Here is a 72,089-nt window from a genome sequence, read left to right as displayed (position 1 = left end):
ATCTACAAATTATACATAAGACAATGCATTTCGATTTTTTTTTTGTAAAAAAACGAGAGTTCTCTGAAAAGTACTCAAGTCTCTACAAGAGACTTTGGTCTCTATCTAGTTGAAAAGAACTCGAGTTTAAACTTAATTATAAGAGTCAGAAAATTGAGTAGTCTTCAAGCAGAGGATTCAAAGGATTCGAGTCCTACCCACAGCCCTATCCGAGCCGACCGGGACGTCCGAGCTAACTGTTCATGACAAATGTCATAATAAATGTCAATCAGATTGAAAACAATGGTTCGATCGGAAGCAAGCGGATATGGAAGGAAATAATATAATCAAAATATTGGCCCTAGCTGCCTTAATGACTGATTAAGAAGCTACTGCATACTCTAGGGCGTACATCCACGTCGACACGTTCGGAAAAATAAGAATAGGCACATACAACATGATGTAAAGAGCTTTATTTACATATGACTCAAGATTCTTTCGAAGCCGTCCACACGGCAGAATTAAACAACGTTTGGTAAAACAAAAACAAGATTTCAGAAACCAATATCCAGCATTCACCGTCTGCTTAAGGTAAGATATGGAAATACAGTGCATGTACCTATTAATAAATATGTATAATCATGTGCCGAAGTATATTAAGCTATTAAGAGGAAAGGGAATGACCGGTTCTCCATACAAACATAGTTCCCGTTTTCCTCACTGGATATTGATATTATGGAATATTTAGGTAGTCGTCAGCAAACTGTAGTGGTACCCAATGCATTTAGTTACATTCTACAAATGTAGATTTTTCAGCTTATCTGGTTTTGACATTATTATCTCCCATCAATGCCACGTTCTTCAGTGTTCATGTGTTCAGTTCAGATATGTTCAATTTCAGGAACCCATGCATGAAAAACGAGTTTAAAAGAGGAGAAATTTCCAATGGCTGCGACAAAGTAACAAAAATTTAAAAAGTATCGGTATAAGATAATTATCTACAAGCTGTTTTCGGCCACAGCGAATACAGTACCACCACTAAGAATGTCGGTGGTGCGCTCTCAATAAAATAAGTAAGTAAATAAAAACTATTAAAAGCTCGTTACACTAAGATAGAATTGTGTCGGTTACAAAAAATAAACTATCTACTTACTTACTTTCCTCTGGTGAAAAAGAAGCCAAGATGGCAAAAACGGAACCCTTACAGTTTCGTCATGTCCGTCCGTCTGTCTGCCTGTCTGTCTGTCTCTGTCTGTCTGTCCATATGTCACAGCTATTTTACTCAAAAAGTATAAGATAACGTAACGATTTGGGAATTAGGTATATTTTGTAAGTCGTGCAGAAGAAGATAACAATATAATTGATTTTAAATATGGGTTGCTAGTTTATATTTATTCATTAGCTTGCATTGCAATGGCACTTTAGGCTTAGCCTATAAGTACTAAGATTCTAATGCTTAGATCTAATATTAAAAAAAGTCCTTCTTTGGTCCGACTCTTAAATAATATGTTTGGACTCTTTTCTTATGCCTTTTTACATTTTACGACTTTTAAATATTTGACGCTGTCATGTTTTTCGAATAGTATAATAAACATGTCAAAAGAAAAAATAGTGATATTAAATTTGTAGAAAGATACTAAATGTATTTGAATATGCAAAAACACGTTGAATGCAGGTAATGTATCGTGTTACCCCGCGCGTCAAGGTATTGGCAAAAATAGGTATGATTATGGTGTAGTGCCGTTTGAATCTGCATAGGAACCCGCTTTCGCCTTTGTAATACCTATATATTAGTATGCATTGATGCCGTTCTCTCCCCCAGGGTGTTTGTCTGTCTGTATTTTAGGATTTCATTAGCTATCCAAAACATCATCATCATCATCATTAACTTAAGAGTTATATATTCTCTTGTCGGTGGAGTATCTTCCAGCTTTCCCTATCTTGCGCCAAAACATACGAACCCACATTATTTCTGTGTTTTAAGGGTGAAACCCTGGTCGTGTGAAGAGATTTTATTTTCTTTGACAAATACAGCATTTGCATTAACTACACATAGATGAGGTGTTCCACGATTATGTGGCTTTCGAAATGCTTTTGTCTTGTAGGTATGACAACTTCCTGAATTAACTGCGTAAAGCTCGAGAAAATACTACCATAGGCTAGGCTAGATGATAAGTTTTTTGTAAAGGATCAAATGTCTATATCATATGGGTACATGTATGGGTATAATGCTACTTAAGCTGGGAAAGATGGGATTCACCCCCCGCCTATTGCGCTTGTTTTCTTGTTACCTTAAGGACAGAAAACAATTTGTTAAGTATGGCCCCTATCTTTCCGAGACGTACACAACACGCTCAGGTATAAGTCAGGGATCAAACTTAGGGCCATTGCTTTTCGTGATTTTGATAAATGACTTACCTGAAGTTATTCGAAAATCTACGGTACTGTTATTTGCAGACGACGTGAAGCTGATCATGGCAGTTAAATCCGCTAGTGACTGTGAAAACCTTCAGGAGGACATCGACGCGGTCTATGAATGGAGTTTGGGAAACAGGCTATTATTTAACATTGCAAAATGTGAGGTAATGACCTATTCTCTTTCTTCCTTGCCTCTCTGCCATTACTACCGCATGGCAGGGAGCACAATGGCCCGCGTCGAAGAAGTTCGTGACCTCGGAGTAATATTCGACTCGCGGCTCACATTCCGGCCACACATACAGGATGTCACCCGCAAGGCGTTTCAAAGGTTGGGCTTCGTACTACGCAATGCTGTCTCGCTCACTGTAGATGCTACGCGAGCGCTATATGCGGCACTCGTAAGAAGCATACTCGAGACAAACGCTGTAGTGTGGAGTCCACACGAAAAGAAGTATATCCTGGCACTTGAACAAGTCCAAAAGAAATTCCTTCGCAACCTGTATAAGAAAATACATACATATTACCCCTTCATGTACCCGACTAGATTTCTGCAGGGACACTTAGGCTATGACTCACTAGAGCTGCGCAGAAATCTAGGACTGGCATGCTTTATAGTTAAGGTTTTGAGGTGTAAAATAGATAGCCTTGGCCTCTTAGAAAAGTTTCTTAAACTTTCTGCACCTGACGCGTACTGTAGTAGACGGAGGCGCCCGCCCATATTGGCCGTAATGCACTCGCGCACTCGTCTGCGCGTACACTCCCCCGTACTGCGCGCAACTGCGCTCGCCAACTCCTTACTCGCGGCACTGCCTGAGAGTGATTTGTTTGCGACTGGGACAGGGAGGCTGATATCTGAATGGAAGGGAGTGCTTGAAAGGATGCAAGACAGATATTCGTAGATGTAAGTTAGTTTTAAATTAGAAAATAAGTAGTTTTAAGTTATGAATCTATGTAACGCTTTGGCGCAAGCTGTAATGTTATATATAACTTGATTCAATAAATAAATGGGACCCACGCAGGCATGCACCCATGATATTGAAGTAGGAGGATTGTTTTTAAAATATTTGTAAGTATATTGTATGTACGTAGGTTTGTCTGTAAGTATATTTTTTGGTTCTAGAAGTAATACCCAGTAACCTTAACAGTGATGTCTTTCACGTTTTTTTTTCAAGTAGGTACGTACTACTTGCATACGTGAGAAATAAGAAGACGAGTAAAATAAATTTAATATTACTGTACACATACGTATGTCCAAAGAAAGAGCGCTATGATAAGCAAAAGTTATTTTTTAGGGTTCCGTATCTCAAAAGGAAAACACGGAACCCTTAAAGGATCACTTCCGTCCATCTGTCTGCCCGTCTGCCCGTCTGTCCGTCCGTCCGTCCGTCCGTCTGTCCGTCTATCCGTCTATCCGTCTGTCCGTCCGTCCGTCTGTCCGTCTGCCCGTCCGGCCGTCTGTCTGTCGATACCCTTTATTTCGGGAACGGGTCCGTATTGAGTTGAAACCTTTTATATACTCCTAGACTTCGTAGCGTAGACCTACGGTCCTGTGAAGATAAATCAAATAGTAATAATTATTATGTATGTATGTATGTAATGTACCTACAGTATTTCCAAAAAACAGCGCTATGTAAGGTTTCGGTGCTTAGGTACAGTCGCCATCAGATATATCGGAGCGGCCAAGGTGTTCACAATATCTGAACACGCACTCTAACGCCTTGACAATAAAGGCGTGCTCAGATATTTGTGAGCACCTTGGCCGCTCCGATATATCTGATGGCGACTGTATTATAATTTTATTGTTATGACATGAAGTATGGTAAATAATTTTGATGGTATATGTTTTGATTATTTTTTTATTAATAAAAATATTACTTATAGAGAGGAAGGAAGAGAAACTGCCCAAATTCCACCCGGGCTAAGCCTTGGCCACAGCGAGTATAATCACTAGGTACACCTAGCTTATAAAACAAAGTACCAAAGAGTGTATATATTATATGCTCGCGATAGAATCAAAATAGGTATTGTGATACAATTAATTGTATTATAAACGATTTTTTTTTCATGTATGTACCATGGACATTCCTCGATGGCACCAAGTTGCAACCGGAAAGCGATGATCACTCGGCAAATCAAGACTATAGCAGCCACATCTAAGGAGATCATGAATACCTATTCAATAAATTTTTATTCTTTGCTGTTTGATATGTAATAATAAGCTTTTGGCAAAAATTTCATTTTTGGTACAAGCTTTTATCGTCGACTGTACTTTTTTCCACAGGCAACTAATACTCATCGAGACAATTCTAAAAACCCCAAACACAATTAGGTTTCGTTGTTTTATTTTTATTTTTATTTTATTTATTTGGAAAGCAAACAGAAATAAGTGAGCAGGAGATAAGTTTACAGAGACACACTAAGGACATTCACTTATTTCCTTAACAGCTCTCACTAAAACATATATAACAGAAATATACTACACTTAACTACTCTTAAGGTACTAAATACAATTGTTAATTTACTAACACTACATAGACGCTAAGCTTATCAAACAGAATGATGGTTACTAAGAGAGGAAGAGACACAGTAAAAAAAAAAACAGTAACGACTAACACAGAGTTCCTATGGCCACCTCCGGTCTCCATCATCAGATCAGCTCGATGACACCATAATATTGCATAGTCACTCGACTTACAATCGGAAACCGGAAAGTGGATCAAATTTAACTTGCAAGATTTGATTACAGACAGACAGACAGATAACGGTTAGGTGAAACTAAATAAAAGCTTGTAAAAATGACATCAGAATAGCGGGTGGACCTTTTTTGTTAAATATCTCGTTTCCGGAAGAAGTACACTGGTTTCTATTCATATTTTACGCAAGTACACTGTAGGTACAATATAAAAACATACATTTTGCGTGAAATAATGCAATATTTCACAGATCGACCCGCCATCCTGACGTCAGAATGGCGGGTGGACCTTTTTCGATAAATATTTCGTTTCTGCAAGAAGTACACTGATTTCTATTCATAGTTTACGCAAGTACACTAAAAGTACACTATAACTACATACTTGGAGTGCGGTATAATCCAAGATTTCACAAGTCCACCCGCCATCCTGACGTCAGAATGGCGAGTGGACCTTTTTTGTTAAATATCTCGTTTCCGGGAGAAGTACACTGGATTCTATTAAAAGTACACTAAAGTACACCGAAGGTACAATATGTTTATAAATATTTCGTTCAAATTCGCTGAGGTCCACCCGCCATCCTGACGCTCACGGAATGGCCGTCCCTAGCAGAATTGTAATTTAAATTGTTGCACACGCAGAATACCCTGGTTTGATTCTTATACAGTCAGGGTTATAACGGCGAACCACTTCATTAATTAATATATTTGCCTCTCTATCACTCTTATGATTATTTGCGCGAAAGAGAGGCACTTATATGATTATTTGGCATGGTTAGCGGTCCCCCTGACGCGTTCCACGTCTTTTAGGATGGTATTCCATCTAAAGATGGTCAAGCAAATCTTGTCAGTAGAAAAAGGCGCGAAATTAAAATTTTCTATGAGACGATATCCCTTCTCGCCTACATTTTTCAAATTTCCCGCCTTTTTCTACTGACAAGATCTGCTTGACCAACTATATCCAATTTCTTTGCCCAATGTGTAAAGTCGGACCAAAAAAAGTCTGCAGCGGATTTGATAGCCCACGCAGTGCAAGTGTCATTTATACGGCATAATTTCAAAGAAGTTTGACGTTTAAAATAACACTTTAAGGCACTGGTCCCACCGCGAGCTAGTAAGCTATGAGCTATCGGCTATAAACACGAATAAAAGATAAGCACTCCCGTGTAAATAAAAGAGACACGGCGATATTTATAGTTACTCGCCCAGCGGTGAGCTATAAATATCGCCGTGTCTCTTTTATTTACACGGGAATGCTTATCATTTGTTCGTGTTTATAGCCGATAGCTCATAGCTTACTAGCTCGCGGTGGGACCAGTGCCTCACTGCGTGGGCTATCAAATATGCTGCAGACTATTCTTGGTCTGACTTTCTATTAAGTCTCACATCAGAGAGTGAGACGCAATGACATTGGACAAATAAATTGGATAGGACGGTGGAATACCACCCTTAGTCATTCTCATTTATATAAGAACAATAAAATATACGAAGAGTTCTATTGTATTATTTCAGTAGTTAGTGCCTTTGGGTAATTTTAGGCAGGAAATAAGGAATATTACGGAACATTCTGCGTATGGGGCGTTACTCTCACTAACCCTAGGACCTACTGCGAAACACGAAAACCAACATTTCGGTTTCTGCCTCTCTATCACTCGATATCTGCTTCTCTGCATATCGACAGAGGCAATCACTCGATATCTGCTTCCCTGCATATCGACAGAGGCAATCACTCGATATCTGCTTCTCTTATCGACAGAGGCAGATAACGAAATTTTGATTATCGCGTTTTGCGGTAAGCCATTTGTAAACAAGTCACCTGGATGCAAAGAGTAAAGTAAGTATGCATCAATATCATGGTGAAAAGTTGACATAAAACTGTTTAGCCCGCTCCACACTTGTGTGCGAATCGCAGCGCGAAGCCAAGATTCGCGCACGAGTGTGGAGTGGGCTTTTAAGGCATAGTTATGATGTAAATTTGTACTCTGTGCAGGCAGAGAAGATCAGTTGAACTCTAAATGAATGAATAAAAATGGTTATTATAGTTTGTCAAAGGACTGTCTCATTTCAAACATAGATAGAGAGAATCATGCTATCTTGGTCTTACACTAGTACTAACACCCAAAAGAAAAGGATGAGTATAGTTTTTTGTTCTTATTTACTGACAAATTTGGTTTGACCAGCTATAAATACGGTATTGTCATATATATATTTCTATGAACTTCGTACTAAATAAAAAAGTATCTAAGTAATAAGTTACTTCTACACTCCATATAATAAGTGGTAATGTGAGAAAAAACTATATAGTATCTTAATATTTATTATAAACCTACATGCTTATTATTGAATCATTTTTACAAGCAGTAACATCAATAGATGTCTCATTTAATATAATCCGACTAAATTACATTTCAGCAACACTTCCATATTTCACAAAATAAATCAAGACATTATCCAACCTATATAATCTTGACGTATATTATATCAAAGACGGCTGTACCTAATATAAACCGACCAAGTAACGAATTAGCTATACCATCATATTTAACAAACAAATTTATGACGTTTTGCAACCTTCTTATTTTGGCAAATATATTCCGACACAGGGGTGGTATTCCATCTGTCCAATCTTGGTCCAATGTGTATTTGCGTCTCACATTTTGCTTAATGAGAGAGTCAGACGCAATGCATATTGGACAAAGATCTTAAACAAGTAGAATACCACCCGAAGAGAAAAATAGGTTGTCCGGAGGCTCCGGGACGTGACCGGGCCGGGCCCGCACCGTGCCACGCCCGAGCCCCGGTGATCACGTGATGCTCTCCATAGAAAACGACGCTCCGGAAGCTCCGGCCCGGCCACGGCCCGGTCTAGCGTGAGTCATCCTTAATGGTTCCACGGTTCCATTGCGACAAGTTGTTGTGAAGTAGCAAGTAGGTTGGAATGTATTGAGAAACAAAAATAGAAGCCTTCCAAATTGTCAATTCAATGTTATGTTTGCAGCGGCATTACCACATTGCCCGTATTTTGAATATGTTGCACTTTTGATCTTGTGTTGATACGACCTTGATGATGTATTGATGATCGTCTTAGTGATTGGTGCGCGTATGCGCGTATCATCCACGATTTTCATTGCATTTCGCATACTTGTTCTTTTTTTGTATTCTCTGTTGTTGTCTTGCTTATTCCTTTTGTGTATCTTTGCAGTGTTTTAATATGTCGCCGTGTGCCTGCTATACGGCCACAATTCAAAATTTTTGATTTTTTGGATTATTGCAGATTCGTATTCAAAATTGTTCAATTTACGACCTTATTTCGAGAGCCATAGCAAAAAAGGTCTTTAAGAGCCTTTTTCTCACAAGTGGCCTTATGGATTTGACCATAAATTGTCAGACGATTCCCTTCAATACAGCCACTTTTGAGTTGTGGCTATATAGCACACGTTTTAAATGAAGCTTTTGAGTTGCGTCCTAGAAAATAATAATTAGCCGAGTTACACATATTATTATTATCGCGTACAGTGATCTTGTTCCTATCAAAGTTGATATAAGTTCAAAAACTAAAACCCGACTACTGCAAATCGCGCTCTAAAAAGTATGAAACACGATAGAATTCTTATCTGAAGTTATCAAACAGGAAATATTATAAATGTTATAATTATTTTAATAAAAAAATACAACGTAATAAAATTTACTTCATTTTTTATATATTTACAGAGATATTCAAAGGATCGCGATGCATGCGTGCGGTCGTATGCCACGATTATAAACTTTTTTAAGGTAAAGTGGCATACGACCACAGCTATCCTCTGAATCTCTGTAGAAATAAAAATAATGTAGTAAATTATATTACGTTGTATTTTTTTATTATAAAAATTATAACATTTATAATATTTCCCGTTTGATAACTTCAGATAAGAATTCTATCTTGTTTCATACTTTTAGAGCGCGATTTGCAGTAGTCGGGTTTTAGTTTTTGAACTTATTTTTTATTTAATTAATTTTGGGGTCATGACTTCGTTACTAACTATTCGAAGTCACTTTATATTACTTTTTCAAGGGCATCCCCAGTACAGAAATGCACGCAGAGCGCTACATATATCGGGCTGCGCCATCCTTTGGCATGGAGGCGCTTTCGGCGCCCAGCTTTGGAACGTGGACAGTGCGCCTCCTACGTCGGGCTACGCCCGACTCTATTGATATGAGGGTGCCTAAGGCGCCCGGCTTTGGAACGCGTAGAGCGTGTCTTATACGTCGGGCTACGCCTGACTCTTTTAGTATGAGGGCGCCAAAGGCGCCCGGCTTTGGAACGCGTAGAGCGAGCTTCGTACGTCGGGCTACGCCCGACTCTTTTGGTATAAGGGCGCCTTCGTCGCCCGGCTTTGGAACGCGTACAGCGCGCCTCGTACGACATGGGCTACGGCCGACGCGTTGAGTATGAGGGCGCCGAAGGCGCCCGGCTTTGGAACACGTGCAACGTGCCCGTACGTCTCTTGTACGGCTGTTTCATGCATTTGCCCGGATTTGGTAAGCATCCAGCGTGTCACGTATGTCGACACTTTTAGTATGAGAAAGTCGAAGTCGCCTGGCTTTGGACCGCTTGCAGCGCGCCACGTACGTCGGGCTACGCCCGGCTCTTCTAGTATGAGGGCGCCGAAGGCGCCCGGCTTTGGAACGCGTACAGCGAGCTTCGTACGTCGGGCTACGCCCGACTCTTTTAGTATAAGAGCGCCCAAGGCGCCCGGCTTTTTGAACGCATACAGCGCGCCTCGTAGCCCGACGCTTTGTGTATGAAGGCGCCGAAGGCGCCCGGCTTTGGAACACGTACAGCGTGCCCGTACGTCTATTGTACGGCTGTTTCATACATTTTGGCTGATCTGGACTGCTTCTAGGTATACCTATTCACGTTATAAAATATTGCAGGTCATTAAAAAAACACTATTTTTATAGCGGCCAAACAAATTTATTTTGCAAATACCTTCTTGTATTGCCGTAGTCGGGTAATACGCGGATAGAATCCAGAGCGCTTGTAGATTCGTAGTTCGAATTACCTACCCGATAAATTAATGTTTCATCGGGTGCATGCAAGCAAAGCCGGGTGCAAAAGCTAACAATATTTATATATTTGAAATGTGCTAATTGAGCTCTTTCAAATGATATACATCACGTAATCATTACTTATTTTGATTTTTTTCGTTCGTGACTTTATGACATCTAGAGGGCGCCTTGTTCATTTTTTTTGTGACTTCATAATGGACAATACAATATCAGTAACTTGGTGATAACTTTTTCCACAATATACGGTAAAATGACTTAAAAACTAATTTTAACGTTAACACAAATACACGAGAATTTATATCAAAAACCAATCAGAATTATAATTTTGTATTTCTGAATACTTATGTACTTAATTATGTACTCGGTGTAATTAACAATGGAGCCGCCATTAACAGGCGTTCCCCTCTGTCGAAAATAGGCGGCCAATGGTCAACCACATGTCAACCATATGTATGGACTGACGTTTATCTGACATGACGTACCTATACATTTGATGTGCCCCTCTCCCGCAAAAAACGGCAGACTATTTTGTACCGAAAATTTTAGACATGGCGTCTCCATTGGTTATATCCTCTAAGACTTATGTAGGTACTGCTATTAAATGCTGGTTGGAAGTATGCCAGTAGACATTCGGTTTAAGTACATTACATTGATGTTTATTGGGTCGTTAATAGCAAACTTTCGAGTTATTTGAATAAATTGGTAATACTTGTTATTGTAATTTAGTTCATCAAAGTTTATAGAATAACGAATAAAATACGTAGAAGGTGAACGTGAGTTTTACAGAGTTGACAGGTAACCTAATAACACTTAACTGATATTTAATATTGAAAAAAAAAATACCTACCTATAGAGTTAATAATCACTTACTGATAATGATAACGCTCCGCATTGCTCGTATTAGATAAAATAGGTAAATCAAATTATTTTCATTCTAAAATTCACCTGCCAGACTATTACGAGTACAGAGTTAAATTAAAACAATTCTCCTAACGAACATACTGGCGTCGTAAATTGCCATTTTTGCATCCACGTCTACGAAAAACGAAAATGGAAATTTATTTCTCTGTTTTTATCTGATTATTAATATGTATGATTGATATATAACGAAATTCCGATTTTCAATTTTCGCGATTTTTATTTACTTATACTCTGTCAGTAGAAAAGAGCGGCAAATTTATAAAATGTAGGCGCGTAGGGTTATCTTCCCATAGAAAATTTGAATTTCACCCCTTTTTCTACTGACAAATTTGTTTGACCGGCTAGGGCTATACCTGTGGGCTATACCTATTATTTCGAAGGCCCTCTGATTTGTTAATCACAGTCATACATTCTAATCAAGTGGGATCGTTATATATAGCCCAATTCATTTTTACGTCTAAACTAAACCACACAATTAAACGCACTCACTTGCACTGCGTGTGCTATCAAAATCGTCGCAGATCATAGAAGGTAGGATCGCATAGAAGTGGTATACGCGTGCCTCCATGAGGGACAAAACATACGCAAATGCGACACTGTGATTGGTCGAATTCATTTGTTGCCCACCATTCTCCATACTAATAATAATTTTTAAGAAAAAAAACCGACTTCTATGGGGCCCGGTGAAAGATTATGGTAGATGGTGCACTATGTAGAAAAGGAGGTAAAACCAGTACCTACTTTCTAGTAGCATTTCGTTTCCGTAAGGGTCGTAGTTATCTAGCCTAACCTAACCCACTTCTCTGATAGAAGTTCGGTTCTGTGAGGATCGCAGTTCGAACCTAATCAAACCCACTTTTCTAGTAGCATTTCGTTTCTGTAAGACTCGCAGTTCTAACCAAACCTAACCCACTTTTGTTCGGTTCTGTGAGGATCGCAGTTCAAAGTGTTCAAACATAACCTAACCCACTTAACGGCGCATGCGGTGCGGTGTACGGGAGTTTGAGCGGGAGGGGTTTGGCATCATCATACCCACATTTTATGGTAGGTAATCATAGTGGTTTATTTAGTTTAGGTATCATAGTGGTTTTCCGGGTCAAGGTCCGGGTCTCTGAGTCAGAGTCCGGGTCCGAGTCCCGGTCCAAGTCCGGGTCCGGGTCCGAGTCCGGGTCCGAGTCCGGGTCCGAGTCCGGGTCCGAGTCCGGGTCCGAGTCCGGGTCCGAGTCCGGGTCCGAGTCCGGGTCCGAGTCCGGGTCCGAGTCCGAGTCCGAGTCCGGGTCCGAACCGGATCCGGGTATGAGTCCGGGTCCCAGTCCAAGTCAAAATCGAAATTCGAAATCACCAAACATGTACTATGCGTCGTTGAAGAGTTCTGTTCTGATCATCATCAGCAGTTCCACTTCATCAAATGCGACAGTTTTTAATGTAAATGCTTGATTTTATGATGAAAATACAAAAAATTCTATACGTATGCCTTTAAGATTTGAGGAGTTCCCTCGATTCCTTATGGATACCATCATCAGAACTCGAGCTTGACAGAAATGTGGCTTAAAAACTAAACTTGCTTAACAAACATAACGAAGAGGACAAATCGCCAAACGTGAACTATGCGTCGTTGAAGAGTTCCGTTCTGATCATCATCAGCAGTTCCACTTCATCAAATGCGACAGTTTTTAATGAAAATGCTTGATTTTCTGATGAAAATACAAAAATCTCTATACGCATGCCTTTAAAATTTGAGGAGTTCCCTCGATTTCTCATGGATCCCATCATCAGAACTCAAGCTTGATAAAATTGTGGCTTAAAAACTTAACTTGCTTAACAAACATAACGAAGAGGACAAATCGCCAAAGGTGAACTATGCGTTGTTGAAGAGTTCCGTTCTGATCATCATCAGCAGTTCCACTTCATCAAATGTCACGTTTTTGAATGTATATGCTTGATTTGTTGATAAAAACACAAAAATCACCATATGTATGCCTTTAAGATTTGAGGAGTTCCGTCGATTGTCGTCGTTCTCATGGATCCCATCATCAGAACTGGATTTCGACAAAAACGGGACCAATCTGTATGCATATACATACAATCAAAAAAATAATTTTCAAAATCGGTCCAGTAATGACGGAGATATGGAGTAACAAACATAAAAAAAACAAAAAAAAAAAAAAAACATACAACCGAATTGATAACCTCCTCCTTTGGGATTTGGAAGTCGGTTAAAAAGGTGGGGAACAAACAAAAAGTGAGACTGTGACAAGGACAAGCAATAATACCGCTTTCTCTGCTACTCCTACTGAAAGATACATAAGACTATCCCGTTCTGTCAGTTACCCCCACCACTCATGCCAGATCCTGGTATATTCTAGATTCATGTCGCAGATACTGCTAAAAGTTGTCCTGTCTGGCCTGGCCTTAGTCAGGCGTGGCTCACTCCGCGATTTCGTCGCTTTGCTACCTGGTAGCTAAAAGTCCATCCGTTCGACCCCAATTTTGGGGTTTGCCATAAGCCGCGCGTGGCGCTGTCGCCACCTAGCGGCCATATCTGTGCTGATCGTGACAGACGCGTTTTCTTAGAGAGTGAGTCTTCTGTACCTAGTACTATTATTTATTCTGTGCCTTAGTAGGTGCATGATAAAATGTAATTATCGAAGGTTTGTAGACTCGGAGTAATTAACAATGGAGCCGCCATTAACAGGCGTTCCCCTCTGTCGAAAATAGGCGGCCAATGGTCAACCATATGTATGGACTGACATTTATCTGAAATGACGTACCTATACATTTGATGTGCCCCTCCCCCGCAAAAAACGGCAGACTATTATGTACCGAAAATTTTGGACATGGCGTCTCCATTGGTTATATCCTCTAAGTTTGTAGAGGCCTTTATGATCATGTCAAATCTTTACAAGACAAGGGCCCAACCTTTTCTGTTCTCTTTCACGACGCAGCAACTAGTATCATTTCTCTCTCCTCGCTCTTTTAAAATGCCGTTTGTCAAAAAAGGACAACCATACTGTTGACAAGGTGGACTTCAAATCAAGTGTTGCCTTTCTTGATGCGCCCAGCCTGTGTATGTGTGCGTAAAAGCGTATATGTGTGCTCTTTTAGGGATGTGAAAAGTCGATATTAATCATGTTATATATCGATAAACGCTACACAGCGGAACGAAATAGCGATTAATTGAAGCTTCAATATCTTCGTTAAACATAAACATAATTGAAATGCTAATGGATAATGAATATATTATAATATAATAATATAATTCAATTATTGCGGAACACCTATTTTAGGAGGTATTTATGTATTTTAATTAAATATCGGAACTTTCCCTTGGTTCCCTGCTGGGGCGTGACTATAAAATTGTGATCTGATAACCACAATAAAGAATAAAAGCGTTTTTGGTCATTTTAGGTATCGTTAAGCCTTTGAAGTAAAATTAAAATTGCAAGAAATGTCGATAGTTTATCGATATGACTTTATCGACATGGCTACAGCAACGTGGGCCTCATTGTTAATCGTACACTAAACAAAAGTGGCAACAGTGACAGCTCGCTGAGGCACCGTCTTTATATATTATTAAGTCTATGTTACAAGATTCTTGTTTTTTTTTATACTAGTTTCTGAACAGATGTGAGTTGTCAATGTCAGATTCTGTTTGACAGCTGTGACAGTGACAGCACAGACTTGCAGAATAGTATGCCGGTTTGTCGTCAGCTTTGTTTATTATTCAGTAATTTATATTATTACAGTTTCTAATAAGAAAAAACATAGTACTTATGTTTTAATTATAAATAAACTGCACTGGTAACTGAAATTGATGTAATCTGTCAATATGGTTGTGGATTTATTACGGCCGGGTTCTGTGCCCATTTCACAAGACAAGATACGATTTTTCGAGTTTTTGTTGGACGAAAAACTTTTAGAAGAGCATTTACAATACTCTAACCCAGGTAACTGAACTTAATTTTCATGCCTGCTTAAGAACATACCTATCTAACGTTAACGCTATCTAGTTCTGTGGTTTAATGTGGTCTGTCTGGTTTGACTATGAGTAAATGTTCAGATTTTAATCATTAGTAATTTTCAGAGCCCTCTGCTACTGACTTGATAGTGGAATTCCTGTCAGTGGATGTAAGCAATGACATTCGGGACGGTCCACTCGGTCCAGCCACTTGTGAGCATGTGTCCATGTCACCGTTGCAATCTTTGCATTGCTCTTGCCAACCAAAAATCTCAAGAAAGCAGCTTGCCCTTAAAATACTAGCTCTCAAAGTTGCATCCTCTTTGAATTGGAATTTAGGTAAGAATTTTAATAATAAATGTGTAATTTTATTAATGTTTGTTAAATAGTCCATGACCTATTATGACGCTGGTTACCATACTCAGTCGGAGCTTTCCTAGTTGAAGGAGTGCCCTGTGAGCTTTCCGTTGATGTCAGGCATGTTTGGCCTGCCTGCATCCAGTCTGGTTTAGCCAGTGTTCTGTGTGTAGTTTCCCTGTACGTGCCAGCATTGATCATAACTAGTACATGATAACTAAGATAAGCTAGAGAGTATCATAAATTTAATGTGCAGTTTTATACTGGTCATCTCAAGTTTTATAGATTAGATTAGATTAGATTTATTTATTTCACAACATATGATTACAGTACAAATTACATTAATGTCAATTTATAAGAATCTATATTGTGATCGTCAGAAATAAATTTAAATAATAGCAAAATAGTCCAAATTAATTAATTTCATTAATAATACATAATATGAAAACTTTCACCTGAGAAGGATCGTCAAATAATAACAATAATAAACAAAGACAATGTCAAGAATAGGTATGCGAATATAAATTATACAGTTATGTCAAAAAATTCACTTATTGAATATAATGGGTTGTCCAGTAAAAAGTTTCTCAATCGACGCTTGAATGTTGTATCAGATGTTTCCGTCCTTATTTCTGCAGGTAATCGCTCATAATATATAATTCATTATTAATTAATATTTTTCAGATACTTTTGAAGCTAAACTAACACCTTTTATACAACAGCAACTACTGCAGGACCTTGTTTTTATGGCAGCAGATGGTGCATTCTCTGTTCCCCCTCAGGTATTTTCGAAATTCATATTTACTCTTAATGTTATCACTCACCATCAATAGATGGGATCTAGTTTAGGGACGCTTGGCCAGAAGTAGGCGGGCTATCGTGTATTGCATTGTATTGTATTGTATTGTAGTACGGGCGATTTTCCGCAACTCGACGTCTTGCGCCTATTTTGCGTGATAGGGGGTGGGCTAGTCTTGCCAGCCCAGCTCCTCGAGGAATCCTATCAAACCTTTGATGTTGAGTAGGACCTCGGGGAGGTCTCTCGGGGATCCGAGATGTTTTGCCCTGTATGGGGCCAATCCGCTGCACTCCAGCACCACGTGAGAGGCTGTTTCTTCTTTCTCCATGCACCCACGGCATAGGGGACTGTCTGTGACACCTGTTATAAAAAGATGTTTGTTAAAAAGTCCATGACCTGTTATGACACTGGTTACCATACTCAGACGAACCTTTCCTAGTTGAAGGAGCGTCCTTGTGAGCTTACCGTTCATGCTAGGCATGGCTTGCTTGGCCTGTCTGCATCCAGCTTGGTTCAGCCAGTGTTCTGTGTGTAGTTTCCCTGTACGTGCCAGCAGCATTGAGCGTACCTTACTAAACGGTATCGGGAGGATCGGTTCCGGGCCAATAGCCCCCGCACCCGATCCTTGTCTGGCGAGCTCGTCCGCGGCGTCGTTGCCTCGGGATCCACTGTGTCCTTTGATCCATTGTAAGGTGATCTTATTGTTCTGACATACCTCCATTAGTCGTTCGTGGCATTCGTGTATAAGTTTGGATGTGATTATATGGCTTTTTAGGGCCATTAAGACTGCTCTACTGTCGGAGTGAATTGCATAGTAGTGATAACATTTGTTTATTTCATAACAAGACATTATTCTACATTCCTATGTCAAAAATGTGCTAGACTATTCAAAATATATCGAGTTTAGTTGGACTATATATAGTTAGTATTGCAGATTTCTTTTCATATGATTTAATGTGATGCTGATGTACTGATGTATGATTGCAAAATGGCCTTTATTTCAATACAAGTTTGTTATAATATACATGTAAATTATTTTAGGAGATCTCTATAATTATGATACAGAAGCCACATTTGCAGTTTGCATTGACTTTATATCATCGATGGATCTTAAGGTATCCAGCAAAAGCTGCCTTCAAAGAAAAGTTTGCAAAGCTCCCGTAAGTCGAGATTGAATTGTATTGTAATAAATAAATTATACCATCGTATATTTTATAAAAATATAATAATATTCTCTCTTTTCAGCCCCAGTATAACATTGGAAAAAGGATATCCCCCAATGAATTTAAACAAGGAGAAAATTTTGAAAATGAATGAAAATGACTGCATTCAAAGCATAAAATATTTAGAGAAAGTTATCGCATATTATGATTCTCATGGAAAAGGTAATGAACCATTACAAATAAGAATCCCAGTTATAGACACTTTCACGCATATAACTGAAGATATGCATAACATGGTGCATAATTGGGATGCCGGCAGTGTTTATGTTAGCCAGTATGAACTTTTAATGCAAATTCATTTTGATCTCAGTTACAATTACTTTTTCTATGGACATCATGAGAAAGCTAAGAAACACATCTTGGGCTGCAGGAAAAACCAGAAACTGCTTGAATATGAAGTAAAGAGTAAGGGATATGGCCATGGGCAGTATGATAAAGTACCATGGGGAAACTTGAACTATGCAAGTGTGTCTGAAGATGACATTTTGGGATATATAAGAGCTCTCAATATGGGTCAAGATTTGTTGGATGAGGATAAGTCTTTGTTACAAAGACTGCAAGAATCAGTAACAAATGATTATAAAGGCATAATTGCTATTTTCCAAGCTGACAATTTATCTAGAGATATACCAATGATACATAGACAAGTTATAGAGCATGATATACAAGCCGCTGCTTCGACGAGCCCTGTATCAGTACCCAAAGACTTGATGATCCGCGTGTCAGCTTTAAACGCAGTTAGGTATGCTCTTGAAGGTGGATTGCCTTCCACTTTCCCAGATTTTCTAAATAAATTTAACACCGTAGGTGTAAAATTTTTCGATATACTCTTTTGGGCATTAGCTCCGGTTTTGGTGTCAAATTTATCAGAAGATGACTGGAATAAGTTAAGGATCTTTTTTCTACATTTAGCCACTTCGTTTCAATGTAGATTGCCGATAGATGGAATAGATGAGTATTTAGAGAAGCATGTAGGCGATCGTGCTTCGGAAATCCGAAAGAAGCTTATTTGCGCGGAGCATTTGAAAGCTATAATAATAGATCAGATCAATAGCGAGGACAAAAATATGGATATACCTTGCGAGTTGCTCACGAACAGTTGGGATACGACTGATTTCGAATACAATGCGCCTGAGTTGGATATAGGGCGGCTGAAGAAGCGGCTCGTGGAAGCATCCAGCACCGAAGACGTGCGAATCTGCTTGGTAAAACTGGCGACTATGTTGCCCTCAATACCGCTATGGAAGCATATCTCCTATTGTAAGCCAATTGGGAAGCTGGGAGTGGCGCTAGCGGCACTGCCGCGAGGGTTCCTGCAGGATTTTTGCGCGGTAATGTCTGGAGCGGCGCGGGCGCGATTGGATGCAGGTGGCGCACGTTCTGCTCTCTCGCTCTTGTCAGAAGTGGAATGCGAGGCGCGTAACCAACTGGCGGATGACAACGATCCTGTCCTCTTCGGGCTGTGCCGTGCGCTAGCCTGGGAGATGCTGCTGCTGCAGGTTAACCTGTTGCTGTCGGAATGGCCGCACCATCGGCTTAACGCCACGGTGCTGACCAAAAAGTGCAAGGCGGCCATCGCCGCTGCCGATAGCGATGCGGACGCTCTGCGCTCACAGGTTCGACAAACATTTTAATCTTCACAAATTTTAAAACTGGACTTGGCAGAGTATAACTAACATCAAATGTTTCCGGAGCGACATTGCCCTCGTACTATCGAACAACATCTGTATAAAGTGACATACATTAGCTGTGTCTCCACATTAATTAGCTGTGTGAGTTAACCCGCAATTGGTCTTGTTGTTTATCAATTAATTACAGTATTGCGATTGAAGAAACTACAGACTGCATTTCGCAATATAGGTGTGTCATTGAACTGTATTACCTAGTACCTACATCTATATATCTATAGCTAACCCTAATTACCTAAATCTACGCTGCGCTTATTGGACTTAGGTAAAACTTACAAAAGTATTTACCACTTTGAGCGATGATGATGTTCTCCTGACCGATTTTGGCCACAGCGACTGTATGCTCTGGAGTAGGCAATTTTTAACTCGTGTTGATCCACTCTCTGGTGCGCCCTTAGGTGGCTCACTACCCTATCTTCTTGAGCGAACAAGATTCTTAAACTGAAATTGTATCGCAGGTGGTGCTAGCAGCGTGGCTGGGTCTTTTGAACATGTGTGAATGGGAGCTGGGCGCGAATGCAGGCGCAGGTGCGGGTGCTGACGCGGCCGCAGACGCCGCCGGTGTGGCCGCCGGGGTGGCCACCGGTGTGGCTGCCGGTGTGGCCGCCGGGGTGGCCACCGGGGTGGCCGCCGGGGTGGCCGCCGCGCTGTGCGCTGCGTGTGCTGAGCTGCAGAGCGGCAAGGGCATGCGTAGATTGCCGCGATGGCTGTGGGATCACGGTCAGTTTTCTTAACAAAATCGTTAGCCAATGAAATAAGTTTTTGAAATAAAATACACACAACTTCACTCCGTAACTGTGTCATTACTCCCTGGACATATGCCAATGACGCTAATGGCTCCTCTACACGATGGGCCAACGCCGGGCACTCCAAAGGACGCATTTATGCGTTAGAGGGATCAAGTGATATTGCTATCTCATTATACGGCATGCCTATGTCCCTTGGTCCCTTGGAGTGGCGTTAGCCCATCGTGTAGAGGAGCCATAAGATGTACACAGAATCGAAAATCACGGTTGAAGTAGTCAATGCACCGATTTGAAAATGTAATCATTTATATTTATTTATTTTTTATTTATTTATATTTAAATGTAGGTAGGTACTAAAAATATTTAAATTTATTTCAGCACTTACAATGTTACTTAAATCTGATAATACTACAATAATAAAGTACATTTTCATCTTTTTCAGTTCTGAATACATTCAACAACTCAATCGGCTACCAGAAGCGTTTCACACACACAAGCCATCGCCACTTTCCAAACTATACGGACCACTGTATCCAGAATCTCAGCCTGTACCACTTGGTCTTCCAGGGTTTAAGAGATCCTCTCGCAATCAGCGTAGTTCTATCGCTTCTCGCCAAATTATATAATGTTCTTGTCGACGACCCTTCCATGGAACTTGTTGTGGAATACACAGAGCTCTGGCCGAATAATATTGCAAATATTAATAGTTATAAACCCGGGGATGTTTTGGAGTCGCTGATTGAGCTTCTGGAGAGGAGTTTGAAGTTGTACCCCTATAATACTTCTTGGTAAGTTGGTCATTCGCAATTTTATACTAAATGAAATTTCATCCACTAACCACCACTATTTCACAGACCAATTGGTCTGTGATTTCTCTACCTCCTACCTACAACATTTCAATGAGAAATAAATTGAGTGACATCTGCAACCTGTATATTTACTTAACCTAATTATTTACTGTACCTAATTAAGCAGTAGAAATTCTTTTGTTGCTTTCATTTACTAAGCGATGTTTTCCGTGCTTTCAAACACTAAGTATATGGGTCATTATCTATGTAATTGTCGATGGCGCTTACGCCGCACAGCGTCGCGCAGCATTGTATTTATATCGGAGCATCGTTATTAATGGCGTAAGCGCCATCGACAATATCCCTTTTCATAGTTAACGTCACATATTACCACAAAAATGCGATCCAACTATTTAACATAAATCATAATCATAGTCAAAATCCATTAACAATTATTAACGGCAACAGGTTGCGATTGTACGGCGACGCGGAGATGGCATCGGGTCGGCACGCAGCCGCACTCCGTCACTACCTATGCGCGCTTTCCGTTGGCTCTCAACACTTCGCATCTCGTGCGCCCGACGAGGACGGTTTAGTGAGACGGGTAGCGCGCTGTTGCCAGGCGCTGGCCGCGCCGACCCAGGCCGCCGCGCTGTGCCAGCTGCTTGGGGAGAGTGACTACACGTGCGCGTTCAAGTGTCTCACCGAGAAGGTACACATACCTCAGCTTCTTGCCCCTCGTTACTCGTGCTTCCGACATGGACGGTTTAGTGAGACGGGCAGCGCGCTGTAGCCAGCCGCTGGCCGCGCCGACCCAGGCCGCCGCGCTGTGCCAGCTGCCTGGAGAGCCGGACTACACGAGCGCGTTCAAGTGTCTCACTAAGAAGGTAAAGTGAGATGCGAAATTGTATAGAGAAATTATGAATGAATTCATTGATAAAGTCGCCATGCACTTGCGGCTGATGCTACACACACCTGCTTCTTGCACCTCGTTACCTACTCGTGCTTTCGATGAGGACGGTTTAGCGAGACGCACAGCGCCCTGTCGCCAGACCGGGATTATTACGAATATTTTATGGTTTTTCCCTAAACTATATCCATCATGTTCAGATACCTATCTGTAACCACTTTGAGTAGTCACTTTTGTTGGCAATAATTGCAGATAGCCAACGCGGCTGATTCGATGGACGCTTACTACGGCTGCCTATGGGACAACACGCTACTCGAAGTCGCCATAGCAACGCACGCGCGGCGCGGCGAGGCTGGGCGGCGGGCACGCGCCATCACCGCCATTGGGGCGCTCGAGCTCAACGCCAATAACTGTGATGAGATACAGCGTGAGGCTGCTGCCGTTCGACGAGCGAGGCTACTTCGTGCTCTTACTGACCAGTATGTCTGCTAGTTTTCTGCGCGTATTAGGGCTCATTTAGACGATTCATTACATTGCGGTATTTGATCGGTTGGTTGAATTGGACGTAACCAACAGTCCGCAATGTAACTAAAATCGTATGCGTGTTCGCGCGTCGTCTAAATCAGCCCTTAGATATAGCCAGTCGAAGTTTGCCAGTAGAAAGGCGCAAAATTCAAATTTCCTCTGGGCCGATAACCCTTCGCGCCTACATGTTTTAAATTAGTCGCTCTTTTCTACTGACGGAAATTGCTTGACAGAGTATATTACATCAATATATGCCTGGTGTACCGAAGAAGGGCGGCGCGAACTGTACTCTCTGCCTCGCAGTCTACCTATCTACTATTGGAATTTAAGGCAAGTGGACTAGGTAGGGTAATTCGGCAGTAATCCTACAACCATTTTCAATAAACTTTTGAATCGAATAAGTTTTACATATTTTTAGCATATTATTATTTTTACCATAGACTATCTTATTCCTGGTTTGCCTGGTTTGCTCTGGTTTACCGGGTCTCAAAATAGGTATGCAAGTCTCAAAATCTCCTTTCTGGTTTACCGGGTCTCAAAATATGCAAGTCTCGAAATCTGGGTCTCAAAAGGTGGCTAATGAAACAACATGTATAATCAACTTCATTATTTATTGATTGCCTTTTCATTTCTCTTAGTTTATATTTACATTTGTATAACTAAACATCTAGGCAGTGACTGTTGAATGATAAAAGTTCTCGTTTGACTCCTAACTAATAAGTATCAGTCAAATCATACTCATAAAATTATAATTACGATTTAATTGTTATATTTTGGCAGTCTGAGAAGTGGTTTAGATGCTACGAATTTGGCATCAATAAAATTAAAAAATATAAGTATCTATGGCAGTAATTGAAATAACTGTGCGTCACTTCTTTACGAAGATATTATTAAAATGTTACGATTTACAAATGCCAGATTTTTGTAATGTGGTTACGATATGTATTTTAGTAGGTATGTTGGTATACACTACAAAATTGATGGTCGGATTTGTTTCATAAAACTTACAAAGCCTGAAAATATATTTATATTACTTACCAAAGAGATATTGTCTTTTTCATTTAGGTAGGTAATACCTTACATCCATGGCCATCTTTAGAAATTCACACAGTTCCTTAATTTTATTGTATTTTAATTTTCATCATTACTTATCTTTTTCATCATTAAAAAGGAATAATAATTCTTCATAAAAAAGTTATTTTAAATCACTTCAGAGTCCGTCTAAAAGTTATGCCTGCTGCAAAACATTACCACCAACATTGATGTCATTGACAGTATACAGACCAATGCAGATTTAACTTAGGGTGGTACAGTCAGCAGCAATAGTTGCTAAGCGGGCGAAGTGTTCAAAATGATCTTGACGTGACTTTATTGTTAAGAGAATAAGAGCGCGTCAAGGTAATTTTGAACACCTCGACCGCTTAGCAATTTCTGCTGCTGACTGTATGTGGGTGGTTCCACCTGTCCAATGTGTATTTTGTCTCGCATTTTGCTTAATGAGAGAGTGAGACGCAATGATTTTGGACCAAGATATTAATATGGAATACCATCCTTAGATAAACTCTATGTACATGACTTTACACGGCGCCTTACTGTTCTACCAACATGCGACTTTTAGACGTTTCCTTTATATTACACTGTATTTGAATAGTAGGTAAGTAATTTTTATTCAAAAATCTTTCTTATTGTATTTTAAACAGGTACTTAAAAACTATGTAACAAAACAATTTTCGAACAATTTTGTTGTTATTTCCATTATATCGATGATAGTTTGAGTCCCGACTTAATTTTTAATTCCAAATAGGCCTTGATTTTTGTAATAAAATTTACAAAACTCATAGAAATATTTACAGTCCTTATTAAGACTTATCTTTATATCTATCTAGGTAACATTCTAATAATTCTGATTATTTTTGCTTACAGCAGTCTTTATTGTCATTTATGTTAAACGTGTATCGTAAAATCTCTCCTTTCTTGCTCTTGGCGTTGTTGATACCTGAAAACAGAAATAAATTGTTTTTAATGTCAACGCCATCTAGCGTTTACGGTAGGAACTGCGAGGGTTGTGGAAACACTTGGGTGCAGACACAAGAGGGGTGCAGGTATGGGTGAGTTTTCCCTCGCAACACGTATAATCCGTATCCGTATTACGGCCTGGCCACGACATTGGTCTAAGGCGATAGGCGGGGCGGCGGGCGGGGCGGAAAACGCGAGCGACCGCCAGGCATGCCACGTACTTTCAGTACCGGCGGCAGCGACTAGGAGCGGCTGGGACGTAGACGTATTTAAAATCATGTTTTCTTGTTCAAAAGTGCCTAGAATATATTTCATTGTTTGTCAATGGGTGCATGGGCTAAATACAGGACGACAAATTTATTTACATCTAGTTTAGTATTTTATATATTGTATATATAAAGCACCCAAAAAAACGAGTACTTACACAAGAATAAGTGTGGAGACGTCACAACATACTTAAATACGCGAAAGTACATTTAAAATTTCAATAATAAACCCTTCCGTCTCCATGTCGCTCGAAAAAAAAACAAAATGTTTTGTTCCGCATCGCCCCGCTCGCTCCGTCGCGCCTACTAGGCCGGTCGCGCCGCTCTAAAGTCGTGGCATCGCCCGCGCTGCCCGATACAAATGTTCGAGTCGCGCCGCTCCCCGCTCGCCGCCGCCGCCGGTCGCCCGGTGCACGCCGCGCGCGTTGCCGCTCGGCGACAAGGCTCGTGGCATGCATTATGCGTCGCCGGGTTATTGTTTTTGCGACTTACCGCCGGTCGCTGCCGCCGATCGCCTTAGACCAATGTCGTGGCCAGGCCGTTACCGTAGGCCAAAGTCTCGGCGTGCTCTGTGTCAGAAATAGGCGCTAGATGTCGTGGATGCAGTGATCTGATTTGACTAAGGGTTTTATTACAAGGCTTACAAACTCAAAAGGTACAGAATACCGTTTTTAATACTTAAGTTGATAATTTGATTATATACGTAATTTGTAGCTAAATAGTTGGGTTCATAGAATAAATATTTAATGGTACCTATACACATACTTATATTTCATTAAAGTTCAACTCAAAATAAGTTCAACGAGCTGACTTAATGCTTTAAAATAGACTAGATGTAGATGTGTGTACGACGAGTCCTTTTTATACCTACTGTCAGAGCACATTCACTTGCCTGTCGCAATTTTATAACTGTAAGTTGGTGGTCTAGTAATGGTGCGTACGGGCCCTTAGGGTCTCCCCTGATCAATCAAGCCGATAGGAAAAAGCTTTATGTCTGCGCAATAAGAGCGAAAAAGCTGTCGACGCGTCGGCTGGCGCCGGCCGATGCGAGCCGAGCCGAACGACAACATTTTCGCTCTTATTGCGCAGACTAAAGCTTTTTCCTATCGTCTTTTGCCGAATGCGCGCCGATATATCTGGGGAGACCCTTACACACCTGGTAGCTTGCGGCGCGTGATGTCGCCGCGGGCGGCGGCGCGCCTTGTCGTGCGCCCGCGCCGACAGCGAGCGCGCGTCGCCCGTCGACGCCGACTCCGCCGACGAGTCCGTCACGGCGCGGAACACCTCCTCTGCTACTGAAATATAGACGTTCTACTGTTTTGAGAACGTATACATTATTTGGTTTTAATAATAATAATAATAATAACCGGGATTATAGGCCCGTGATATCGAAGGAGATACAAATAATAATAATAATAAATATTATAGGACATTCTTACACAGATTGACTAAGTCCCACAGTAAGCTCAAGAAGGCTTGTGTTGTGGGTACTCAGACAACGATATATATAATATACCTACAAATACTTGAATACATAGAAAACACCCATGACTCAGGAACAAATATCTGTATCATCATACAAATAAATGCCCTTACTGGGATTCGAACCCAGGACCATCGGCTTCGCAGGCAGGGTCACTACCCACTAGGCCAGACCGGTCGTCGAAGCGAGGGTTATAGGAACATACAAAATAAATAAAGAATACATGACTTGCACCATCCCACTAACTCGGGGTTAACTGGTTAAACCGTTAACCCAGTGTCAACTTGTACTGGTAACCATGGTAACTCCAGGTTTTACTGGTTAACCCCGGGTTAGCAGGATGGTGCAAGTGGCCCCTATTATGGCATGGTCTAATGTACCTCTTAAAGTGATCAGTTTTACTTTTCTACTTTGAGTTCATAATCTTATAAATTGCCCACAAATGTTTTGAATATAAATGTAGGTATGCGTTTCTGGCATTCACTTCATGGCATAAAATTCATTGAACATCTATTGGTGGACTGTTATTGAGTCATCTTGTTATTAATACAAAAATGCTTCAACTGAATCATTATGATAGATAGTTAATATAATAAGATAAGTAATATATTATGATAAGTAGCTCATACCTATCGTAATAAAATGTAGTAATAAAACCTACCTTTTGGCGTAGTTTGTGGTATGCGGTACGAGCCAGATGTACACTCGGCGCAGGGCGAACCGCTCGAATCGGAGTCCGATTCTGAACGCCGCACCAGCAGCGTCATGGCTCGTGATAGTGTGTATTCGTCTAGAAACGAAAATAAATCTTATAGATATACTGATGGTAGGTGTTACTTTAGTAAAGTTATAGACATAGTACATCTTGACGTGTAGGTATTAGTCACAGACAAGACATCCTCCAGACTGGGCATAGTAGCCCTAATACCCCCTCTGCCACAAATATAGGGTAGTTATGCTCCATTTTCGGGTCAAAGTGTCTTTGTGTGACGTCCGTGTCTTTGAACGGACCAATTACGGCACGGGACTCGCTCACCTCGTCCCTCGCATCCCAGTATTTTTGGCATCATCGGTTTCATGAAATAATTGCTCTAAGCTTCGACTAGAGGATTCCTAGTCTATGGTATTAGTACATAACCTAAATGGATGCAGAGAGAGGTTTGGTTATTTTTTTGGCGCGAGATATCTAGAAAAGTAGAAAACCATGTCTTTAATGTCATTAGAAAGAACTTCGCAGAAGTAAGCTTGTGGTTCCAAATCCGGCACTTTTAGCGGTACTAATTTGAAGTACTTAAATTACAGTGAAACCTGGTTAATTGGCACCTGGATAAATGGAAAACCTCAATAATTGCAACCAAAAGTCCGGTCCCGGTCCCTTGAGACCAAAAGGCCTCTATAATTGAAATTTTGGAACCTCTATAATTGCAATTTAGATTTTTAGTGCTTTTCGTAATTTTGCCTCTGTAATTGACCACAACGCAACTTAAGACCTCTATAATTGACACTGTGCTAAAAAAAATCCGTTATTTTTGCTCTTGTTTTTACCTCTATTATTGAAACGAGTCTTACTTATTACCTCTGTAATTGAAATAATGTAGTTGTAGACAGCAGAAACAATATTTTAATAGCAATGATCATTTTATTTATATCTCCATCCAGAATTCAATTTATTTATTGGGTATCTATCATAGCCTGTAGTAGGTGAAATAGTTTTGATCAATAAAAAACAAAGTATGCTTTTTACGTTCTAATAAAACTTTCTTCTACAATTCAAGGGATTTTTTTTAAATCCAAACGATAAGAAAATAAAGTAGTAATTAATGTAAGTAGTGTAAAAGTGCAAGTATAGACAGAAGCAATATACATATATACCAGAAACCCAGAACGTAAGCGTGTAATTCTACTTTAAAGGGTTATTTGCACTGCACCTCCATAAAAGAAATTTGTCAGAACGCAACCTCTATTAATGAAAACCTCTATAATTGACACAACGATTTTTCGGACCTCGTTAATTGACACGACCTGCTTAAATGAAAAACCTGGTTAATTGACAAAAACTGGCCGGTCCCTTGAGATTGCAATTATCCAGGTTCCACTGTATATGCATTGACCATGCTACATTAGACAATTCAATAATTATTAACAATTAAAGAGCCTAATAAAAACTGAAAGCTTGCTTCTGTGGAGTTCTTTCTAATGCTAAAAAAACGAACCATATAGTTAGAATAGTTAACCCACCCGCGTTGGTGAGCGAGCGCTGCTTGGTCGGCGGCGGCGCGGCGGCGAGCGGCGCGGGCTCGGCGCGGCCGAAGGTGCGCAGCGTGGCGCCCGTCGCCGCGCCGCCGCGCGCCGCCCCCGTCGCGCCTCCCGACATGCTGAACGTTGCGTATGGGCTGATCTCGTACATTTCTGTAACCGTGCGAGGCGACTGTGTCAACTTTGGGATGTAGGCAATAGTACATTATTGTCGAGGCTCGGAAGTAGCTACTTGCAGGCTGAGGATTCGTTTTAAACGGACGACCTTGGGAGTCCGTTTAATTGAATCCGAAGCCAGCAAGTAGCCTTCCAGCCGAGTCATATATAGTGCTTTTCTCAAAAATGGTGCAAGAAATATAAATATCATAGAAATATTTTACAAAAGCAACGTTGTTACGTATATATTTTCACAGAAAAAAGCCCTTGCCGCCTTTTTATTTTTTTAATAAAAAAATAGAAGTGTATTTTTCTGCCGAAAATACGCCAACCTATTTGAGACAACTAAATAGTCGCGGTACTAATCATCTGTTTGGCTGTTTAATGGGCCTGTGCCTTCATTTGATATGGCCATCTCAACTTTTAAAAAGTTTGGAACTCGACAAATAATGGAATTTGTATGCAACATTGCAGTCCCAAAATCGAGACTGCAATGTTTTTAACTTTTTAATTTTTGACCGACCATAAACTACGCGCTTCGCGACCTATTTTTTAAACGGCAAAGTCTACTTTGCCGTCCATTTTTGAGAAAAGAGAATTAAATCACTACGTGATGTAGGTAGGTACACTGGCGTTCAAAAGTGCATGGAGATGCTTCAACCGTAATATTATGCATTACGGTCGACATCTATCCATGTACTTTTGAACGCCGCTGTACATACACCTACTTATCTAGGAAAGTAGAAAGGTTACACGGAAATTAGAGTAAAGATGTAGATTTTTTTTCTGAGGCCTCTATATGGTTTTTACCGTAGGTATTTTAAGGTAAAATGACAGATCGGTCAGACAAATGGCTATCGAACTGTCATAAAATTATGAATACTTATCTAACAAAGGAGTCGAATAATACCTTGCTGTTCTTTGGATGGTGGCGGCTGCTTGCCGGGCGACGAGGTGTATACTTGCTGGCAGTTTCGGCGGTTGTCTCGAGGTTCTATAGCTTTGTCCTCCGCTCCACCTGGCTCGTAGCCTTTGCGTAAACAGGACGCTGGTTCGCTGCAACCAAAATATAATGTTTAAATTGCATGCCGACGTACCAAGTGAGACTTCTGTGCAGTTTTTGTCATGTTCGATTTTGATGACGTAACTTAACTGTCAGGCACTAAACAACTTTAAGACTACCTCCTACCTGGTTCTTCACTACTGCGGTACTCCACCGTGGGTATCAAACTAACGCTATAGGAGCTTATTAATTAAACACACCTAGTTAGGCATCGCAAGGCAGAATACGGTTCGTACCATATTTTCTTAAAATACGCTGTAATTCTGCCCCTTCTTTCCACGCGAGTACAGCCAGAAAGAACAGCGCGGTGAACAAAGCATAGCCCGGGCCGGCTAATTAAGGTTGTGTGTTCGCTGTCGCCGATGCCCATCGGGAAGTGCTCAGGTACTGGGATACGCTACTAACCTTCGCCTCCACGCCAGTACAGCCAGCAACAACAGCGCGGTGAGCAGAGCACAACCCGTGCCAGCCATGACTAACGTGGTGTGTTCGCCGCCGCCGCTGCCTGGTGGGAAGTGTGCTGGAGCCGGGATGCGCTCTGCAATTTATTATGAAAGTGATTACTAGGTATACTGTATAGTTATTAGTTACAGGCTGCAAATATAGATGCAGTCGAAGTTTTAAAAAGAATCAACACACATATCGACAAGAAGAGCTTATGTAGACTGGTACCTATAAGTAGGTAAGTTTTATGACGCTTTCTTTTACCTCAATCTTATCTTGATATTTGAAATCATTGAAAATTATATCAGCACTCACCTCCCTCCTCAGTAAGCGTAGAAAAATAATACGTCCCAACTGTAGTCCCAGCGGAACTGGTAGCCACCACTTTCAGATGATACCACGTGGCGGGATTCAGGTCGCACCACACCAGCGGTTCAGCGGGGGCGGCGGCGCCCGCCCGCCACGCTGACTCGTCGAAACCGCGTATAGAAACTTGGAGTTGGCTCAGCGGGCAACCGTTGCTGTCCCATGTTAGGAGGTTGAGCCGGACGCAGGTGCTGTTGGTGGTGATGAGATCCTTTTCTGCTGCCGCTTTTGAAACTGGAAAGAGTAATAGGTAATTTTAAATGCTGTAAAGGATAGTCTTCACATCTATAAATTGTAGCCTGTAGATAGCTACATTATACCCAGTAGAATCTACTAAATATAATAAAGCACGTTGCATAAAATATTCGCGTCACCCGGTAGACCGTTGAAAAGACAACCAGCAAATGATATAATTTGGCGAGATTGTTGAACCACTCTTCAAAAATTGTCCGAAGTACAAAATTTTCATTCGGAGGTAGGTCCACCCTTACTTAGTGCCTTACGGCTCGGCCTCGACATTACGCGACTCGCGACGGCGGCAGCGACAACCATAGGTGGGATCGCTGTGTCTCGTTCCAACCTATGGTTATCGCTGCCGCCGTCGCAAGTCGTTGAATGTCGTGGCCATGCCGTTAGTTGACATGAGCTTGTCGCTGAGTTTGTGTGTGTGAGGCTCAGCTGGCTTCGTTCACACAGGAGTTGAAGCGCGAATACTCACGTCCCCCTTGGTGGACACGACGAGCTCGTCGCTAGGCTCGCTGGGCCCGGCGGCGTTATGCGCGCGCAGTCGCACCCGGTAGGCGGCGCCGCACGCCAGCCGCTCAAGCGTGTACGTGCGCACTTCGCCCGGCAGCCGGGTCACGGCCCGGCTGGCTTCGTTCACACAGGAGAGGAGAAGCGTGAATACTTACGTCCTCCCTTGGTGGAGACGACGAGCTCGTCGCTAGGCTCGCTGGGCCCGGCGGCGTTATGCGCGCGCAGTCGCACCCGGTAGGCGGCGCCGCACGCCAGCCGCTCAAGCGTGTACGTGCGCACTTCGCCCGGCAGTCGCGTTACGGCCCAGCCGGCTTCGTTCGTGCGCGTCCACTCCAGCGTGTAGCCTGTGAAACGTTAATGCCAGTTTAAATGCGCCGCTTCTGTTGTTTGGGGCAACAGGTAATTCATTTCCACAGGAGTAAGTGGAAAGGAAAGAGTAGAGGAAGATTGTCTATGGATTTCAAATCTCCCACAAGCGATGCTTCCGACTACTTAAGAAGAGCTTTTAAGTTATGATGTTTGCCGGTAAATTTTCACATAATGTACATTTGCCTAACGATAAATTATAACAACTAGGAGGAAGAGGAGAAGCTCTTTCCCGAGCTAAAGTTAGCGGGTTTAACCTTCTAGCCGGATTTAAGTATAAGACTCAACGCTCCGAACTCTCGTTACTTATGGTACGGGTATCTACCGCGCCTAATTGCTCATCGATACACTTTTATGTATTTTGTAATGAGCTATTACTTACTATGCACTGGACTAGGAGGTGCATCCCAAGCCAATGACAATCGCGCTGGCGCGGCACCGGCCAGCCTGATCGATGGGCGAGGTACAGGGCTCAACGCTCGAACCTCCCACGTCACCCGCTCCTCGCCCCAGGGGTTGCTCACTGTACACGTGTAGTTGTCAGCCAGGCTGCGGTCCAGTTCTGAAATAATAGTTGGATGAATACTTATTAGCAAAAAAATAAATTGGTCAAAAATAAACTAGAAATTTTGGTATGTAGTCAACCAATCATCCCCTATTAGGTATTGCAGACGTAAAATGCACTGTAAAGATCGGTTTTCCTAGGATAGCGGTGCCGTCATATAGCGGCCGTCTCCATACTAAATAATACGGCTAAATATGGATGTCGTAGTATTTGTATGGAGACGGCCGCTATATATGACGGCACGGCTATCCTAGGAAACTAGAGCATAAGTCGTGGCAAACTCGTTTAAGATAAATATTTAAGAAGTCATGTTGAGATTTGAAAATCGCTGTACTCTAACAAATCAAAGGCGCCGAAAAAACAATAAAAAGCAGTAGAACTTACTCTGTATAATGATGATTTGGTCCTTAACAACGATCCTGGGATCTATAGCGAGAGGTGGCGCTGGCCGCGCCCGTGACCAGACGCGCAACGGCGTTGGTGAGCCTGCAGCAGCACACCGTAGTCGAACGCGTGACCCTTCCGCTGTCACGATGCGACGGCCGAACGAGAGGATCTTTGCTGGAGCTGGAAAGTGCAATGAAGTGCGGCTAGTACAAAAAGTGATACAAAGAAGAAGAAATGTATTCATCTTCATCAGGTTAAACTGCTGATTGCCCACCTCTTGGTGTAGGTTTTCTGGCGACGATGGCGCTCATCTCTCCCTCTCCAGAAGCAGTGGCGGCGGTCACCCAGAACTCGTACAGCGTGTGTTCTTGCAGTCCACGTATTTCGGCGAAAAACTCCTCTTCCTCGTCTTTGTGAATCACCATGAGATGGTTATGCGGGCTGACCCTGCAATCAACCATTATGAAGCAATCAAACTCGTGTATTTATGATATCGCCACCCCGCTGTCTTAGGGACTCGGGGAGCCAACCGCGGAACCACCGAAACAAGACACACTTCGGCCAAAACTCCTCGGTGGAGTTCAGTCCTCCGTTCAGTCAGAACGTTTAAATCGTATGTCTTGTTGATTTTTTGCCCGGCCGTTCCACTGCGTACCAAGATGGCAGGAAGCTCGATAAAATTCAAGCTCTTCAAATTTGCAAACACCTTGGTAACAGAATTCTATCGATTTAATCCTCTGACCTACCGCTGCGGCCTGCTGTAGACGGTGTAGTGCTTGATTCGGCCGTTCCGCTGCGCAGGCGGCAGCCAGCTGACAATGATCGTGCTCTCTGAGTTTGCCAATGCTTTGATGTCTGCTGGTGCACCTGGAACTGGTAATTATCTAATTAATACTTATGTTGAACAAAATCCCATGTCTTAGCTGCGGTTTGCTTAACCTTCTGAATAAACATTTTTTTACTGCACAACAATGTTTTTTGTCATAATCTGTTGACTAGGAAAACCGAGAACATGTTAATTGTTGTAATGTTTTATATTTTATTAAGTATATTAATACAAAAATTTAAAAAGCATTAACTATATGCCTAGTGACAATTGAAGAGGATGAGTCAAGTCCGGTGGCTCGCAGCACAGGTAAAAACTGCTTGATATCCTCTTGCCTTCCAAATCTCCATTTTCCCTGATACGATTACTGTGAACATACTGTCTTCATGCGTGGTGCAAGTGATCGGCGATGAAGGCGGACCGGGCCCGGCGGCGGTGCGAGCTCGAAGTACGAGCGAGTAGTTGGCGGCGCGGCGTAGCGACTGCAGTACAGCTTCGGTACCACCTGCCCGCCGCGTCTCTACTTGTCCTGATGGGTCGTCTACTGCCTATAACAAAATTGTCAGGTGAGATTACAATTTGAAACAATTATTTACTCAGTAAGAGAGTGATCCAAAGACTTTTTTCTAACCTCGTATACGACTTCATAGCCGAGCAGCACTCCTCCCCGGAGTGCGGGTGGAGGGGGCTCCCACCATACGCGCAGGGACTGCGCGGACAGAGCCTCGCATCGCACACGCTGCGGCGCTGCCTCGGGCACTATGGGTGAAAAACCGTTAATCACATATGTTATAAAATTATTTTCAGTTGCAACGAACTTAACACGTTCAGGTAAACATAAACAACCTTCCAGTTGTGTCGATGATGGTTTGAAGAAGGTGCAATAATTGTTACAGAACTATGATGTAGTAGTGGGCATAACAAGGCTGGAGGTTTTTTTTTCACTCTTACCTCCTTCCAATGTAGTAGCTGTGAGCGGCGCGCTCGCCGGCCCCGCGCCTACAGCATTAAATGCCCTGACGCGTACATCATAATGCGCGTGCGTCCGCAGCGGAGCCAGCGTGGCGCTCGTGGCGCCCCAGCCCGAAGCAGTCAGCGCCCGCGTCGCGTTGTCGCTAGCCCCCGCCTCGCGCCACGTTACTACGTAGCCCAGGAGCTGACCGTTCCATGAGTCCTGAGGTGGTGCCTGGGGTAACAAAGATTGGTAACTAGTAAGTATTGGTAGTAGTAGTGTAGTAGTAGTGGATAAGGGTCGGTTGCACCAAACTGTTCAAATTATTTTTTGTATTGAAAGTTTCATAGTAAAGCGCCGGGGCGCGCCGGCTCACGTTGATCAGTCTGTCAAATGTGGTTGGTGCAACTGGCCCTAAGAGGGAAAAGTATAAAAATTTGCATAGGTAATCCCCGGTTGCATGTAGGTACATTTCTGCGGTCATTGGATTAGTCTAACTAGGTATTGGGAATTAGGTTGTTAAATTATAAGATGAAGAAGAAGGAAAGTGTCCAACAGTTGAACATACCTCCCATTTTATTAGTAGCTCTCCTGGGGCCGTAGCTTGGACGTTGACATTATGAGGTGGTTCTGACGGAGCTTCTTCTTTAGTCTGCACTATAACTGACTCAGAGTAATCACTATCACCGATAGCGTTTACCGCAGCGAGTCGTAACGCATACGCAGTTGCAGGTCGAAGGCCTTCCACACGGTACTCCAACGTAGTTTCTGCGTTTGGGTCTGAAGTTTCTTGTCTAAAACAATAATTAATTTATCAAAACATTTGCTTGTTAGCATCGAAGAACTTTATGTGATGAAACTTACTTTTCGTAAACTCTGTCTGCCGGCACCTCTCTGGTAGGCGCATCGGTCCAGTCATTACTGTCGGGTCTGTGCCGGTCACCGACGACCCTGTATTGCAGGCGGTATACTCGGACCCGCGCGTTGCCGTCGTACCCTCGTCGCCAGGCGATAGTAGCGCCACGTGTGTCGGAACGCGCCACGAATAGCCCCCGGGGAGCTTCCGGGAATTCTATAGAAAATGTTATAATAATAATAATTTACCTACAAAAAAAATTGCCTATATAGGTCCCACTGCTGGGCACAGACCTCCTCTCAAGCACGAGAGGGTTTAGGTTTTAGTCCCCACACTGATCCAATGCGGGTTGGGGACTTCACAAACACCTTTGAATTTCTTCGCGGATGTAGGTATGCAAGTTTCCTCACGATGTTTTCCTTCACCGAAAAGCTAGTGAAATAAAATACAAAAATAATAGGAAAAAAAATAGTAGAAAATGTTACATTACAATAAGGGATAAAATATGTCCCTAATTCAATGCCTTACTACGAGTATATCAACAATTTTGTTTCTGATCATTTCGCATGCTACTTACGTGTGCATTTTCACCAAAAATCAAGACTCGATAATATTTGGCGGTCTTTGCCTCCATTCAGAATCAAATGATTAAACAGTTTATGAGACTTCATTAAAGAATTTATCATTACGTAGTTGTTTGTACCTTGCACTGCTAGGTAGATGAGCAGTTCATCTCTCCCGTAAGCGTTTTCAGCGCGACAGCGGTACACTCCAGAATCATGTCGTTCGGCGTGAGCGATGTTCAGTTGAGAACTCACACCACTGTCTGAGCGCTTCTCGGAGACAGACACTCTGAAACAAAAATGCGGTTTTCAAATTACTAGTAAAGTAAATTACTAGCTGTATTGCATTACAGGAAGAGTGGGAGGTGACAGGGCTAGAGGAACATCGCCAATGAGATGGACCGACCAAATCAAAGCCAGTGTGTCGGCCACAGTAAGCGAATGCTCGCGGAAAGCAGCTCTACGGGAGGAATGGCCACGTGTCGTTAAACGAGTCGTCAAAAGTCTACATAATGGCCACGACCACTCTGTCAAGAGTGTAACGAAGAAGAAGAAGAAGTATTGCATTACACACACATGAGCGCACACCTATTACCTGTATGTGGTCAAGTCCACACGTTTCATATTGTGTGTCCACTGTAACGCGAGCGGTGGATCGCCTCGCGCTTCGCACACCAGTGTTGCTTGCCCCGTGCGCTTGACTGTCATGTTTCTTGATGAAAACTCGAAGTGTGCTGGCTCTGTAGATGTACAGCATACACCATTATGAGGTAACCAGTCAACACCAGGACCAGGCCCCTGTTTCACCAACGTGACAGGTGCGACGAATTGTAAAATCACTGTTGCTGACGTCACAGGCATCCATGGGCTACGGTTACCGCTTACCATCGGGCGGGCCGTATTCCTGTTTGCCACTATCATTGTATTATTAAAAAAAACTTTATGATATCGGAAAAAAACAGATATTTCTCTTGCTAAGTTTATGACAATTGTCACAAGAAACACTACAATTGTCACGAAATTCCGACATATAACTCATTACCTGTCAAGAATTACCTACAATTCTTCTAAATCTTTGACAATTGTCAGAAACTTCGCAGGAGAAATATCTGTTTTTTTCCGATATAATAAAGTTTTTTTAAATAATACAATGATGGTGGCAAACAGGAATACGGCCCGCCCGATGGTAAGTGGTAATCGTAGCCCATGGATGCCTGTGACGTCAGCAACAGTGATTTTACAATTCGCCGCACCTGTCACCGATGTGAAATTGGGGCCAGGATCATAGTTGGTATATCACAGATTTTATAAAAGTGAAAGCCACAAAAACAGACATAAGTAAAAGTAAACTAGACTATGTTACACAGAAGATTATACTTAAGAGCCTGTCATGTTTATTAACAAATTTTCGAAGTAAAGCAGCAGAACTTTCGAATTCAATATGCGTTAAATAAAAGCGATATTTATGGTAATATTACCGTTGACAGAGACAGTGATGATCTTGGATAGTCCTCTACCGATGCCGTTTTCAGCTCGGCACATGTATTGCCCCTCGTGATGATGCGCCGCTGGAGATATTGACAACGAACCGTTTGACAGGATTGAGAACTGCAGATCCAAGTTCGATACCTGCCTGAAGTCATTTACACCAGAACCTGATAAAAGATACCGACAAGTTGAAGAATAACTTGCGTACCTATAGTCGCACCAATAAAAGTCTGCAGCGGATTTGATAGCCCACGCAGCGCAAGTGTTATTTATACGTCATAATTTCATAGAAGTTTGACGTTTAAAATGACACTTGCACTGCGTGGGCTATCAAAATCGCTGCAGACTTTTTACGGTCTGACTCTATACACTATTAAAATTATAGGTATGCAGGTTTAAGTTATTAAAACAACATCTTACCATGACCTTTGAGCCAAGTGATTCTAGGTTCTGGGTAGCCCTTAGTAGCGCAGTGCGCCAATATTTGAGTGCCAAGAAGAGCGGAAACATCTTGTGGCTCGTACACCCAAGACGGCGCCACTGTAAAAACAAAGAAGTAATATGAAAAAAATGCAGCTTTTATTAATGTCGATTGTTTTCTAAATATACATATCTAGGAGGATTTGCATGAAATTAACAATACAAACCTTTGACAGCAAGTCTCGCAGTGTGGTTCACCTCTGCAGCCGAGTTGGTAGCGACACATGTATATTCGCCGCTGTGTTTTGAAGTCACGTGTGAGAAGATTAGGAAGCTGAACTCATCAAGTGACTTTTCTTGCACCTGGAACGTAAAATTGCATTGATAAAGATGGAAATATTTTTTATACGTTCTTTATTTCACATTCATCAAATTTATACGGCATCCAAACACGTGTGTACATAATCGACACATGATTTGCTGACCTGAAGATTTGAAGGGATATGCTGTCCATCTTTCAACCACGAGAAGTATACCGGTTTATCACCAGACGTAATGCCACATAGCACTTGAATTGAGCTACCTTCTACGAGGTCGGGAGGAAATGTGAATCCCGAAATCTTCGGAGGATCTGAAAATAAAGATTCTTTTTAGTGTTCCGTACAAAACTTTGTTCACGGAACACTTATGGGATGACTTCGGTCTTGTTTCAGATAACTGACGTACGTTTAGTCTATTCTGACGTAATGGAAAGCTCGATTTGGCTTTTTTCGAACGAGCGAGCGAAGCGAAGCGAAGTTTTTACATTCGACTTTGGACACGCGGCCGGCTAGCGGCACGTCCCGGCATTTCGATGTTTTTAAGCTGAACTGTCAGAAGATAGTTTGATACTCAAGAACTTAAGTAAATTTGTCCTAATTTAAATGAAATTGGGTAAACGTGTAGTTGAGGGCAGTAAATTTTAGTCATTAAATTATGAGCAGGCTTTATCAAGAGGTTATTAAGCTAGAAGAGCTTAAAATGCTAAAAAGCTATTTGTGAGGGGTCATGCATTTCTGGTCATCTTTTTTGTAAGAAAGTATGGTCGAGTTTGGTATCAAATGAAAGCGCTCGCCTTGCACTTTTATAATATCGTCTTTAAATTTACCATTTTGGAATAATTAGCAAGATAAAAATAAACATAGTATAGGTATTTGACATTTGGCAAGAAACTATGGAAGGTAGAGGTTCTACACTCCATAGATACAAAGCCCCCTCCAGACTATGCGCGTGAATCGCGGGCGAAGCCGCGAACGCGAGTGTGGAGTCGATTTCGCTGTCTGCGAAAATCGACACCACACTCGCGTTCGCGGCTTCGCGCCGCGATTCGCGCACGAGTCTGGAGGGGGCTCAAGAAATAATACGGCTTACCACAGATACAGTTTATTTTAATCTCTATGGTGAATCAGTTAAAGGCTCCACAGAGCTTACAATTATAGTTTGTCAAAGGACTGTCTCGTTTCAAACACAGACAGAGAGAATGATACTATCTTTGTCTTACACCAGTACTAGCACCCGAAAGAAAAGGACGAGTATAGTTTTTTTGTTCTTATTTACTGACAAATTTGATTTGACAACTATATTCGCACACGTTTTCAATCCATTGTCGACTTTAGCCTCGCCACAAGGCCACAGACGTTCGAAATGGGGTTGGCAACTGTCAAAGGTTTGCATAGATGGCGCCATCATAGCTTGCCTCTTTGTCTATGAGATTTGGCTTAAATGACTGGCATCCAGGACATAAATATTCATTACAAACAAAAAATTGACACAATTCTAGGGATTGACAAGCTATGCTGGCGCCATCTTCAAAATACTTCGACCGGCCAACCCCATTTTCCGAACGGAATGACATTTGTAGAGCGACGTCCCGTTCCTACCTGTCATTCCGTACGGAAACTGAATGAAAATTCCGAACGTCTGCGGCCAAGGTAAGTGTGCAACAAAATATAGATGAAGATGGCGGCCATGCACTATGTCAAAAAAATCGTCACGGATGTCGTTTTTTAGGTTTTGGGGGGCGCAGATTTCGATGATGATGATTATTTTGAAATCCAACATGGCGGCCATGCACTATGTCATAAAAGTTGTCATGGATGTCGTTTTATAGGTTTTAGGGGGCCCCGATTTCGAAAATGATGACCATTTTGGAATCCAAAATGGCGGCCAAACACTATGTCATAAAAGTCGTCATGGGTGTCGTTTTATAGGTTTTAGGGGGGCACAGATTTCGAAAATGATGACCATTTCGGATTCCAAAATGGCGGCCATGCATTATGTTATAAAAGTCGTCATATATGTTGTTTTATAGGTTTTAGGGGGCGCGGATTTCGAAAATGATGACCATTTTGGAATCCAACATGGCGGCCATGCACTATGTCATAAAAGTCGTCATGGGTGTCGTTTTATAGGTTTTAGGGGGCACAGATTTCGAAAATGATGACCATTTTGGATTCCAAAATGGCGGCCATGCACTATGTCATAAAAGTCGTCATGGATGTCGTTTTACAGGTTTTGGGGGGCGCAGATTTCGAAAATGATGACCATTCTGGATTGCAAAATGGCGGCCATGCACTATGTCATAAAAGTCGTCATGGGTGTCGTTTTATAGGTTTTAGGGGGCACAGATTTCGAAAATGATGACCATTTTGGATTCCGAAATGGCGGCCATGCACTATGTCATACGGATGTCGTTTTATAGGTTTCGGGGGGCGCAGATTTCGAAAATGATGATTATTTTGGAATCCAAGATGGCGGCCATGCACTATGTCATAAAAGTCGTCATGGATATCGTTTTATAGGTTTTAGGGGGCGCAGATTTCGAAAATGATGACTATTTTGGAATCCAAGATGGCGGCCATGCACTATGTCATAAAAGTCGTCATGGATGTCACTTTGTAGGTTTTAGGGGGCCCTGATTTCGAAAATGATGATCATTTTAGAATCCAAAATGACGGCCATGCAGTATGTCATAAAAGTCGTCATGGATGTCGTTTTATTGGTCATGATCATCATTTTCGAAATCTACACACCTGTTTCAAATAAGGTATAGGTAGATGCATCCTAGTAAGTCAACAACATCTATATCTACTATCGAATTGTACTTTTGATAGTAGTACGAAATGTAATCTGAAAGGAGTCAAGTAATATATTCCTGTAATGAAGAATCTACATTGATTCCAATTACTAGTAATTGTAGTATTCGAAAATTGATTCCTGATTCCTCAAATGGAATTGTACTTAGTAGGTAATTCGGTATTGTTATATAACAAAGTAATCTGGGAATCGGTAATCAGATTACAAAGTAATTTCCAGTAATCGTGGAATCAGGAATCAATTACGAAATGCCCATCTCGGACTAAGTAGCACTGCATTCAATTGATCTTTTTGGCGAACGGCGAGTTCACAGTTCGGGGCGAACTACTAGTTAACTTACTTCTTACAAAAATCTGTATATCTTTCTGCGCGTACTGCCCCGAAGGTGCTGTGACCCGACAAGAGTAAACACCTGCATCTGCGGGTTCTGCCGGCCACAGCAATAGCTCGCCTCCCATCCCCGAGAGAGCGCGCCCACCGCTGGGGCTCAAATCCATACCACCGCGCTGCCAGACTATCTCACTGGAACAAATACCTCAAATAAGATAAGTAAACATTGTTGTATTTTAAGTGTTCGTTAATTGGGGTATACATTGTCTAAATTGAGCATTATGTACAGTAGCGATCAAAAGTATTTTGACAAACGAACTTCTTTCAATATGTTTATGAATAGGGTATATATTTAATCATTACGTTATGATTATATTTTATTCACCCTTCATTTGTTACGTTTCTACTTAGATTACTAAAACTAAACAACAGACTTTGAATTAAAACTGATAATTTGCGCTACAGGTAGATCAAAAGTATTTTGACACTTTAATGAAATGTTTTTGCTGAACTGGCAAGACGGTTAAAAAAAAAACATTTCATTAATATTTAATGGCATATCCTCTCGCTTTCCTCACAGCAGTAAATCGAGACGGCATAGAGTCCCCTAACTTCTGTATATGATCATATAGTATGTTCGCCCATTCTGACTGAAGACCTTGGAAAAAACCCCATTGTTTGAATTATTTCTGCACCTCACACTGGACGATCCAACGCTTTCTATGAAAGCTCTATAGCATTAAGATCAGTACCTTGACTAGGCCACTCAAAAACCTAGATTTTTTTACATTAAAGAAGCCTTTACATGACCGGATTTGTGTTTGAGGTCGTTATCATGCTGAAAAACCCAGCGAAGTGGCATATTTTCTTTTGTATATGGTATCATTTGTGTGTAGAGTAAATTTTCATATACATATCGATCCATTATCCCATCAATTCGTACGAGAGGCCCGACTCCATGGCGAGAAAAATATCGCCAAGCCATTACGTTAGGGCCACCAATGCCACCAGGCTAGACTGGGTGGGTACCTGGTATCGCACAACGTGTCTTTTGTTATTTAGACGACGCACATACTTGATACCATCCGACGACATTAAATTAAACTTGTTTTCGTCACTCCATAAAGTTTTTGAGCAATCGGAACTTGTCCACAACTTGTCACGAATCGCGAATGCTAATTGGGATACCTTATTCTTTGCTGAAATATGTATATTTTTTTAATGGGCGTCGACCATGTAACCCATGCTCTATTAAGAGTAGTTTAATAGTAAAAGGAACAACCTTTACGTTATAGTTTTTTTTAGTTAATTTTTAATTGTTACTTTACGCTTCCATGGGTGTTCTACTGAAATCTTTTTTATTACACGATCAGTTGTAGAAGTCGTTTTTCCAGGACAACCGCTTCTATGCTTATTTGTGATGCAGTTTCGAGCCTTGAACTGCTTATTCCAGACAGAAATCAGATGCAGTGATACACCAAAAGTCCGCGAAACCTCAGCTTGCTACTTATCTTTCTAAAGTGCAGCCGCACCAGCTTGCTTGAAATCGTTCGAATATGCTTTATGTTTGGCATATTAAGATAAGTATTCAAATGTAATTACTTCCAAAATATTTAAATTCTGCGGCTCTGTTCTCAAAAAAATTGTAAAAAAGAACCGTGTCAAAATACTTTTGAACCCGTAAATTGTCATTTTTTGTTGCCAAGTTTATATTTTCATTCGATGAAACGAAGCTTTTTACGTGTTTCAAGAAGCTTTTAAGACATTGATTAAATTATCAAAAATTCATTTGGAAAAACTAATATGTTTCATACAATACCAAAGTTATTATCATTGTCAAAATACTTTTGGTCGCTACTGTAGGTACCTATAGGGTAAAACAGGGTTACAACATAGGGTATAGGATTTGCAGTCTTTGTCGCCCTAGGCCCCAGGCCCTGTAGCCGCTCCTTTCTCAGCAACCATCATATTGACTACATTTTGAGTTACCTATTTCTTGTTATCATCAGCGAATCTTTTGTCACAATTTGCCGCCCCTAACATCTTGCCGTCCTAGGCCCGGGTCTGACCCTTAGGGCAAATCCGCCACCGCTCGTTTTTATTTAAACATGCGAAATGGTAAGTCCAGCGCTAGTATACAAAAAAGGGATGAATTTAAGAAAATACCAAGATCAATTTACTAACTTGATTGAGAAGTCTGTAAAGATAACATATATGTAAGGGGTAACTGAAGAACAAACGACTAAAAATGTAAAAGGAAATAAAATGAAACTTATAAGTTTACTAAGCAAATGCACCTCCATCAACCTGATTGGAAATCCAGAGTAGGGGCAGTAGACTGTAGTGTTCATGCCAGCGACTACGCGCACCGGGCCCACGCTGCGAATCGACGGGTGACCTGGAAACCAACGGAGGTCTACATTAAACACTGAATTCTATTTAAATGAGTTTTAGAGAGAATCGGCGCAGTCTGAAAAAAAATCTAATAAGACTGCTACCGGCATTTGCAGAATTAAATCTGTTTTTACGCTGCAGTTATTTAGGTAAGGTATTATATAGTTTGATCCATAAGAGCTGGCGCGAGATCACTTATTACTGCACAGTTAAAACAGTCGTATAAAATGTGGCAGCGGGTGTACCCTTGTTTTGCCGACAAACATTTCATCGAACATTATTTCATCGACAACGATTCATCGAAACGTTAGTACTAGTAATATTGTTTGGCGTTATTTTGTTTCATATACTAATTATTTAAATTAGTAGTAGGTACCTACTAAACATTGCAATTCATTTGTACGACGTATTACTTTAATACATTTTTTTATGTCGTACTACATACACATTTATACATTTTTCTGTTGTAAGAATCTTAGATTAGCGTTCGTTGATATACCCAATATCAACAATTGGCATCAGAAAATTATAAATGCTGAAATAATCCCCCAAGTTGTTTAAAAAAAACACATAGGGGGTCCATATTGGGTCACATAATAATTGGTTGTCCTAATATAATATTACGCATAAAACTCATTTCGCATAATTATTATTGTGCTGAAAATATTAATATATCTGAAAAATTATAACACAACCCTAACCTAACCTACCCTATTCTAGACAACCTATGCAAAATATTTTTGAAAATACTTTCTGTTTCAGCTGGAGAAAAAATATGCGAAAAAAGTTTTATGCGTAACATTACATTATGACAATCAATTATTATGCGACGAGATATGATCCCACACATAGGTACTACTTGCTGCCACGAACCTTATAAGTAGGTACTATTATTTTCGATTCGAAGAAAAATGAAACCGGTGAAATATGAGCATCAATTCTATTTAATCTTCAAAATTGGCAGCAACAAATTAGAAAACTGATATTAAAGCCCACGGGCTTTAAAAACAATTTATCTGCATTGGGACGTTTTTACGGCATTTTCAAGACATCTTGAAATATGTTACAACATAATTTACCATAAACTGTGCCGTTGTTTAATTTGCTTATTAATAACAAGGGAATAAATTAATAATAAACTAGGATCAATGGGAAGTTTGATAGAGTCGGACCAAAAAAAGTCTGCAGCGGATTTGATAGCCCACGCAGTGCAAACGTTATTTATGCGCAACAATTTCATAGAATTTTGACGTTTAAAATAACACTTACATTGCGTGGGCTATCAAATCCGCTGCAGACTATTCTTAGTCTGACTCTAGGCGGTTAACGGCGGTCTTATGTTCACCTTAACGAAGTTCTTTAAACCTTTGAACGCCACGTCTATGCGGCACGTCATCGTGAACCCTGTTGGAATGCACGAAGTAGGTTGATTTTGTGCTATAGGGACCGTACGCGTTGGAGGGCCTGCCATCTTGTGGCTTGAGCGAGGAAACATATGTGCACATGTACATTGCCAAAGCAAGTGCTACCATCTACCGTTCTCGTCGGTACGTTTCCTTGTGCATAGTAGGTTCTGCCATCTTGTGGGCTACATCTGAAGCATAAACGACACATTTACGCCTCGCGCCGAAACCTGACATCTCCTATGCTGCCCCCTATAGTTCATGCACGCTCCCTATAGCCGCGCGCGTTATTTGACATCTTTGGCGGTCAAAGGGATAACAAAATAACAATAGATAGTATAGACACTAACGAATCTTCTTTGGTAAATACTCCTGATCTCATGTATCTATATTTTAGAAAATTTTTAATATTTCACATCGAATAATCCAGTTAAATATTTCTTTAATATACATTTTAAATGTAAAATAATTCCACGGACGATCCATACTGCCGATAAAATCACAGAGTTTATGTCCCGAAGTTGGACAAATGGACAATTTGCAAGATGCAGAAAACTGACGTTGCAAGACACTGCTGTTATCTACTTACCGTAAACATTGAGCCGTGTGGAATGTTCCGCGGCGCCTCGCGAATTGTGCGCGCGGCAAGTATACCGTCCGCCGTCTTCTGGGCGTACCGACGAGATGTTCAGGTAGCTGACCACGTCACCGTTGGCGCTCATGAATTGACTGATGGTTCTGGAATTGTGAAAACGTGGTAATAAGTGTTTCAAATGGCAACGGATTAGATGCCAAGCGGACCACAGACTCCAATGAGCCGTGTGGAAAAACGCTGGGAAAACACGAGATGAGAAACACGAGAATACGACTGTTTTCTTGTCACAGTATTAGGTATTAGGTTCACAATCAGACTAGAGGGACTAGCATTCTACCTACTTGACCGTATCTCATATAGTCAGACCGAGAAAAGTCTGCAGCGATTTTGATAGCCTACGCAGTGCACGTGTCATTTTAAACGTCAAACTTCTATGAAATTATAACGTATAAATAACACTCACTGCGAGGGCTATCAAAATCGCTTTTCTTGGTGTACTGACTTTTCCTGGTGGAACTCTATATCTCTATCTCTATGTAAGCCTACTAAACTCCACAAATTTCATGCTAGCAATCTCTGTAATGTATTTATGGTAACACAGGACGATTTATATTTGCGGTGTATTGAGCACCTGTCTAAAGCACATACCTATCACATTGGCCAAAATGCCGGACGGAGTGGCAAAACTTGCCTTTGCGTTATTGAAGGGCTTTGTGCGCGAATGTTACAGTCACTGCTCCCCGGCATAAGAACTTACCTTTGTGGTGTATTGAGCTCTTCTATAGGCTGCATATCCAGCAGCCAGGTGAACCGCGGTGGCGGCGAGCCTGACGCGGCGCAGTGCATTGCCAACGCCGGTCCCGGGTGCAAGGCCTGCTCGATGAATGTGTAATGCAACTCGGGTGCTGTGTCTGTGGACAATAGTTGTCAATTAACCTTTTAAACGCCAAAAATCCTTAGAAGCGTTGTAGGTCGGCTTGGCGTGTCCAACAATGCTGTACGCTATTAATTGTTTGGCGTAGATGTACTAAACCTACATACTAAAGTTGGCTTATGCGTCAACTTTTGGATATGACAATAAATATCATTTTTAAATCAAAATTTATTTCAGTGTCTTTTTGGAAACCGTTGAAAGATGACCACGCTTAGTTGTATTTGTAATAATTCGTAGAATACATTCATATGCATATCAGAGAGTTAGTTCAGCACATATACTCGTATAGTACCTAACTTGAAAAATTACAATTCCGGTTATTCCCAGATGTTTTTATTTTTAAGCCCCAAGTTTTTTCATCTTTTATCAAATTACCACTGTCAACAACAGAAAAAAAACCAGTTACCGAATAGTCTGAATAACTAGGTATCATCAATCAAGCGCCAAGGAAGTTTGAACTCGCGACCCTCCCTGTTTTGTGTCGTATTAAAGGTTTAATACACGTGCACATACACACGTATACATAGATTAATGATATTTCGGATACTATTAACCCGAGATCCGTTATCATTAATCATTACAGTCACATAACCGTAGGCATAAATAAATATCAACCCTGTTCATCCCCTAATGAGTCGAGATAGGCGCAAACATTAAGCTAACCATCAACGGGAAGCCAGCCGTAAATGGCCGGAAAAAGGCAAAGAAAAACAATAAGACTGATGTTAGGCAGGGGTAACATACGGCGATAATGTTTACCGACTGTTCCCATGAGGAAAACAAATACACAAGCTAGGTTTTGAGTAATCTGTCGATCAATCTGCTGATGAGTGGATAGGTAGCAATTTATATTGTTATAACACTTGTGACATATTTTTGTAGGGATGATAGTATCCTATCATATTATGCATTCAGCAAGCGTATTATGGATCGCTTTATCCACATTTATCCTCGTGATAAAACAACTGTCACTTTTTAACTCTGCGGGATAGAAAGAGACGGACACCGTTTTATCACGCTGTCACGTAGACGAATACGACCATCATATCCGTACAGAATACGAGGTGACCGTTAAAACAGTACAATTAAATGCAAGTGTGGATAGTGTATTATTATTTACGAGTCCCTAGATGTATTTTATGAGACGTAGTGTTTTTTAATACTACTGCGAAAAAATAATAATAACCCTTAAATTGGCAACGTGACTCACGTGATACGTTGACTTTGAAAAAATACTGAACTTGATTTAAAAGTTTGTTTGTAGAGTTTTTACTGGCAACTCGTCAATTGTATTATATTTTATAGTAGAAAAAATAAATAACACTTGCAACACTGAGTTATAACTGTCAGTGTCAAAATGAGTTCGCGAAGGAAACACTTGCCGGCAACTTCGGAAAGTTATACTAACTTTTTGAAGTTTTTGGTGTGCTGATTTTACTTGACATGTGTGGAATTTAATTTAGAAATATTAATCTATACGAATAATTACACGATCACTTGTTTCCTTCTTAATTCAAAAGTCAGGCAAACGAAACATTTGTATGTACCACAGGAGTACCGTTGCCAATTACATAGAAAATTGCGAACGGGTACTACGAGTTCCATCGCCAACTTGTCCGAAATATACTTTTGTTTATTAATTGCATGGTTTTGTGAATTTTTGTTTATTTTTGGGCATGAATACAGTATTGTTGTGTTTCTTTGTCGACAGTGCTTAAAACTAGCACGACCGCACAAAATCTTGGCTTTGGTTCCTACACCTTAATATGCATGTTCGGATGATGGGTCGGATTCTGAAGATGAATCAAACTTACTAAAATCTCATGAACTGTCAGATCAAGGCATAAGCTCTGATCCACCATCCATCAATTCTTCACTAGAGAGGTTAAACATACTAGGAAGCAGCTCAGACGAAGTAGATTATGATAACGAAAATGCACTAACTACTGCACCGCTTTCCCACCTATGCACCGAAGTTTTGCCATCTCCTGTTTCGATGTATAATGCTTTATCACCATCAGTACAATCAATACAAAAACAACACGCCTTTTTCACCAAAAATAGAGTTTTAATACACTTCTTTTATAAAGATTTCATAGTAATAAAGTGCATTTTTCTTTGATTTGTTGTTTTACTAAGCTCTTGGTAACGGTACACACAAGGCACATTCACCAGACAGGGCATTTCACTGGTTAGTTGGCACTGTGACACGTGTGGTACATAGGTTTTCAGGAAATCTGAAAAACCTGGATTTTTTTTACTATTTTTCCAGGGCAGCTTGGACTATGTCTAGTCACTTTTATCAGTTAAAACTACATTATTTGTAACTTTTATGTCTTGCCAATTTAAGGGATAAAACAAAATATTGATTACATTAGTACCTATTACAGTTACAAATTTGCCCATGTTCTTGAATGATATTGGGCCCGATTCGGATTTTGAAATAGACATCTATTAGATATATTTTAGACATCACCAAGATACGATAACGATATGTATCTAACCTATCAAATTTGACATTTGCGCGATTCTGGAGATACTCTTGAACGATTTCCACAGGATATGACTTAGAGATCCAATTCACATCTAATAGAAGACATCTTACTCTATCTAACGTAAAAGTGACATTGGTTGCCCGAATTGCGCTGCAAAAGAGAACTAGTTGATATCTAAACTATAACGTATCTAGAATGGATCTAGTACGTGTCGTCTCTTGTGAATATCTTGAAGTTCGAATACGATAGTTTGTATATTACATATATTATTCAGCATTATAAACTACGTTAAGCGTTGATTTACTTTGCAATAATGAATCACATTAACTCAATTCATACAAAAACACTCTTAAGTACAGTTAATTATTTAGATACAACATCATTTTAAGTGATATATAGTGTTTATCTACTCTATATTTCCGTTGTGACAGCAATCATATCATGTCAGTATGATTGCTAACAACGGGTTGTTAAATAAATCAGCACGCGCCAAACACATTCCAATCAGTGTGAGCAAACATCACCAACGATTTAGATACGAGATAGTTACGAAAATACCTCATAATAAAAATACGAACACGTTTGTAGCTTAGCTACTCTTAAGATTAGCTTCAGTATAGCTGTAATAACGAGTTACGGCTCGATTCGGAAAATGAGTTAGATTTCTACTAGACTTCAACAAGTTACGATATGGATAATTTAAAGATATTTGTAAGATAGATATGTCAAATTTGACGTTTCCGCGATTCTGGAGGTCCTCTTGAACGATTTCGACAAGTTATGACTTAGATATCCAAGTCACATCTAGTCGATATCTAATGTAGTTCTGGTTGATCTCTAAATCGTCTCTAGATCTTGTGATTATCTCGTTTCCCGAATACGCGTGTTAGACATCTCCATACGTAAATAAAAATTTGTAATATGAATTTTTCAGTCTGCTGATTTTTCATCTCATATTTAATCATGTTTAGTGAAGATAAAATTGGTTAATTTATAATAAGACGACAAACAATGTTGAGGTGTTCATATCATAGAGATATTTTCTGAAATTATTTGTTGATGTATACTGTCAGTTTTACTTAAAAACTATTTTTTTTGTTTGCTGATAGTTTGCATGCTCTCCCCTATAGACAATGACACTAGACTATATCAAAATTCCGTAAAGCCGATTACGTATATACATTAGTATATTACGAGTGTCTTCAAGGACCACACACTGCAACAATTAGATGCAGACACACAAGTTATGGGGTCCTAAATTGCGCTCGGGCAGCGGTCGTGAGGTCTTTATTACACGGCCTGACGCCGGACGCTGCGACAGGCGATACTTTACTGTGTGGCGTATGTCACAAGCTGAAGCAGGATTAAGAATGTCACTGAGAAATGCGTCTTAACAATACAGTACCTTTTGTTTTATTTTAAATTATTTACATAGCGTTCACGGTATCCAGAAATGTTAAATGTGTTAACAAAACCATATTAAAGGCAGTACGACACTTTGTAAATACATAAAGCTTTAAATGTATTGCTAATGTGAACTTGCGAGTCAAGAAATTAATCACATCGTGTGTAAGTGTCTACGATGCGCTGATTTCTATTTGAGATGGTATATTAATAAAAACACACATGCCTGTTACTTATACGTATCGAACTAAAAAACAGGAGGCATAATATTAGATGTTAAATTAAAAATACTTTATTTCAGATAAAACAATTACCTACTGAGATTAATAAATTACTAAAATTAATTAGTATTATAAATTAATGTTTTATTGTCAAAGTTAAACAACGCTAATAATTTGGTATTTAATCTAAAATAATACTTAAGAAATTAAAAGCGGTATCACGGTAAAACCATAATATATAATAAAGTTTCCTGAAAAGCCTGTCTACATTGCCTATCTTGTTACTTGAACCGTTTACGTATATTTGGCGCAGCGCCAACTTCGCTACATTGTTAGCTTTATATTAATAACAAAATATTCCACCCGATGGGCTAATTGCGTAATTGTTGACTACCCCTTTCAGTGTAATGGTTCCTTTCAACTTGCTTGTTTATTTCTGTTAGCGAGCATTGCTTGCAACTCTTGCAAGATAAAGATGGTATTTTGAAATGTGCTTGTATTGTGGGAATGTTGTCAATTTAATTGTAACGAGAATCTGAAGGCGGAAACAGGAAATGTTTTGTTATACCTGATCATGATAAACAGAAATACGGCCTCATATCAAATAAATACCATAATTATATTACGTTGACATAGAGAGCAAATTACGTTCTTTTGTTATACTTAGTTGGGAATCTTAGGAATCCAGTAGGTAGGTATGTGCATTTACAATAAATATTATCTTTAAAAGAAACAAATCATGTTCGTATTTTTTTTTTCTTCGGCTTCTTGCGGCTTTTTGCTTGTGCCTCTGGAAGCAATTGTATTTTTTTTTATAACATAAGCCAGCCGTAGTAGAATCGTATTTCATAACGAATATGGTTATCGTGATTAATAAAGCCTAATTCAACTTTATATCAGTGATACTACATGTAATGTTACCTAAATATTTGTTCATAATTAAACAAATATTGCAAAGCAAATTTTCAGGCTACATGTTTTCCTGTAACTAATTAATTATTGACAGTGAGATTATAGTTAAACCCTTAGGCCGTTGATGCAAATGTTGAAAATCAAAACGTTCTCCTACATTACCGCAAATTCTATCACAATTTTAATGAAGTCCCAGCCCAGCATCAGCATCTAAATTCTCTCATGAAAATGGTTAAGTTGCTCAATTTCATTTTGACCTAAGTCAAAAGTAACTGTGACAAGGGCTCGTTAAGAAAAAAAATCTTTGTATGTATAATCATCGCCTTTTCTCATGACATGAGCCACTCAACACTTGTCACTGCGACGTGATGCATGGCCTGTCCGGTTATTGCCGCTGCGTTAATCAATAACGCCCCAACCCGGGTGGAATCGCGAGCCGGTCAATCGCGACGGGTAATTAATGCCCGGCTCATTTTGCACTGGGTTATGCCAAATGCAAGCCTTTGTTGCGTGCGGGCTAAAATGGGACGCGCATTTCGAACAAAGCCTGGGACTTGTTTCGACAGTTTTGGGACCTGTCTTCCATTGATTGATAGGTACTAATGATTTTTGGCATGTCTCTGCGAGATATACACAGAAATTTAATATTCACATTGGCAAGATGGTAAATATGTAATACATAAAAATGTATCCTAACATATGGCAAAATAGCACCGAAAAATTGGATACTGACGTCGTCGTCGTCGTCGTTCCACAAAAAAAGACACGACCATGTTTTAAATAATTGTGTTTTATTCGTCTATGGCTCATACCGAGTATATATGGCCCGGGTCTCGTACATAATACTCTTTGTAGACTTGCAATAAAATGTAGTGTTTATTATTTATTTTTAGTGAAAATGCCTTATGCGATTCCAATAAGTATTCTTATCATTTGAGCAATATGAGTGAGGTCTAGAGTCTGTGCGTAAAGAGAAGAGCCGTGAAATGTATAGAGCCCAATACATTTCACGACTCTTATCTTTCTGATCAGACTCTACCAACGTATACCTACATTTACTCGTAGTACCTAAAATACATACCGATATTATTTATCTCGCGATTTGAAACATTTTTTCCGTTGTAATCTTGTAATTGTCAAAATCATGCTTAGGTATCCCGTGAGGAACCTTTTACACAGGCTCTGCGAAATAAATCTTGTTTTTGACATGACGTAGCTTATCTTACCTATCTGTTTTATCCTTCGAAAATTACACGTGTAAGATTGGTGACTTATTTAATTTTTAATATTACTGGTTTGTAATGTATACAAAATATTTTTTGGCAAAAATTTCATTTTTGGTACAAGCTTTTATCGCTAACTGTAGGTAGTATTCTATCCACAGACTATTACGAGAAATATTCATGGAGAGAATATTCTAATAACCACTCACTTGCTTGATATTTTTCAGTGACCTCTATTATTATAATAAAATAAGGGTGACAGCTGGTAGCTACAGTTACCAAAAGCAAGTGAGTGGTTAAACCCAAACACAATTACTCAATTAGTTTGCGTTGTTTTATCACAGAGTTTCTATGGCCACCCCCTGTCTACATTTTCAGATGAGTTTGATGATATGGTGATATTGATATTGCATTGTCACCCGATTTTCAGCTTCATCGGAAACCGCGGAAAGTGGGTCAAATTTATCTTGCGAGATTTGACTACAGACAAACACACAGACAGACAAACGGGACCGGTGAAACTAAAAAGAGCTTGTAATACTTAAATGCTTACTTAAATAAATCCTGTTTTGTTGGTTTTATAGAGACATGATTTTGACAAGTTATTTTTCACCATGGCCAAATAACAAAAAGTCGTTCTAGTACCACAAGTATTCCAAGCAATTATTTGTGTCACAGTAATAATTACAAACGCCAAAAAGAATAGATACTATAGAGGGGTCCTGTCATAGTAAATTTTGTAGTCACAGTAAATTTACTGCCATCTATCACGACACACGACTAAAACTCAAAACGAAAACGTATAAAAATATAAAAAAAATGTATGTATATAATAAATGATTTTATTATTTTTATATAATTTTGATCCATGTTCATTCACTGATATCCATGTGTTAAAATTGTTAAATATGAAACGGTGTCGTCACGCCGTCTAGCCGAGCATAGGCTTAAGGTGTGTGCGGAATCTATCCGAGAAAGACTTTTTCTTGATTTCCGAGGCATGTTTTTTCCTTAGACTTAATTCATCTTATACTAAGTTACATATGACTTTGCTTACGGCAAACCCAATAATAATAAACCAAACACTCACTGATAAGTATTAGAAAAACAACATAAAACCAAACAATTAGCACATGCCCTATAAATCCTCGAACGTAGGCAAAGCAATAAACTGAAGTCAAGGCAAACGATTCGATACTAACAGGATACCTATTTCTATTTGCCGCTTTGACCTCGCCGGTTTTTGTCGAGTAACGATTTAATATAGGTTCAGACGTGATTGATGAACGTCGAAACGTGTTTGATACTTTGATTTAGTTTCGTGTCAAGGTTGCACAAGGGTACAGAGCTTATCTCAAAACTCTCTAAAGATAAAGAGGTAACGGAGTAATATCGTTGTACCGGCTGATTCGAACTTTAAGATACGTCTAAACTTAGCTAAAGATCAACTAAAGATACGATAAGGATCGGATATGTCAGTTGAGTGTCATAAGTTACGTTTTTGTTTGAAGAAATGTCACTTTTGGCACTGACATATGCGATTCAAGTCGTTTATTTCAACTTTTTATTTAGAATAAGTATTTAAAATTACTTATTAAAAATCCTTACAAATAAAAATTAAAACCATAGGTAGTCGTTTATTTAGCAACTTGAGTTCGAATCAGGCTGGTAGAGACATCTAGTGGACTTTGTAGCCCTTTGCAACTTTAAATAATTTATAATTTTGTCTTAAATGTTGTTTATCAAATTCGAATATATTGATAATACTGTCACCATCAAATATAAATGCCAAAGTCAATAATATATGTACATGCACTTTAATGTCTTGACAGTAGAGGCTTTGTTCAGATATTTTCAAACACCCTATCCGCTCCGATATATCTAATGGCGACTATCTGTACGAGACAATGGTGGATATGACTATTGTTTCTGAAAAGAACGTACAAATTCCACTTAACCCGTGTCTTCATTTGCAAATCGACTCGCGTTAAACAGCTCCAAAATCGAAAATCCAGAGACAGTAAAAGGTAATGTGTCCATAAAATCAAATGAAGCTCGCCGTTCTACGCTAAGCTTCCAAGAAAAGAAAATCAATTAAAGGGAACTAGACTTAGGGGGCACTTTACAGTGATGGCGTTACGTTTAATCCCGCCTTTTTATGCCGTCCCAAAGGGCTGAATATTTTAATTCGTAATGAAACCTCTTTGTTTCCGGCGACTCTAAAAACTTTCAGATTAGGTTTTCTAACTCTTCGTGTTTTACTGTCGCAAACTACCTATATTGTTTATTTTATAGAAAAAATGCATGGATAAAAATGCCATTCAGTATGGGAGCTAACATCTTACTTTTTATCAATGTTGTCTACAAGATTTACCTACGTATAGTATAGGTATTTTAAACTAAACAGAGTACTTTTATCTACTAGTAGGTAGTTCCCTTTCGATTTTGTAGTACTACCTACCAGTGGCGTTGGGGCATTCGGTCACGGCCTCGCACTTAGGGGGGCCTCGCAAAGCTAACCTTTATATTACCTTGGAAAAATTGAAAGGGACCTCGCAGATGTGGTTTTTGCCCACAACGAGATTGGGTCACGCTACGCCACTGCTACCTACTTCCGTCTTAATAGTAGTCTTGGGTAATTGTACTACATTAGAGGATGTACCGTTTTGTATAGGTACTATTCTACTGAAACCTTAATGTGTAAAATACGAGTATTTCTAAAATCAATTCAACCCCCTTCCTACCTCCGAGCCGCAGCTCAGCCGCCGCCTGCGCACTGTCCATGTCCCGCTCCGCCACGCACTGGTACATCCCTCTGTGCGCGCGCACGACGCCATGCACGCGCAGCGTCCGCTCCCCCCCTCCCACGGGCACGCCGTCGTGCAGCCAACGCACTCGCGCCTCGCCCTCCACAGAACAGTTGAACATCACTGAGCTCCCGGAGTTAGCCACCTGGAAGCAATAACAGACGTTGAGGCACTCTTGAAAGCTGAACACAAGTTCCGATAATGTTTGCGAGAAAATTAAATATTATTAAGTAATGTGTTAAGCGTTTCCGTTTCAGGCGGCTTACATTTTTCTGTCCACTACATCCTGGCATTTTACTGAAGATATATGTAGATAGGCAAGTACCTCGCACAGCTCTACTAGTCAAACTAAATTCCATTTTCTTTCAGCATGACCAGAGATATAAATAGCATACTATTTACTACCGGCGCGATTCGGGAAATTAATTAGAGATTCACTAGATTTGAAATAGCTAAGATTTGTGACGTTCCACTGCAAAAGGTACCTTATGGCGGCTGGCGCTTACCCTATTATTAACGCCGCTCCAGTATTCAGGCTGGGCAATGGTACCTTTTGCCGTGGAACGTCACATATCTTTACTATTTCATATCTAGTGAATCTCTAATTCATTTCCCGAATCGCGCCGTATGAATGTGTGAATCGAAACGGAAAAATCGACGTCTTTCAGATATTTTTGTGAAGTTTTATATGGTTTTACAGTTTTGTCTTCATTTTGAATTTTGGTAACTCTTTGAGATTCACAGAAACAGTTTTTCTCAACTTTGTTAGATAATATTACGATATATCCATTCTCAGTAACTGTTATATCATATAGGCGATGCGATGCGGGTCGCTTGCTAAGGAAACCAAACTTTGTGCAGTGGAAACTTTAATATTATGCTAAACTTTTTAAGATGTCGAAGTTTGTTTGATCATATCGTCTATTAGTATAATAGATAAACTCTGGTGTTTCAAAGTGGATAAACATTTTCATACTCATTTTACTTTGTGAGTTTAAGTTTATAGATAGGCGCTTCGATTATTGTATCGCTTTTATTAAATTGCTAAATAAGGAGAAATGTATGTATAGGTTAGGTTAGGTTAGTATACGAGTAAATATTCTAAGTTAGTAAAAGGAGTAGAAATTAGATAGGATATCTAGGTACCGGACCGCACCAGGATGATCGGTCTTATCGCTATTGATAATAAATAAGTTCGAAAATGGATTATTAGATGTTAATATTTTGGCTCAAATAACGTTACGTTATGTAAAAGTTCCCTTGTGACCTATTTGCTGAATAAATGTTAATAAATCAATAAGTTTGGTTTTTTGTAGGTAAGTATATTTTATAGTTTGTATTTTTATTTTATTTCTAGTTTTAACTTTAGTTTTAATATTGTATCCAATATAAATACAACCTGATTTATCACGGGAGTGACCCATGGTCAAATTTTAACATTCGTTTTAAATAGAACACATGCTAGTTACTTCAGGTATTTTAACTGAGAAGTGGTAAAGTACTTGTTCTTTCGTCCAAAAAAAACTACATAACACAATTAGAGATACAATCAATCAATCGGAAAACAAATCTCATTACAACGACTAGTCCAACTCGAGCCAATCACTGGGCCATCTCGGGCACAAACAAAAGCAGGGTTTGACAGGCGATCGGCGCGCACCATGCATTATTCAGCTGCCAGGACGTGACGTAACTACTGGACGGGTTGGTCCAATGTGTTAACATTTTGACAAAGTCAGATCGAGAAAAGTCTGCAGCGATTTTGATAGAAATTATGACGTATGAATAACACTTGCACTACGTGGGCTATCAAAATCGCTGCAGACTTTTCTTGGTCCAACTTTAGGTACCTTATTGTACAGCGAGCTGCAAAATTGCATGGACACATTATGAAATTGAATTTCATAGTAATAATTTCGTGGTTTTCGTAATAATCGATCTTAGTACAGGGCTACTAAAAAAGAACGAAAAGTTCAATTATCACGACAACCACAAAACTTTATAATAATATATTCAAGGCGGGTATATATTCATAATTAATTAATTAAAATGATATCGAATAGGTCCATCCAGTCCATTGTTTCAAATGTATTATAGGTATTTTTACAGATGATAGAAGACGCGCATGACGAAAAAGTCAAGGGAACGTATATTTATTTCAAACAAATGTAAAAACCAAAGTCATATTGTCATTTTATTTAACAAGTTTTTTGTTCTTATTTAAAGTAACGGAAAGTAGATTTTAATGAATGAGCTCACATGTACCTAATTAATTCCAATTAATTAGGAGTTTGAATCGCGTCAAGAACTTTTAACGAACTTACGACCTTAGAACAAGGTCGGCGAAATGAAGGAACTTCCAAGTCTCGTAGATATTTTGATAAAACAACAAGGTAATTACTAACAGGTGTACCTACCTAACTTAAATAAGGTCTGTTTCGTGATACATCTTAAAAATCGTCTTAAGTATTTAAATATTGTTTTACTATATTCATTTACATAGGTAATTAATCAAAACTCAAAGTACTTAAGTATCATACCACATTGCAATGGATTGCTCCATTCTTTATGCATTGCTTAATGCTTATGTATTATGTTTATGATACCCCATGTTATTATTTATTGTTATATCGTCCTGGACTTTTTCTTCTACTTCAGTCTTTCAGCAGTCTTTTTTTAAACGAAAATTCATTTAGTATTTATAAATCGGCACTTAAATAAAATAAAAAAATGACGCACGAGCACAAGCAGATCTGCAAATATATAAATGTTTTCATATATGCAGACGTCTTCATCGATTTCATCATCTACACAGGTGTTCAAACCTTTATTTACGATATGAATCTATTGTAAAAATCCCACAAAAGCTGATCTAAGCGTCCTTTCATACCTTGTGCCGCCTCACAATTCTCCATCTATATTATTCGCAACCTTACTTTGCGGTGTTACAGTTCACTTCCCCTCATCTCGTATTCGAGTCGTATTCGTCAGGTGTCAGTCCACATTACACACTCAACAGCATATTTGTACCATACGAAAATGCGCTGTATGTCAATGTAGTAAAAAACTCTGAAATTTTACTGGCGAATTGCTGGATATTCTGCCGACGAGCATATGACATCGGTCGGATGTGTCTTTCGGCTAAGAATGCGTTCTGAATATTTATTTTTCAATTTTCCCGAGACGATGGGGGTTGTGATCTGAATTTAGTGTGTTCGAACGCTTTATATTTTTATCACGAGTTTCGGAAAAGTTTACTGTATATGTGTATGTATTGTAATAAGTACGTGATGTTCATCTAATGTATTCCTTAATATAAATAAATTATCCAAATTACAGATAAATAAATTATCCTGATTTTGAATTTTTTTCTCAGTTTGTAATCTTACCTACTACGTATTTAGCAATCACCATTTTTCAATAGTGAAGATGAACAACACTATTTACAATATATCAGATCGATAAGAGCTAGTTAGTATAAACATTAAAATTGCGTTTTAAAGAAGAGTAGTTAAACACGTATCTGCCCTTATTAGTTACTTATAGGTGAAGGAATAATCACATAATATACTTAACTACAGCATTCAAGAAATAATGTAAATGACGCAGTTACCTAATTATCAGCGCTTCTGTTCGATCCACTATGCGAAAAGGGTCCATAGGCCGAACCTTTGACGTTAACTGAACCACGGTAACTCGCATTTTGCCGACCGGCTGAGCCCTGTGCCTTGTTAACTAGCGTTATTCGCTTTGCAATACAGCAGTTTAAATACTGGAAAATAGTATTAGCAGTGTCATTTATTACGATACTATGTCTAAGTACTTACAGGTTTTTAATCTTTCTCAGATATTGGCAATGACCAACCAACATCTGAGAAAGCTTAAAAACCTGTAAGTACTTAGTTAGACCATTAATTTCATAAAGAACATCTTCCTCTCATGAGTCGGTAAGTCATGTAGTCTATGTAATCTACACCTTAAAAAAGAAAACTATTGACTTATTTATCAAAATCAGCTCCGCTTTAAAACTAGCTGTAGTAACGTAGAAACTGTAGAACAGTAGAATTTTAAAGAAGTTACCGTATCAAAATCTTTTTAGCAACATCTATTCTCATAATCCTGTATTTTCTGGAACGTCTTTAGATATTTTCAACAGCACTTTTTTATAAAATTACAGTAACTCAAAACGCCTAAACTTTTATCTCACGAAAGGTCAACAAAACAGCCAAGTTTCCGAGGGTATTTATTCGTCCTTTACTAAATTTAAATAGGTCGTCTAGAATGTTTCGAAATTCAGGTCCAGCAAACTTTACTTATTGAGATTAACTTGTTTGGTACTGACTAAATACCGAAGTAAGCATCTTTATGTATTCTGTCCAAATCTTTAACTAGCGCCAACTAGCTGTAACTAGCGCCAAATATATTAATTATTATGTATTTCTACCCATTGCTATCTTGTAGTATCATTCGTCTGCTCGTTTGATGATGATGATGATACCAGGCGTGGCTCACGTCGCGATTTCGTCGCGTCGCAACAAACAAGTACCATCCGTCCCACACTAATTTTGGTAGCTAGCCATAGGCTGCGCGTGGCGCTTGCGCCACCTAGCGGTCATATCTGTCCTAATCGTAACAGACGCGTTTTGTTAGAGAGTGAATCTTCTGTACCTAGTACTATTATTTATACTGTGATGATACTGAAGATGTATTCAGAATGAAACAGTACCTGTAGCTGAGGATGTACAGAAGCCACCAGTCTTGCTCGGACCGTCAATCGAGCGTCACGTCTCTGTTCTCCGTACTGATTGTGGGCACGGCAAGTCCACACACCGGCGTCCGCCGGCTGAGCCCGACGAATAATCAGGACTTGATCGGACACGGATATACGGATGCTGTTGGACACGGGGCTGAGACGGCCGTTGCTGTGACGGAACCAGCTGGAGAAAAAATATTATTTAATGACAACCATTTGATAAAACCATCACACGAACGATTGTTTAGGAAATTCCAGGAAGCTAGGAAGGGGAAAACTTTTCGAGTAGAGGACGTCTTGGCTATGTTTATCATCAAGTTTTTTTCTTATTGACTTTGTTCATCTCTGTAGTGCGTTAATGTTTACTTTCTTTATGACACTAATTATGACACTAAACTTTCTGTCAGTTTTAGTAGTTTTCGAAAAAAGGAATGGTTAATTTTAACACATAGTATTCGCAGGGACGGATTTGCCCTAAGACTCAGTTGGCCCGGGCCTAGAGCGGCAAGATAGGGGAGGCAGCAAGGCGGCGGCCTATAAATTGGTGCTGAGAAAGGGGCAGCTAGTAGTTACTAGTTAGTATAGGGCCTGGGCCTAGGACGGTAAGGCACACTGCAAATCCGCCACTGAGTATTCGACAACGTGTTTTTAATTTGTTTTCTGTAGTATGGAACAAAAAAGCTATATTTATTTATCATTTATCAGGCAGGGAAGTGTTGTTTTAATTCTCAATATTGGTGTACAATAAACTATTATTTACACAGAACACCGACAAGCAGGCAAATACAATTGAGACTGTCGAATTATTGTCAACATTGGTTGAATTAATTGAGTGGCCCATCGAACAGATGCTTAATTAAACTCGCCTTCTTACGGAAATCAATTTATTTCCGATCCACATAAATACATCTATGGAAGAACTCAGTCGGAAATTGATTAAATTATAATTTCAATTTGAATAAAACTCATCAAAAGTGCTATCTTTTTATGAAGTCACAAAATTGGAACGTTAAAAATTAACAATTCCATTTGTGCAATACTCAAAAGAAGCTCGGCCCGATTCGACGATACCGTAAAATATGGTCCAGTTTTTAACGTTGGTTCTTAACGAGCTCTTATGATTTTTACCTACTCGTTACCTAAGTACATTTATTTAGGAGCTTAGATACACTAATGCTCTTTCTATTATTATATATTCAATATAATATGAAAAATTAAAATTTTACTGGAACTTGAATTTGGACCACAGTTGTAAGTTGTGGACTATAGTTAGGTACCTGTTTTTATGGTACGTGGAATACTACATTATTTATTGTTTTTATTTGAAAAGATGTCACTTTTGACATTATGTTTGAGTGGATGAGTGAAAATGGTCAATTTTTTGATACGGAGACGGCAATCATAATATGTACATATATACATATTTTAGGTATCTTTGCGCCCACTTTGCACATAAGCAAAACGCTGAGTGACACAGTAAAATATATCTAGGGGAAAGAATTTTACTCGCAGACATCTGAATTTAAATATACCTGTATGTAGGAGGTGGGCTTCCAATAGCGCAGCATACTAGTCGAATATCTCCTCCCTGCACGACGGTCTCATCCTCTGATATCATCAACATTCGTGGTGCCATGCTTCCGGAGGGATCTGTTCACAAATACATGACTTTACTTACAGTCTCAAGGGCCCCACTGATTACCAGTTCGCCGGACAATATCGGCCTGCCAGTTAACCTTTTCGACGCCATACTGTCAAAACTGAAATTGAACTTTATCCATATGCACGTAGGTCTTTGTTGCTCTGCGGTCTGTGACCGATTAATCGGTCTTTCGCGTTGGACCTGCGGTGCGGATATATCGGTCATTGGCGTCCAAAAGGTTAAACGTAAAAAGTGACAGTTCCGAACAACTGACAGGCTGATATCGTCCGGCGAACTGGTAATCTGTGGGCCCCTTTACGACATAAGTACGTCTAGAACTCTGATTTAAGCTTTCACGATTTTTACACAATATCAATTCTACTGACACACACACGTACACTGACATTAGAACGATATCTGAAAAATGTAATTTAGCTATCAAGGGTCTCGCTGATGGCCAAAACATGCGCAAGCAAGTACGACCGAAATACAGATATCATTCTTATGTCAGACAATCGGATTGGCCAGTATGAGACTGATTTCTTGGTCGTGTCAAATAGTCCATGGGCCAGCTGGTCAAATTTTTGAAAATGGTATAAATTGGGGGTACCAGGTTTCCTTTTCACAGCAGTTAGATAGGCTTATTATGATGTTAAAAAACCATGATTGCCATCTCAAAATGGTAGCTAACAAAAATGGCCGCCAATCCAAGATGGCGGATATTGAGTTTAAAACATCAACCCTAACTCGAGAAGTATTAGTCCGATTTCATTGCAATTTTTTTTAAACAAAAGCTCTATATGAGAGCTTAAAATTATGTCTATATATTATATCGATGAAGTCAACCGTTAATTAGTAATTAAAGAAATATTGTAAATTTTCTAATTTCTTTGTGATACTTTTTTTTTAAATGATTTTTTACAAAATATCTCGTACATTACAAAAAAAGTTTTAAATGAGACAAAATAGTGTGTTAAATTAGCTGTAATTTGAAGTATAATTTGTATGGGATTGGTGACTGAATACACATGGAAACGTGAATTTAATTTTACTTCCCTTGAAATTCACCGTTGCAACGCGTTGACTAAATAACTGCGTACTTCTAACAAAAAGCTTCAGATATAAGTTGTAGAGTACAAAAATCATGTTTTTAGTATAGTTTAATAATAATAGCAATAATTTATAATAATAGTAATAATGGTTTTCTTTTTTACAAGTAAAAACTACTTTAAACTCTCGCGTTTTGTATAAGTACCTACTTAATTAAATTTATTAATGTTCCTAACGGGTCTAAGGGGGTTAAATTTCATTATTCGCTGAAACGTCGGAAAAAGGTTTATTATTTTAATAGTGAAATTATATCGCGTTAGACCTGTTAGTAAAATTGATTAGGTAAAAACTAGTATTCGATTGAAATAGTAATTTCTTCATTGAACTGCGTACCTATAGAACAAAAAGCGTCAGATAGAAGTTGTAGAGAACAAAAATGATATTTTTAGTATATTTTAATAATTTATAATAATAGTAGCAGGGCTCGGAAACCGTTTTATTTTTCAAACCGGTTTCGTTCATAAACCCGAGAACGAAAAGGATTTCGTTTCGGTTACCAGTTAAAGAACTCTTCTATTGAGATACCGTTCGCCTTACGTTTTTGTAGAACTTAAAACCGATTAAATTAAAAATGTCGAAGTAACCTAGAAAATCTCTTTTACATATGACAACGAGGTTAACTGAGAGTCTCCGAAAGCCGACAGTAACCGTAACCGGTGTTATACTGTTCCCCGCGAACCATAAAATTCCGTTCCACTTCTTACCGGTTAGAAGTAGGTAATTATGTAGTTTGCCTTCCATGATGAATGATATAATTAGGTTTTAAAACGATATTAATAGGTATTTTAATACCGCTTCCGAGCCCTGAATAGTAGTATGATAGTAATATTGGTTTTGATTTGTTCCAAGTAAAAACTGGTATTTATTCGGTATAAATAGAAATGTCTTCAGTGAAAATGTGTTCGGCTACAAATAAAGTGAACTACTTTAGATATGTGTATAATATGTGGCGAGAGGCCCTAAAAGACGCACAATCTTGGGCATTGTTATTTAATGCGGCATTAATAAGGAGTTATTACTAAACGACGTGATATACGATTACCGGATGAATTGTTAGGTATATACTTACTTTGAAATATCACTGTCAATATAGAGTCTATTTCACCAACATCACGTCTTTAATAAAATTACAGACAAAAAGACTCCCTACGCTCGTGGTTTAAAAAATGGAATCTTGAGCGTAGCGAGGTTTTCACCACACCAACACGAGGAAAATACTAACTGTAAAATATCCAACAAAATCAAAGCGAATCGATTCAAAATGAATGTTATTAAATGTTTATCATTTAAAATAAAGTGTGGCGGCGGATCTGCTTCAGCTTCGCGTCAGTAACTGGCAGGAAGTTGCGCAGGATCGGGACAGGTGGCACGCTCTCGTTTCGGAGGCCAAGATTCTCTTTGGATCGCTGAGCCAAAATAGTTAGTTAAGTAGTTATCATTTAAAATCATCATTTAAAAGTCAATTCTACCAGCAAACTTAAGAAAACAACTCAAAATTTGCATTTGATTACTTTGCCTCACATGTGAATAAAATGCAACTATCGCATCAGTTTTGGAACAATCAAGAGAGTCTTTATCAGCTGATGTGGTGGAATAATATTGTATCTGCAGAAGCATGTTATCATAAACCCAAGAGTAAAATCTCTAAATTCTCTATTTACTTGCGAAACTTATTTCTTACTTAATAGAGGATGCCTCGGAGTAAATATCTATGGAGCGGCCATTACCAGGCGTTCCCCTCTGCAAAAATATCGCGGCCGCCGGTCAAGGAGGTTATATAAAACTAGTTGCCACACGTCATACGCCATTCAGCAAACGTCAGTCTAAGCGGAATGATAGGAGCAGAAAATGCCGAATTGCAGCGTTTTCTCGTGCAAAATGAGATCGGGAACGTCTAGTCTACAAAAAGAACACGTTTCTTATCATATGTAAGTACTATTACATCTAAATATTATCAAATAGTGCATTAACTTTGCAAATAACTAAAAAACATTGTCAATCTGACAGTGATGCCAGTGATATGATATTAGATCTAATTTAGGGTAATTCTAAAGAAGGCTTTCTAAATATTAATTAGGTACGAGTAGATTTCGAATAGGAAATATTATGCGAAACTCTGCGTAGGGGGCGCGACTACCACAATCCATCACAATCTGGGGGTCCGCCGCGGAACAAGAAAATTTAAATTTCGTTATCTAAATCTCTCTCCTCTCTATCACTATTGCATATTTGAGCGATAAAGAGAAAAGAGAAAATTTACTAGCTAGCTTAGTGCTACACTCTGGCGGCAGAACATTGCAGTAATATGCCCTATTTGCGTTGCCTTTTGTTATATGTGACGTTCCATGGAAAAAGGTACCTTGTGGCGGCCGGCGCTTACGTCGCATGGCGCATAGCGTAAGCGCCAACCCCCATAAGGTACCTTTACCCGTGGGACGTCACATATAATTTATGTAACACATTATTTTTATATAACACCTTAGTTTCATATCAACCTAATCTATTTAATTAAATAAATAGATCTATAAGAATAAAGAAAAGGGGGACGGGGGATCAAAAAGTAGTCGAAAACATCTCGCGTGATTTGTGCACAACCCCTATATAACGTAAAATTACCGATAGACTATTTTTGAAAATTAATTTCTCCTTTAGTTTCTACATATAGTTGGTCAAGCAGATCTTGTCAGTAGAAAAAGCCGGCAAAATTGGAAAAATGTAGGCGGGAAGAGATATCGTCCCATAGAAAATTTGAATTTCGCGCCTTTTTTACTGACAAGATTTGCTTGACCAGCTATATATTTTTATTTAACATGTCAAATATTTTATTAATTTAAGGTATTTACGGCTGTCACTTTCCATAAATAGGCACTTTTAATTTATTACTCTGGTATCACCGTAGCAATATTAGTGATGGGACACCATAAAAACCAATATCGGTAAAATCGATATAAACATAATGAATAATATACAGATGGTAATGATGCCTAGCGAACACCAGCCATATCGTACAAACCTCAAGGAGTGATATTCCTAGGCAGATGATCATCTGCCTAGTGACCACCAGCCATATCGTGCTAACTTCAAGGTGTGATATTCCTAAACAGATCATGAAACGCCGGCATGTCATGTTCTGATTAATGACCACCAGCCATACCGTTCAAACCTCAACATTTAGGCATATCAAATAAGTAGGATGTCCTAAATTTTACCAAATGATAACCATTGAAATGGCTTGACAGCCTACTTATAGTACGTGTTTGGGTAGCGTATGATTTTAGTACCTACCTAGTACCTACGCATTCTGCTCCAAATGCCACATAGAATGCAGCACTAGCAGTGGCAAAAAATGCAAAAGGCAGATTATTAAATGGCGGCGTTTCATGATGTGCCTAGGAATATCTCGATAAGCCCGATTTTACGATCTACCGCCGATATATATACTAATTATCCCCTACTCAATATCCCTTCAATGACATCCTATGGCCGCGTTCCATCTTTGTCATCAGATCTGCATGCTCGATAGTATATTGCATTTGCTTTCAGAAGTAAACCAACATGTAAAATATTAACTAATGAACTGATAATAAAAAATCATTCTATATCAGCTTGCAAGATTCGCCCTAAACAAATTGACAAACTATTAGAAATAACATCTAAACAATACAAAAATTGAAAGTATGTGCTAGTATATGCTGGTACAAAGACTTGATATTGTATTATTATTATAATTGATAAAAGCAGAAATTAAAATTCATTGTCAATTTTATCGACAATATTATCGGCGCGTCCCTCGCACTATCTAGGTTTACTTAGAACTGACGTCATCTCGTTCACGGACAGGGTTGTCTGTGTTTGTTCTTGTACTTGTGTGAATATAGTTTTTGCTAGTGTTTGATAATTTTGTCGTGTGCGTGTGTAGCGACGCATGCTAAAAATGCATTAGTGTAAACATTATTTGTGTGCGTTACCTCGTCCCCCGCGCCAAAAACGACAGAATATTTCAGATAGAAATTAGTGCGCGTCTCTACTCCATAGATATTTACTCCGAGGAGGATGCCGTCAGCGTAAAAGATTCTCAAAGATTTTTTTTTTTAAATTTAAAAATATAACTTAAGTTAATAGTTTCATCCGGCACCTATATCACGTCGTTTAGTAATAGACTCTAGTGGACTCTAGACTGGTATACAATGGCGTCCAAGCTCTGAACCAGCTTGGAAGGCAAAACAGAGTGCAACTGGTATGGATCCCAGGGCACGAGGGATTCATAGGCAATGATTATGCAGATGAACTTACCAGAGCTGGATCTGTAAGTAACCTTATAGGTATATATATAGGTCCGGAACGATTCGTGGGGCTCTCACAGGGAACCATCATAACGGCTGTTAAAGACCATACTAAGATCAAATATCAGGAAGAATGGAACAGTCTGACGGGTCTAAAGCACGCAAAGCTCTTTATGCAAGGAGTAGACTCCGGTTGGAGCAAAAAGCTTTGGAAAATTAGCAAAAGACAACTGCAAATCATAACAAGGGTGTTTACTGGCCATTACGGGGTCAAAGGAATTCTGGACAAGATGGGACACTCTGACAACACTGATTGTCGTATGTGTGGCGTAGAGAGACAGTAAAACACCTAATTTGTGAATGTCACGCCCTCGCCAGACAAAGAATGAAGGACTTTGGAGCAGGATATCTGGAACCAAAGGTAAAGTCCTAGACGTAAACGCTAACCATGAGCTCCATCATCCGGCACATGGATATGGTGGGAAAAGCTCTTGAGTAGTTGACGAATCTTTTCTAGGGGGTAATTGCGCAAAAGATCCCTAGGGGTCGAAGTGTATCCAAGCAAGGGCCCGAAAACAATAAGATAAGAATAGACTCGAAATTCCTTATTAATGCTGCATTAAAATTGAATTATACTAATTCCTTATTAATGCTGCATTAAAATTGAATTATACTGCCTACTGTCATAATATACTATACTGCCTACTGTTATAATCAATTGCTAAAGTTATTAAAATATACTAAAAACGTGATTTTTGTACTCTACAACATGTATCCGAAGCTTTTTGTTCTGTACGCAGTAATTCAGTCAACGGTGAATTTCAACGGAAGTAAAACCTAATTCATGTTTCCATGTGTTTTCAGTCATCAGTCCCTTACAAATTGTACGTCAAATTAAAGATAATTTAATACACTATTTCGTCTCATTTAAAACTTTTTTGTAATGTACGAGATATTTTGTAAAATCTTAATTAAAAAAAAAGGATCACAAAAAAATGAGAAAATTTTCAATATTTCTTTAATTACTAATTAATGGTTGACTTTATCGATATAATATATAGACATAATTTGAAGCTCACTTATAGACCTTTGGTTAAAAAAAAACAGCAACGAAATCGAACGTATATTTCTCGAATTATGGTTGATTTCTTAAAACTCAATATCCGCCATCTTGGATTGGCGGCCATTTTTGTTAGCTACCATTTTAAGATGGCAATCATGGTTTTTTAACATCATAATAAGCCTATCTAACTGCTGTGAAAAGGAAACTTGGTACCCCCAAATTATACCGAAATCTTGCCTGGCCCATGGACTAAAAACAAGATCAAAATCGTAACAAATGCTTACCTAATTAGAATTGGGCTCCGTTGTAGTAAACAATAAGAGCATCTATTTCTGCTAAGGAAAGCACTTCCTGTTTTGTTAAAAAAATTGTTGATCGAAAATATTATTTTACATAACTGAGAATCTCCTTAAGAACGGAACGTGACAAGAACACATAAAAGACGCCGACTTTTGATCTTAGAATGTATACTTAACTGCAAAGTTTTAAAGTGCTTTTATAGAGAAATATACGTAACTGGCTCAATCGATAACTCGGTAATCATAAAAACATACCTAGCAAGCGAGCGAAGTACAAACTTAAGTGTTCTCCAAGTTACCATACCGCCGATAAAATGTAAAATTGGTCCCAACGAGCCCGCAAAGTGTGCTGGATAAAGAAATCGAGCAACAGGTTTGTATTGCGAGCGAATATTGGACGGAAAATATAGGGATTTGTTACGAAAACGACTGAGAATTGGAGAGAAGCATGAAATCTTTTTACTCATAGCAGCCCAGGTTTACACGTCAGCGCGAAGAGTAAATGTGTTTACGTAATCGGCATTCTCGGCAATAGCCCATATGGGAATCGTTTTAATTTTGAGCAAATTTAAGCGCTGCAGCGTTTGTTAAGCTAAATAATAAATGATTATTATATGGAACAACATACGTCAGTGTTTATATTTAGTAAGAATTAGAACAATGTCTCTCAAGGGTCAGATGCAGAAGGCGGTGATCTTGGACACTGCGCGGATAGGCCGCCGGTTCCTCTCACTGCAGCCCTGACCACCGGTAGCTTGGGCCTTGCCCCACTGCTGGCGGCACCCTAGGTTAGGTTTTTTATAATTATAATGTGTTTATATTTTTATGTTTAATATTCATGTTATAAGTAACCTAACTTAGGACAAAAAATAAAGAACAATGTAAAAAATGTTGTCAGGGGTTTTAGCCAAGGGACAGTGGTTTTGAGGTTTAGGTCTTAAAATTTCTATATAATTTTAATATTTGGGAACTCACGTGAAACAGCCAATAAAGCAGAGGAGCTCCGTCTTTTCTCTCCCGTCAACGTGTGTTGAGCTTCGCAGGAGTACGAACTGGTGTCGTCGGGTCTAGCGTCACGCACCACGAGAACGTCGCCTCTGCTGCCAGCCACGATGTAGCGGCCACCTGTATGATAATAAATAATTTTCTTTTGACAATCTTCTCACATATAATGCAAACAGTATTTCTACCGTTATAATCGTTCAGAGGTAGACCAAAATAACCATGTTATAGATCCTACAAGATGGGCGAGGATCTGGTAGGTCTAGACGGAGATGGCGGGATGACCTGGACGCTTAAATTATCTTAACGACTGGCCGGAGAGGAGATTCGTCAAAACCGAGACGAATGGAAATCGAGGGGAAATACTAATATGTAATATTATTATTGTCATACGAGTATTTATAATTATGTATGGCTTTTATGTTCGAATGCGCTATAGAATATTTGTATTTTATTGAATATTTAAATGTACCTATACCTAACAATTCACTAGAATTTGAACGATGTTTACACGGGAATTCAATTTTACTCGGCTATCATCAACCACAAAACGCTCCAACCCATCAAACGCGATGCCCCTTCAAACTGGCAGCCCATAAAACAAATAAAAAGAAATATGGATCGTCGTTTTTATACTCAATAAAACAGTCTACTTAATACTTGGCAATAAAGTTGTTCCCTAGCGCCCGTCGTGAGCTCGGGCCATTCGCTGTTTGTTCTCCTACCCCCGGTTTACGATCAGATAACTTTCACTCGCGAGTTTTTCAATGAATTCTAAATGTGGTACTACGACATCTTGCGTCTCACTTTGTTTAGGGATCCACTTGTATTCTAGGAAAAAATTAACGAAAAAGTTTTGGCATAATAACAAGTCAGTTTGCAACTGTAATGAGAACATTTTTGTATTAAAGCGTCATTTATAGGCACAACAATGGATGTCACAAAACAATGTATTTTTGTTTTTTAAATAATAATGGATATTTGTTATGATTCCACACGTACAGTGACATAATTATAGGTCTCGTCCCAAGCCATGCCCTTACCACAACACGTCCGCCCTTGGTAACAAGAGATTACTATTGGAATATGCCTCCATGAGTTAATTACCTTAAAATGTACAAATGTACGTACTTAAATAGGTAAAAGGTAAGATTCACACAGCCTGTAATAATAATTTTTATTTGAATGTTTTGTAATATTTATTTTTCCAATATAGGAATAAAGAATAAAATGAAATTCGTTCATTGTAAAAGGGAAAAGAAAAAAAATCGCTTTTGATTCAGAGGCTTAAAAAGTAAACAATCAAATACAATTACGCCATAGGTAATTATTTTCTGTTTATGATTTTGCTCTCATTCTTAGATGTCATAAATGTTTGTTTTTATTTCGTATTCTTATTTTTTTATGTCTTTAATGAGTCCGCCATAATGTACTATAGCATAATTATTTTTATTTAGATGAAGAATAAAAAAGTAAACATATAAATTAACCTAAAGGTAGACGTCGTGCTCGTCACTGTCCCAGTACAAGTCAGGTGACAGCAGGGTGTCAGGGTGTCATCCATTGGGCATTATAGCCAGTTGAGCGAGATATGTACCTTAATTAATGTACCAACGCCAATTCCTGAAACTAATCGAGTAGGTTATAGTACCGACGACCACTAGAACACTCTAATTATCCGTAAATGCTGTTGAGCGAGTTTTCCTTCCATCTAAGATTTTGAAAACCGTTGGAAAACGCGTTATCATTTCTGGTGCAGTAAGTTCAGGTTCCTCTCTGAACAAAGCTCCCTGAGCACTGAGCGGACGGCCATGCGTGGCCGGGATCGCGTATATCATTGTTAAAATAAGTTATCAAAGTAATCGAGAGATTCGAATCGTCGCATCATCAGAATAACATTACGCAGATTTAGAAGCCATTTTGTGCAATAAAAGGTACAAATTTACCATGGTGCATTTTATATTCAAAACTTTATTTTTAGAACCCTTCCCATAAAATGTTTTCGCGTCTGCGCCATCAACGATAATGTCCACTTTGTCGTGCGTCGCCTCACCGACATAATAGTTTTCACAACACTCTCTATGCCTACTCACAGTCTGAAGATCGAGAGGCAAAGATAATCTGACGTTCAAGAGTATTCTTTGGTGAGTGTTTTGACAAGTTCGAGTTATCAATAATGAAGGGAGAAGGAGCTAATATTGGTGTCAACATACCTAATAATATTAGAAACCATATGGATTAGATGTCTTCGTGTCAAAAGTGACGTTTTTGTTTGAAGAAGCGTCACAATTGACACGGATATATCTAATCCGTATCGATTCTCTAGATCTATTAATTGACGTATCTAAAAGTTCTAATCGGGCCGTATGTGTAATAAAAATAAAAGTACTAGACTGAAAAATTATGATAATGAAACCGGTTGCGAAGAATAAAAAAAAGCTCTAAATATGGCTACGTTAAGCCCGAGCTTCAAGTATGGCGAAGCCATAAATTTGTCACTGCATAGTCGCTACTTTAGCATAGACAGACTAGCAACAGTGTTCAATGCTTTCGATTCTGTCATATTCTTGACACAGGTACCACTTTAGGAACAGAAACAACAACGAACAATTATTTAGACATTTTGCATAAATTCATGGTAAAATTTGTGTTATTTCACGAACAAACTATCGCGGTAACCGAACACATAGCCATTTAACTTTTATTTCTCTTTGGGTTAATATTATCGTTAGCTTACTAGTTATTAATAATCACATACAGTACACGTAATTCAAACTAAAAAGATTAAATCATAAAATCATA

At 39.5% G+C, this 72,089-nt stretch overlaps 2 protein-coding genes across 3 annotated transcripts; one reads left to right on the top strand and one right to left on the bottom strand.

Annotated features, from left to right (window-relative positions):
• Positions 1-14,826: 14,826 nt before the first annotated feature.
• LOC134680304 (integrator complex subunit 8-like) lies at positions 14,827-22,056 on the top strand. Its single transcript, XM_063539413.1, has 10 exons — positions 14,827-15,006; positions 15,144-15,356; positions 16,059-16,156; positions 17,215-17,333; positions 17,419-19,012; positions 19,543-19,589; positions 19,686-19,804; positions 20,273-20,618; positions 21,087-21,330; positions 21,781-22,056. Exons 1-10 carry the CDS (start codon positions 14,889-14,891, stop codon positions 22,018-22,020), a joined length of 3,138 nt encoding a protein of 1,045 aa, XP_063395483.1. The 5' UTR covers positions 14,827-14,888; the 3' UTR covers positions 22,021-22,056.
• Positions 22,057-23,631: 1,575 nt separating this feature from the next.
• LOC134680274 (cell adhesion molecule Dscam2-like) lies at positions 23,632-69,380 on the bottom strand. Of its 2 annotated transcripts, XM_063539369.1 has the most exons (31): positions 69,261-69,380; positions 61,421-61,538; positions 59,862-60,072; positions 55,073-55,280; positions 45,897-46,050; positions 45,134-45,282; positions 43,055-43,145; positions 40,758-40,939; positions 37,768-37,913; positions 37,510-37,645; positions 37,283-37,402; positions 36,853-37,029; positions 35,970-36,114; positions 35,515-35,663; positions 34,820-35,027; positions 34,524-34,749; positions 33,955-34,189; positions 33,635-33,762; positions 33,383-33,551; positions 32,924-33,050; positions 32,452-32,624; positions 32,175-32,357; positions 31,608-31,787; positions 31,015-31,203; positions 30,053-30,337; positions 29,699-29,831; positions 29,141-29,286; positions 28,057-28,227; positions 26,480-26,608; positions 25,492-25,627; positions 23,632-24,049 (listed from the first exon to the last, which is right to left on the bottom strand). In XM_063539369.1, the coding sequence occupies exons 2-31, from the start codon at positions 61,522-61,524 to the stop codon at positions 23,998-24,000; spliced, it is 4,842 nt and encodes a 1,613-aa protein (XP_063395439.1). In that variant the 5' UTR covers positions 61,525-61,538; positions 69,261-69,380; the 3' UTR covers positions 23,632-23,997. The 2 variants fall into 2 exon arrangements, with proteins under 2 accessions (XP_063395439.1, XP_063395440.1); XM_063539370.1 differs by lacking the exons at positions 45,134-45,282; positions 45,897-46,050; positions 55,073-55,280; ... (1 more) ...; positions 61,421-61,538; positions 69,261-69,380 and having other exon boundaries at positions 23,635-24,049; positions 25,492-25,630; positions 43,045-43,129.
• Between the last annotated feature and the right edge of the window lie 2,709 nt (positions 69,381-72,089).

Source organism: Cydia fagiglandana, chromosome 3 (assembly GCF_963556715.1).
Source record: "Cydia fagiglandana chromosome 3, ilCydFagi1.1, whole genome shotgun sequence".
Classification (NCBI taxonomy): Eukaryota; Metazoa; Arthropoda; class Insecta; order Lepidoptera; family Tortricidae; genus Cydia; species Cydia fagiglandana.
The sequence above is the reverse complement of the archived record's forward strand: the minus strand, read 5'-3'. Positions and strand labels throughout refer to the sequence as shown.

Coding starts and splice junctions, on each gene's coding strand:
- LOC134680304 (XM_063539413.1), top strand. CDS start 14,889: ATGGTTGTGGATTTATTACGGCCGGGTTCTGTGCCCATTTCACAAGAC. Junction 16,157..17,214: donor CATTCTCTGTTCCCCCTCAG/GTATTTTCGAAA, acceptor AAATTATTTTAG/GAGATCTCTATAATTATGAT. Junction 19,805..20,272: donor GCGATGGCTGTGGGATCACG/GTCAGTTTTCTT, acceptor CATCTTTTTCAG/TTCTGAATACATTCAACAAC.
- LOC134680274 (XM_063539369.1), bottom strand. CDS start 61,524: ATGGCACCACGAATGTTGATGATATCAGAGGATGAGACCGTCGTGCAG. Junction 46,051..55,072: donor GGCTGAGCTGCGGCTCGGAG/GTAGGAAGGGGG, acceptor TATTGTCCACAG/ACACAGCACCCGAGTTGCAT. Junction 29,832..30,052: donor TACGCTTACTGAGGAGGGAG/GTGAGTGCTGAT, acceptor AATAAATTGCAG/AGCGCATCCCGGCTCCAGCA.